The 72,089-nt window shown below is 46.2% G+C and overlaps 3 protein-coding genes across 4 annotated transcripts; 1 reads left to right on the top strand and 2 right to left on the bottom strand.

The window, feature by feature from the left end:
* The first annotated feature begins 42,747 nt into the window (after nucleotides 1-42,747).
* LOC147979962 (CASP-like protein 4U1) lies at nucleotides 42,748-44,670 on the top strand. Its single transcript, XM_087547298.1, has 3 exons — nucleotides 42,748-43,595; nucleotides 44,060-44,195; nucleotides 44,276-44,670. The coding sequence occupies exons 1-3, from the start codon at nucleotides 42,787-42,789 to the stop codon at nucleotides 44,462-44,464; spliced, it is 1,134 nt and encodes a 377-aa protein (XP_087403424.1). The 5' UTR covers nucleotides 42,748-42,786; the 3' UTR covers nucleotides 44,465-44,670.
* Nucleotides 44,671-44,829: 159 nt separating this feature from the next.
* Nucleotides 44,830-46,756, bottom strand: LOC125544223 (putative glycosyltransferase At5g03795). Of its 2 annotated transcripts, XM_087547292.1 has the most exons (4): nucleotides 46,357-46,756; nucleotides 46,142-46,278; nucleotides 45,672-46,020; nucleotides 44,830-45,599 (listed from the first exon to the last, which is right to left on the bottom strand). In XM_087547292.1, the coding sequence occupies exons 1-4, from the start codon at nucleotides 46,690-46,692 to the stop codon at nucleotides 44,913-44,915; spliced, it is 1,509 nt and encodes a 502-aa protein (XP_087403418.1). In that variant the 5' UTR covers nucleotides 46,693-46,756; the 3' UTR covers nucleotides 44,830-44,912. The 2 variants fall into 2 exon arrangements, with proteins under 2 accessions (XP_087403418.1, XP_087403417.1); XM_087547291.1 differs by having other exon boundaries at nucleotides 46,142-46,756.
* Nucleotides 46,757-47,567: 811 nt separating this feature from the next.
* Nucleotides 47,568-51,056, bottom strand: LOC125544222 (carbonic anhydrase, chloroplastic). Its single transcript, XM_048707834.2, has 8 exons — nucleotides 50,560-51,056; nucleotides 50,386-50,447; nucleotides 50,242-50,290; nucleotides 49,577-49,693; nucleotides 49,402-49,455; nucleotides 48,513-48,598; nucleotides 48,188-48,293; nucleotides 47,568-47,995 (listed from the first exon to the last, which is right to left on the bottom strand). Exons 1-8 carry the CDS (start codon nucleotides 50,701-50,703, stop codon nucleotides 47,861-47,863), a joined length of 753 nt encoding a protein of 250 aa, XP_048563791.1. The 5' UTR covers nucleotides 50,704-51,056; the 3' UTR covers nucleotides 47,568-47,860.
* Between the last annotated feature and the right edge of the window lie 21,033 nt (nucleotides 51,057-72,089).

Genomic DNA, 72,089 nt, shown 5'->3' with positions numbered 1-72,089 from the left:
CCTTTTGCATCAAAGTATGAGTGTGATTATCAGTATCTGCAAAGTTCCTTGCAAATTGTGTCACCGGGCAAGCAGATGACAGCTAACACCTGCGTCCCTGAGGTTACTATCACATTGGGTGACTACAAGTTCCTTTCTTCCCCAATTGTTCTTGGCAACTCGGATATTGATCTTATACTCGGAATGGATTGGCTTTCTAAGCACAAGGCTCAGCTTGATTGTGTAGCCAGGCAGATTCAATTGACTCATTCGTCTGAGGATGTAATTGTCTTTGCCGCTCGGGATGATACTATCCGTCTGTTTTCTCTCAATGAGAAGGGTGAATTGGATGCCATCTCTCAAATTCCAGTCGTTTGCGAATATCAAGACGTCTTTCCAGAAGAGCTTCCAGGAATGCCTCCGCACCGGCCAGTTGAATTCGTTATTGATCTTGAGCCTGGCACGGAACCTGTGTGCAAGCATCCTTACAAGCTCGGACCTGAAGAGTTGAAGGAGCTGACGAAGCAACTCGATATTCAAGAGAAAATGGGTCTCATCCGGCCTAGTTCTTCTCCGTGGGGCTGTGGTGTTCTTTTTGTGAAGAAGAAGGATGGAACGGACCGACTTTGTGTTGATTACCGTCCAGTGAACAAGAAGACCATCAAGAACAAATACCCACTTCCCAACATCAATGAGCTGTTCGAACAACTCAAAGGTGCCCAAGTATTCTCCAAGCTTGATCTCCGTATGGGTTATCACCAGATTCGCATTCGTGAAGAAGATATTCCCAAGACAGCATTCAGAACAAGCTTTGGTTCATATGAATACACTGTCATGTCTTTTGGCCTCGCCAACGCTCCTCCGACGTTCTCTTGCATGATGAACTTCATCTTCAATGCCTACACCAATGACTTCGTTTTGGTCTATCTTGACGACATTCTGGTTTTCTCCAAGAACAAGGAAGATCATGCCAAGCACTTGCGTTTGGTTCTTGATAAGCTCAGAGAACACAAGTTCTACGCCAAGTTCTCCAAGTGTGAATTTTGGCTCGATGAGGTTCTTTATCTTGGTCATATCATCTCTGCCAAGGGCATTGCCGTGAATCCTGAGAAGGTGTCTGCAATTGTGAATTGGGAACCTCCTCAGAACGTGAAGCAACTCCGCAGTTTTCTCGGTCTCGCAAGCTATTGCCGAAGATTCGTTGAAAACTTTTCTAAGATCGCAAAGCCTCTCTCTAATCTTCTTCAGAAGCACGTCAAGTACGTTTGGTCTCCGGAGTGCGATATTGCTTTCAACACTTTGAAACAGAAGTTGATCACTGCTCCAGTTCTGACTCCGCCTGATGAATCCAAGCCGTACGAAGTCTTTTGTGATTCCTCTCTCCAAGGTCTTGGCGCAGTATTGATGCAAGAGAAGAAAGTTGTTGCTTATACCTCTCGCCAGTTGAAGCCTAATGAGAAGAACTACCCCACTCATGATCTCGAGTTGGCGGCAGTTGTGCATGCTCTTTTGACTTGGAGACATCTTCTATTGGGAAGAAAAGTGGACATTTTCACTGATCACAAGAGTCTCAAGTACATCTTCACTCAACCTAATCTCAACCTCAGGCAAACTTGATGGGTCGAAATGATTCAAGAGTATAATCCAAGTATTGAGTATACTCTAGGCAAGGCCAATGTGATTGTTGACGCTTTGAGCAGGAAAGCTTACTGCAACAGTCTGATTCTCAAGCCTTATCAACCCGAGCTTTGTGAAGCTTTCCGCAAACTTAATCTGCAAGTTGTTCCTCAAGGTTTCCTCGCCAACCTTCAAGTCTCTCCTACCTTGGAAGACCAGATTCGCCAAGCTCAGCTTCTTGATGCTATGGTGAAAAAGGTGAAGATTGGGATTGCCAAGAGTCAGTCCAAGTACAAGTGCTACCGCCTTGATGACAAGGACACTCTCTTCTTCGAGGATCGTATTGTTGTACCCAAAGGTGACCTCCGTAAAGTGATCATGAACGAGGCTCACAACTCTCTCCTCTCCATCCACCCTGGGAGCACGAAGATGTATCAGGACCTCAAGCAAGCTTATTGGTGGACTCGAATGAAGCGCGAGATCGCTCAATTCGTGAATGAATGTGATGTCTGCAGAAGAGTGAAGGCAAAACACCAAAGGCCAGCTGGTCTCCTCCAACCTCTTGCCATTCCAGAATGGTAGTTTGACCACATTGAAATGGACTTCGTGACTAGGTTTCCAAAGTCCAAGTGTGGCAATGATGCTATATTTGTTGTCATCGACAAACTCACCAAAGTGGCTCATTTTCTGCCTATCAAAGAGTCGATCACTGCAGCTCAATTGGCGGAACTCTATACCTCTCGTATTGTCTCTCTGCACGGCATTCCTCAAGTGATCTCTTCAGACCGTGGCAGCATCTTTACCTCGAAGTTTTTGGATTCTTTTCAGAAGGCCATGGGCACTAACATCCGCTTCAGCACAGCTTTCCATCCTCAAACAAGCGGTCAAGTCGAGCGTGTCAACCAGATTCTTGAAGATGTGCTTAGGGCTTGTGTAATATCCTTCGGCATGAAGTGGGAGGATTGTCTTCCTTATGTTGAATTCTCCTACAACAACAGTTTTCAAGCAAGTTCGGGCAAGGCCCCTTTTGAAATTCTGTATGGCAGGAAGTGCCGTACCCCTCTCAACTGGTCTGAAACCGGTGAACGTCAGCTTTTGGGTAATGACTTAATCACAGAAGCAGAAGAAATGTGCAAAGTCATTCGAGATAACCTCAAAGCAACCCAATCCCGTCAGAAGAGCTACTATGATAGTAAGCACCGTGATTTGGCTTTCGAGATCGGAGATCATGTTTACCTCCGCGTCTCTCCTATGAAAGGTACTCGTCACTTCGGTATCAAAGGGAAGCTTGCCCCTAGATACGTGGGACCTTTCAAGATTGTCAGCAAGAGGCGACCTCGCCTATCAACTCGAGCTTCCTTCAAACTTTGCAAATGTTCATGACGTGTTCCATGTCTCTCAGCTTCGAAAGTGCTTCAAGACTCCTGACCGCACCGTCAACTTCGAGGACATTGAGCTCCAAGAAGATCTCTCTTATCGTCAGCACCCAGTTGCTATTCTTGAAGAGACTGAACGCAAGACTCGCAATAAGTCAATCAAATTTCTCAAAGTCAAGTGGTCACACCATTCCGACCGTGAAGCTACCTGGGAACGCGAGGATCACCTCCGTTCTGAGTACCTGGCATTCTTTCAGTCCTAGATCTCTGGACGAGATCCTTTCGTAGTGGTGGAGTGTTGTAACACCCCGGATGTAACTTTCCCTATTTGTACTCCAACTGTTGCCGTTTCCGGCGTTAAGTTATTTTATTTTCTCGGGTTCGGGTCTTTGTCTCCGTGTGTTGTTATCGTTGTCATGCATCTCATATCATGTCATCATGTGCATTGCATTTGCATACGTGTTCATCTTATGCATTCGAGCATTTCCCCCGTTGTCCGTTTTGCATTCTGGCGCTTCGTTCTCCTCCGGTGGTCATTTCTAGCTTTCTTTCGTGTGTGGGGATTAAACATTTCCGGATTGGACCGAGACTTGCCAAGCGGCCTTGGTTTACTAACGGTAGACCGCCTGTCAAGTTTGGATCATTTGGACTTCGTGTGATACTCCAACGGTTAACCGAGGGACCGAAAGGCCTCGTGTGTGTTGCAGCCCAACACCCCTCCAATTTGGCCCAAAACCCACCTAACTCTGCTCCATCATCTAGAGCGTTCGATCATGATCGCGTGGCCGAAAACCGCACCTCATTTGGACTCTCCTAGCTCCCCCTATGCCTATATATACACCCCCCCTTCCAAATTCGCGGATCCTCTCCCCCTTACCCTTAAAAAAAGATCTCCGCCGCCGCCGGACAACGTCCGCGCTGAGCCGAACGTGTCCGGATCCGCCACCGCCGCCACGTGGCGCTCTCGGGTTCACCGCCGCCACCGCGCCCTGCGCCTCACATCGCCGACCCCGCCGCCGGCCTGCAGGCCCGTGCGGGGCCCTCCCAGCCCGCATCGCCCCGCCTCCTCTCGCCCGAAGCCGCCGCCCTCCTCTTCGCGCCCGGCCGCCCGACGCGACCGGAGCCGCCGCGCGCCGCTCGCCGCCGGCTGGCCGCAGCCCGCCGCGCCGCCCTGGTCCGGTGCCGCCCGACTCCACCAACCGCCACTGGTGCCGCCGCGCCCGCCGCCTCGGCGTCCGTGCCCGCCGGCGCCGCCTCCTCGTCGCCCCGGCCTCGTCCGAGCTCCTCCGGCGAGCTCCAAGCCCCTCCGGCCATCCTCGAAGTCCGTGCATGAACAGTAACTCTGGCTGGATCTAGATCTGGATCTGAGACGGTTGACTTTTTGCCCGAAACCCTAACCCATGTGTTCCTGTTCATCGCATCGTAACTTTGCATCCGTAACTCCGTTTTTGGCATATAGCATATCAAAATGTTCATCTCAGAGAGTACATCATTTCATTCCACTGCATCATTTTCATTTGATCTCATCTTGATGCCCGAAATGCTTTTAGAAGAGGGCTACTTGAGTTAATTGTCAGATCTGCTACTTCATTTTAGACATTTGTCATTTTTGCCATGATTATTGTGTGCATGATATGCCTGTGAATTCTGCATATGTTTTGTTAAGGGTTTTGTCATCTCTCCAGAGGTGCAACCCATGTATTTTTAGGATGTGTGTGGTGACTTGTGCAAGCTTGCAAAGTGAGGCACCCGGTAAATCTGTTTTCAGGGACTTAGTGATTTCACTAAGTCCTGGAGCTGTTTATCTCATGATGCCATATGTTCTTGTTGTTTCCTAGTGATCCGTGCCTCTTTTTAGGATGATCAGTAAGGGAGTTTTGTTAATATTGTAGTTCTCTATCCATCCATGTCTTTGTTTGCAATTATGGAGCACCCTAGCTTGAGTCAATCGAGCTCTACTTTTGCTACTTTGTGAATCTGGGCAGATTGTCAACTTGTTTGCAATTTTGCCGGTGATCTTGTAGTTGATCCGTGCATGCTATGCTATTGTTCTTGCCATGTCTAGCTTGCATTTTGTGCCTTATAGATGGGTGTATGCTTGCCTTGCCATGACTTGCACCGTAGTGAGTGCATCGAGCTCATAAACATGCCTACTTGAGTTATATTTCAGCATGTGCCAGTTTTCACTAAGTCTGAAAACTGATTATGTTTTTGCTATGTTCGTGTGCTTGTTAGTATATTTTGTGATCCCTTTTGGCTCAAGGTCACTAAGGGACTTTTGTTAAGCTCTTTGAGTAGCTCCATGCGATGCTTTACTTTGCCATGATCAGGTCCTGTAGTATGTAGTTTTATTGCTCCGAAGAGGGCTACCTGATCTGAAATTCCAGACAAGTGTTGATTTCACTAAGTCTTAGATCTGTTCGTCATATGCATTTTTTCCATGCTTGTTTGAACCTATTAATGGATGAATTGGCCGTAGCTCAGTGCTAGACTTTTGTTAAGCATCTTGTGTGCATCCCTGCCATGTATTTTGTTGTCATGTTTGGGTGCTGTAGCATGTTCATTTCGTTGCATTTAGATGCCTACTTGTTGTAAATCGCAGACCGGTGTCATATTTGAATCACTTGCCATTTTCAAACCGTAACTCCGTTTCCGGTGATCTTTATATCATTTTCAAGCGATTTCATCTCATCTTTCCATTGGCACACTTGGTTTTCCAAGTTGAGGCCAGGTTCATGCATTCCCTTACATATCTTGCATTTTGCATCCCGCATCGCATCCCGCATAGCATATCATCATTGCATCATATTGCTTGATCCTTGCACGTGGTTGATTGTATCCTTGTTGCTTGTTTGTCTTGTTTGGGTAGAGCCGGGAGACGAGTTCGCTAACGAGGAGCCCGTTGAGTTTGCTTTCGAGGATCCAGTCAACTCTGACAACTGTGCAGGCAAGATGATCATACCCTCGAAATCACTACTATCTTTGTTATGCTAGTTTGCTCGCTCTTTTGCTATGCCATTGCTACGATGCCTACCACTTGCTTGCAAGCCTCCCAAATTGCCATGTCAAACCTCTAACCCACCATTGTCCTAGCAAACCGTTGATTGGCTATGTTACCGCTTTGCTCAGCCCCTCTTATAGCGTTGCTAGTTGCAGGTGAACATTGGAGGCCGTTCCTTGTTGGAACATTTATTTACTTGTTGCGATATCATTATATTATCTTGCTATCTTAATGCATCTATATACTTGGTAAAGGGTGGAAGGCTTGGCCTCTCGCCTAGTGTTTTGTTCCACTCTTGCCACCCTAGTTTCCGTCATATCGGTGTTATGTTCCCGGATTTTGCGTTCCTTACGCGGTTGGGTTATAATGGGAACCCCTTGATATTTTGCCTTGATTAAAGCTTTTCCAGCAATGCCCAACATTGGTCTTACCCTTTGCCACCTAGCCTCTTTTTCCCTCGGGTTTCCGGAGCCCGCGGGTCATCTTATTTTAAACCCCCCCGGGCCAGTGCTCCTCTGAGTGTTGGTCCGACCGAGTAGACTGCGGGGCCACCTCGGGGCAACTTGAGGGTTGGTTTTACTCGTAGGATGTCTCATCTGAGTGTGCCCTGAGAAAGAGATATGTGCAGCTCCTATCGGGATTTGTCGGCACATTCGGGCGGTGTTTCTGGTCTTGTTTTAACCTGTCGAAGTGTCTTGAGTTACCGAGATACCGAGTCTGATCGGAACGTCTTGGGAGGAGGTCTATTCCTTCGTTGACCGTGAGAGCTTGTCATGGGCTAAGTTGGGACTCCCCTGCAGGGATTGAACTTTCGAAAGCCGTGCCCGCGGTTATGGGCAGATGGGAATTTGTTAATGTCCGGTTGTAGATAACTTGAACCTTAATTAAATTAAAATGAATCAACTGAGTGTGTTACCGTGATGGCCTCTTCTCGGCGGAGTCCGGGAAGTGGACACGGTGTTGGAGTAATGTTTTCGCAGGTTGCTCTCTAGTTTCTCGCTCGCGCTTTGCCTCCTCTTCTCGCTCTCTTTTGCGAATAAGTTAGCCACCATATTTGCTAGTCGCTTGTTGCTGCTCCACTCATATTTTACCTTGCCATACCTATAGCTTAAATAGTCTTGATCGCGAGGGTGCGAGATTGCTGAGTCCCTGTGGCTCACAGATTACTATTACACCAGATGCAGGGCCTGATGATTCCGCTCCAGGAGACGCGTATGAGCTCAAGTGGGAGTTCGACGAAGACTCTCAACGTTACTATGTTTCCTTTCCCCATGATTAGTAGTGGTGCCCAGTTGGGGGTGATTGGGACCGGTGTCGCATGTTGGGTTCTCTTTTATTTTGGCGCCGTAGTCGGGCCATGAGTGTTTGGTTGATGTAATGTTATTTATGCACTTGATTGACGTGGCGAGTGTAAGCCAACTATGTTATCTCCCTTTTTATTATTATATTACATGGGATGTTTGTGAAGATTGCCTAACTTGCGACATATGCCTTCAATGCGATTATGTCTCTAAGTCGTGCCTCGACACGTGGGAGCTATAATCGCATCGAGGGTGTTATACTGGGCTCATCATCGCTTCCTCATAGTTCGTAGGCTCGTCATGGTCAAGTAACATGATCTCCAGAACAGGATTACCGTACCACTCTGGTGCGGATCTCACTCTGGTTTACCTACGAGGTTCGGTAGTAACTTGATCTGAAGTTACATGATCATCATCATTAGCTTCCTCACTAATCGGTGTAGTAGTCACAGGAACAGATTTCTGTGATGAACTACTTTCCAATAAGGGAGCAGGTAAAGTTACCTCATCAAGTTCTACTTTCCTCCCACTCACTTCTTTCAAGAGAAACTCCTTTTCTAGAAAGGATCCATTCAAAGCAACGAATATATTGCCTTTGGGTCTGTGATAGAAGGTGTACCCAACATTTTCTTTTGGGTATCCTATGTAGACGCACTTCTCCGATTTGGGTTAGAGCTTATCAGGTTGAAACTTTTTCACATAAGCATTGCAACCTCAAACTTTAAGAAACGACAGCTTAGGTTTCTTGCCAAACCATAGTTCATACGGTGTCATCTCAACGGATTTAGATAGTGCCCTATTTAACGTGAATGCAGTTGTCTCTAATGCATAACCCCAAAATGATAGTGGTAGATCGGTAAGAGACATCATAGATCGCACCATATCTAATAAAGTACGGTTATGACGTTCGGACACACCATTACACTGTGGTGTTCCAGGTGGCGTGAGTAGTGAAACTATTTCACATTGTTTTTAACTGAAGGCCAAACTCGTAACTCAAATATTTTACTTATGCGATCATATCGTAGAAACTTTTATTTTTGTTACGATGATTCTCCACTTCACTCTGAAATTCTTTGAACTTTTCAAATGTTTCAGACTTGTGTTTCATCAAGTAGATATACTCATATCTGCTCAAATCATCTGTGAAGATCAAAAAATAATGATACCTTCCACGAGCCTCAATATTCATTGGACCACATACATCAGTATGTATGATTTCCAACAAATCTGTTGCTCGCTCCATTGTTCTAGAGAACGGAGTCTTAGTCATCTTGCCGATGAGGCATGGTTCGCAAGCATCAACTGATTCATAATCAAGTGATTCCAAAAGCCCATCAGCATGGATTTTCTTCATGCGCTTTACACCAATATGACCTAAACGGCAGTGCCACAAATAAATTGCACCATCATTATTAACTTTGCATCTTTTGGTTTCAATATTATGAATATGTGTATCACTACGATCGAGATCCAACGAACCATTTTCATTGGGTGTGTAACCATATAAGGTTTTATTCATGTAAACAGAACAACAATTTATTCTCTTACTTAAATGAATAACCGTATTGCAATAAACATGATCAAATTATATTCATGCTCAACGCAAACACCAAATAACACTTATTTAGGTTCACCACTAATCCCAAAAGTATAGGGAGTGTGCGATGATGATCATATCAATCTTGGAACCACTTCCAACACACATCGTCACTTCACCCTTAACTAGTCTATGTTCATTGTGCAACTCCCGTTTCGAGTTACTACTCTTAGCAACTGAACCAGTATCAAATACCGAGGGGTTTCTACGAACACTGGTAAAATACACATCAATAATATGTATATCAAATATACCTTTGTTCACTTTGCCATCCTTCTTATCCGCCAAATACTTGGGGCAGTTCCGCTTCCAGTGACCAGTCCCTTTGCAGTAGAAGCACTTAGTCTCAGGCTTAGGACCAGACTTGGGCTTCTTCACTTGAGAAGCAACTTGCTTGCCGTTCTTCTTGAAGTTCCCCTTCTTCCCTTTGCCCTTTTCTTGAAACTAGTGGTCTTGTATACCATCAACACTTGATATTTTTCTTGATTTCTACCTTCGTCAATTTCAGCATTACGAAGAGCTTGGGAATCGTTTCCGTTATCCCTTCATATCATAGTTCATCACGAAGTTCTACTAACTTGGTGATGGTGACTAGAGAATACTATCAATCACTATTTTATCTAGAAGATTAACTTCCACTTGATTCAAGCGATTGTAGTACCCAGACAATCTGAGCACATGCTCACTGCTTGAGCTATTCTCCTCCATCTTTTAGCTATAGAACTTGTTGGAGACTTCATATCTCTCAACTCGGGTATTTGCTTGAAATATTAACTTCAACTCCTGGAACATCTCATATGGTCCATGACGTTCAAAATGTCTTTGAAGTCCCGATTCTAAGCCGTTTAAGCATGGTGCACTAAACTATCAAGTAGTCATCATATTGAGCTAGCCAAATGTTCATAACATCTGCATCTGCTCCTACAATAGGTTTGTCACCTAGCGGTGCATCAAAGACATAATTCTTCTGTGCAGCAATGAGGATAAACCTCAGATCACGGATCCAATCCGCATCATTGCTACTAACATCTTTCAACTTAGTTTTCTCTAGGAACATATCAAAAAATAAAACAGGGGAGCTAAACGCGAGCTATTGATCTACAACATAGATATGCTAATACTACCAGGACTAAGTTCATGATAAATTAAAGTTCAATTAATCATATTACTTAAGAACTCGCACTTAGAAAGACATCCCTCTAATCTTCTAAATGATCACATGATCCAAATCAACTAAACCATAACAGATCATCATGTGAAATGGAGTAGCTTTCAATGGTGAACATCAATATGTTGATCATATCTACTATATGATTCATGCTCGACCTTTCAGTCTCAGTGTTCCGAGGCCATATCTGCATATGCTAGGCTCGTCAAGTTTAACCTGAGTATTCTGCGTGTGCAAAACTGGCTTGCACCCGTTGTAGATGGACGTAGAGCTTATCACACCCGATCATCACGTGGTGTCTGGGCACGACGAACTTTGGCAACGGTGCATACTCAGGGAGAACACTTTTATCTTGAAATTTAGTGAGAGATCATCTTATAATGCTACCGTCAAACAAAGCAAGATAAGATACATAAAAGATAAACATCACATGCAATCAATATAAGTGATATGATATGGCCATCATCATCTTGTACTTGTGATCTCCATCTCCAAAGTACTGTCATGATCACCATCGTCACCGGCGCGACACCTTGATCTCCATCGTAGCATCGTTGTCGTCTCGCTAATCTTATGCTTCCACGACTATCGCTACCGCTTAGTGATAAAGTAAAGCATTACAGCGTGATTGCATTGCATACAATAAAGCGACAACCATATGGCTCCTGCCAGTTGCCGATAACTCGGTTACAAAACATGATCATCTCATACAATAAAATTTAGCATCATGTCTTGACCATATCACATCACAACATGCCCTGCAAAAACAAGTTAGACGTCCTCTACTTTGTTGTTGCAAGTTTTACGTGGCTGCTACGGGCTTAGCAAGAACCAATCTTACCTACGCATCAAAAACCACATCGATAGTTTGTCAAGTTGGTGCTGTTTTAACCTTCGCAAGGACCGGGCGTAGCCACACTCGGTTCAACTAAAGTTGGAGAAACTGACACCCGCCAGCCACCTGTGTGCAAAGCACGTCGGTAGAACCAGTCTCGCATAAGCGTACGCGTAATGTCGGTCCGGGCCGCTTCATCCAACAATACCGCCGAACCAAAGTATGACATGCTGGTAAGCAGTATGACTTATATCGCCCACAACTCACTTGTGTTCTACTCGTCCATATAACATCAACAAATAAAACCTAGGCTCGGATGCCACTGTTGGGGAATGTAGTAATTTCAAAAAAATTCCTACGCACACGCAAGATCATGGTGATGCACAGCAACGAGAGGGGAGAGTGTTGTCTACGTACCCTCATAGACCGGAAGAGGAAGCGTTATAACAACGTGGTTGATGTAGTCATACGTCTTCACGGCCTGACCGATCAAGCACCGAAACTACGGCACCTCCGAGTTTTTGCACACTTCAGCTCGATGACGATCCCCGGACTCCGATCCAGCAAAGTGTCGGGGATGAGTTCCGTCAGCACGACGGCGTGGTGAAGATCTTGATGTTCTACCGTCGCAGGGCTTCGCCTAAGCACCGCTACAATATTATCGAGGATTATGGTGGAGGCGGGCACCGCACACGGCTAAGAGATCAATGATCAATTGTTGTGTCTATGGGGTGCCCCCTGCCCCCGTATATAAAGGAGCAAGGGAGGGAGGTGGCCGGCCTAGGAGGAGGGCGCGCCAAGGGGGGAGTCCTACTCCCACCTGAGTAGGACTCCTCCTTCCCTTGTTGGAGTAGGAGAGAAGGAAAGAGGGGGAGATGAACAAGGAAAAGTGGGCTGCACCCCTTGTCCAATTCGGACCAGAGGGGGCCGCGCGCCTCCTTCCTTTTGGGCTCTCTCCTCTATTCCCGTATGGCCCAATAAGGCCCATATACTCCCCGGCGAATTCCCGTAACTCTCCGGTACTCCGAAAAATACCCGAATCACTCGGAACCTTTCCGATGTCCGAATATAATCGTCCAATATATCGATCTTTACGTCTCGACCATTTCGAGACTCCTCGTCATGTCACCAATCTCATCCGGGACTCCAAACTCCTTCGGTACATCAAAACTCATAAACTCATAATATAACTGTCATCGAAACCTTAAGCATGCGGAGCCTACGGGTTCGAGAACAATGTAGACATGACCGAGACACGTCTCCAGTCAATAACCAATAGCGTTACCTGGATGCTCATATTGGCTCCCACATATTCTACGAAGATCTTTATCGGTCAGACCGGATAACAACATACGTTGTTCCCTTTGTCATCGGTATGTTACTTGCCCGAGATTCGATCGTCGGTATCTCAATACCTAGTTCAATCTCGTTACCGGCAAGTCTCTTTACTCGTTCCGTAATACATCATCCCGTAACTAACTCATTAGTTGCAATGTTTGCAAGGCTTTAGGTGATGTGCATTACCGAGAGGGCCCAGGGATACCTCTCCGACAATTGGAGTGACAAATCCTAATCTCGAAATACGCCAACCCAACAAGTACCTTCGGAGACACCTATAGAGCACCTTTATAATCACCCAGTTACGTTGTGACGTTTGGTAGCACACAAAGTGTTCCTCTGGTAAACGGGAGTTGCATAATCTCATAGTCATAGGAACATGTATAAGTCATGAAGAAAGCAATAGCAACAAACTAAACGATCAAGTGATATGCTAACAGAATGGGTCAAGTCAATCACATCATTCTCCTAATGATGTGATCCCGTTAATCAAATGACAACTCATGTGTATGGCTAGGAAACATAACCATCTTTGATCAACGAGCTAGTCAAGTAGAGGCATACTAGTGACACTCTGTTTGTCTATGTATTCACACATGTATTATGTTTCCAGTTAATACAATTCTAGCATGAATAATAAACATTTATCATGATATAAGGAAATAAATAATAACTTTATTATTGCCTCTAGGGCATATTTCCTTCATATTTAAAAGGTGTTTTTTATTAGAAAACCTGGATTAAGCTACTTGAACATTGAGCATCAAGATCTATAAGGATAGATCAAAATCGCTTAATAGTACTTTCAAACGAACACATACCATGACAAAATTTTGAAGGAGTTCAAAAATAGATCGGCAAAGAAGGAGTTCTTGGCTGTGTTATAAGGTATGAGTATTGAGTAAAACTCAAGACCTGACCACGACAGAATAGAGAGAAAGGACGAAGGTCGTCCCCTATGCTTTAGACGTAGGCTCTAAAGTATGTAATGTTGTGTACCGCACCTGAGGCGTGCTAAGCCTTGAGTCAGTCAAGGGGTACAAGTGTGATCTAGGAATGGATCACAGGATAACGGTCAAGGTTATCCTTAGTAACTAGTGGACTAAGGAATTTTCTCGATTATGGAGGTGGTAAAAGAGTTCGTCGTAAAGGGTTACGCCGATGCAATCTTTGACACTAATCTGGATGATCCTGAGTAGTAAACCGGATTCGTATAGTAGAACAGTTATTTGGAATAGCTCCAAAAAGAGCATGGTAGCTGCATCTACAAGATGACATAGAGATTTGTAAAGCACACATGGATCTGAAAGGTTCAGATCCGTTGACTATAACATCTCTCACAAGCATAACATGATCAAACCCAAAACTCATTGAGTGTTAATCACATGGTAATGTGAACTAGATTATTGACTCTAGTAAACTCTTTGGGTGTTAGTCACATGGGGATGTGACCTTGAATGTTAATCACATAGCGATGTGAACTGGATTATTGACTCTAGTGCAAGTGGGAGACTGTTGGAAATATGCCCTAGAAGCAATAATAAATTAGTTATTATTATATTTCCTTGTTCATGATAATAATTTATTATCCATGCTAGAATCGTATTGATAGGAAACTCAGATACATGTGTGGATACATAGACAACACCATGTCCCTAGTAAGCCTCTAGTTGACTAGCTCGTTGATCAATAGATGGTTACGGTTTCCTGACCATGGACATTGGATGTCATTGATGATGGGATCACATCATTAGGAGAATGATGTGATGGACAAGACCCAATCCTAAGCCTAGCACAAGATCGTGTAGTTCGTATGCTAAAGCTTTTCTAATGTCAAGTATCATTTCCTTAGACCATGAGATTGTGCAACTCCCGGATACCGTAGGAATGCTTTGGGTGTACCAAACGTCACAACGTAACTGGGTGGCTATAAAGGTGCACTGCGGGTATCACCGAAAGTGTCTGTTGGGTTGGCACGAATCGAGACTGGGATTTGTCACTCCGTGTAACGGAGAGGTATCTCTAGGCCCACTCGCTAGGACATCATCATAATGTGCACAATGTGACCAAGGAGTTGATCACGGGATGATGTGTTACGGAATGAGTAAAGAGACTTTCCGGTAACGAGATTGAACGAGGTATCGGGATACCGACGATCAAATCTCGGGCAAGTATCGTACCGATAGACAAAGGGAATTGTATACGGGATTGATTAAATCCTCGACATCGTGGTTCATCCGATGAGATCATCATGGAACATGTGGGAGCCAACATGGGTATCCAGATCTAGCTGTTGGTTATTGACCGGAGAGTCGTCTCGGTCATGTCTGCGTGTCTCCCGAACCCGTAGGGTCTACACACTTAAGGTTCGGTGACACTAGGGTTGTAGAGATATTAGTATGCGGTAACCCGAACATTGTTCGAAGTACCGAATGAGATCCCGGACATCACGAGGAGTTCTGGAATGGTCCGGAGGTGAAGATTTATATATAGGAAGTCCAGTTTTGGCCATCGGGGAAGTTTCGGGGGTAATCGGTATTGTACCGGGACCACGGGAAGGGTCCCGGGGGTCCACCGGGTGGGGCCACCTATCCCGGAGGGCCCCATGGGCTGAAGTGGGACGGGAACCAGCCCCTGGTGGGCTGGTGCGCCCCCCCCATGGGCCTCCCCCTGCGCCTAGGGTTGGAAACCCTAGGGGTGGGGGGGGCCCCACCTGACTTGGGGGGCAAGTCCCCCCCCCTTGGCCGCCGCCCCCTTGGAGATTGGATCTCCTAGGGCCGGCGCCCCCTAGGGGTCCTATATATAGTGGGGGGAGGGAGGGCATCCACACCCAAGTCCCTGGCGCCTCCCTCTCCCTCCGTGACACCTCTCCCTCTCGTTGGTGCTTGGCGAAGCCCTGCCGAGATCCCGCTGCTTCCACCACCACGCCGTCGTGCTGCTGGATCTCCATCAACCTCTCCTCTCCCCTTGCTGGATCAATAAGGAGGAGACGTCTCTCTGTTCCGTACGTGTGTTGAACGCAGAGGTGTCGTCCATTCGGCGCTAGGATCATCGGTGATTTGGATCACGACGAGTACGACTCCATCAACCCCGTTCTCTTGAACGCTTCCGCTTAGCGATCTTCAAGGGTATGAAGATGCACTCCCTCTCTCCCGTTGCTAGTATCTCCTAGATTGATCTTGGTGACATGTAGGAAAAATTTGAATTATTGCTACGATCCCCAACACTATCCATTTACTTTTATGTTGAGTCATCACCCTCTTATTAAAAAGCACTAGCTGGAGAGCACAGCCGTCATTTGCATTCATCACTGTTAATTTATATTGGGTATGACTATGATTGGATCTCTTTTACCATGAATTGCAATGTCTAGTCAGTCCTTGATCTTTAAAGGTGCTCTACATTTATGTTTTGCGGTCTCAGAAAGGGCTAGCGAGATACCATCTTGTTATATCATATTATGATTGTTTTGAGAGAGTGTTGTCATCCGAGATTTATTATTATGACTTGCTAGTTGATTATGCTATTGATATGAGTAATGATGAGACCTGAGAATTATTGCAAGTGTGGTTAGTTATGATCTATGCTGAAAACTTGAATACTGGCTTGACATAGTTACAACAACAAGAGCAAACATAGTTTGTAAAAGTTTTTCTTTCTTTCAGTTTGTCAACTGAATTTCTTGAGGACAAGCAAGGGTTTAAGCTTGGGGGAGTTGATACGTCTCCATCGTATCTACTTTTCCAAACACTTTTGCCCTTGTTTTGGACTCTAACTTGTATGATTTGAATGGAACTAACCCGGACTGACGTTGTTTTCAGCAGAATTACCATGGTGCTGTTTTATGTGCAGAAAACAAATATTCTCGGAATGACCAGAAACTTCACGGAACATCTTAGAAAAAACAATAAAAAATTCTCGCCAAAGATGAAGACCAGGGGGCCCACACCCTTCTCACGAGGGTGGGGGGCGCCCCCCTAGGGCGCGCCCCCCTACCTCGTGGGCCCCCTGGAAGCCCTCCAACGCCAACTCCAACTCTATATTTGCTTTCGGAGAGAGAAAAATCAGATAGAAGAAATCATCACGTTTTACAATACAGAGCCGCCGCCAAGCCCTAAAACCTCTTGAGAGGGCTGATCTGGAGTCCGTTCGGGGCTCCGGAGAGGGGGATTCGTCGCCGTCGTCATCATCAACCATCCTCCATCACCAATTTCATGATGCTCACCGCCATGCGTGAGTAATTGCATCGTAGGCTTGCTGGACGGTGATGGGTTGGATGAGATTTATCATGTAATCGAGTTAGTTTTGTTAGGGTTTGATCCCTAGTATCCATTATGTTCTGAGATTGATGTTGCTATGACTTTGCTATGCTTAATGCTTGTCACTAGGGCCCGAGTGCCATGATTTCAGATCTGAACCTATTATGTTTTGATGAATATATGTGAGTTCTTGATCCTATCTTGCAAGTCTATAGTCACCTACTATGTGTTATGATCCGGCAACCCCGAAGTGACAATAATCGGGACCACTCCCGGTGATGACCATAGTTTGAGGAGTTCATGTATTCACTATGTGCTAATGCTTTGTTCCGGTTCTCTATTAAAAGGAGGCCTTAATATCCCTTAGTTTCCAATAGGACCCCGCTGCCACGGGGGGGTAGGACAAAAGATGTCATGCAAGTTCTTTTCCATAAGCACGTATGACTATATACGGAATACATGCCTACATTATATTGATGAATTGGAGCTAGTTCTGTGTCACCCTATGTTATGACTGTTACATGATGAACCGCATCCAACATAATTATCCATCACTGATCTGGTGCCTACGAGTTTTCCATATACTGGTTTACATTTATTTACTTTCCTGCTGCTACTGTTACAATCACTACAAAATAGCAAAAACATTACTTTTGCTGTCTTTACTTTTTTTGCCGCTACCACCACTATCATATTACTTTGCTACTAAACACTTTGTTGCAGATACTAAGTTTCCAGGTGTGGTTGAATTGACAACTCAGCTGCTAATACTTGAGAATATTCTTTGGCTCCCCTTGTGTCGAATCAATAAATTTGGGGTTGAATACTCTACCCTCGAAAGCTGTTGCGATCCCCTATACTTGTGGGTTATCAGTAGTGGAATAATATCAAGAGTTTCAATACTAAAAACCAGGTTATAAGGAATAGGAATGTCAGGAGATCTATCATCAGTAAAATGGTGGTGATACATGGCATCAAGGTCTAGGTAAACCTTGGTCAGAGAGTAATCATGAGGGCGTATCTCAACCTCGAAGTGAGCTGCCAAACGAGTAGCATAAATCCCACCATGAACTTTACCCTTGGATTTATTAAGGTGGAGGCGACGAGCCACAATAGCTCCCAAGCTATAAGTGTTGTCGCCCTCTAATGCACGATGCAAAACAGCAAGGTCTGGTGAGTTGAGAGCACCCACCTTCTCCCTAGCAAGCAAGCATTTTGTAATGAAAAGAGCAAAGTAATGCTCCGCAGGAAAATGCAAACCAACAACAGTGATAGCTGACACCCCTCTCTCATCTCCACTGTCAAAGTGCGATAAAAGGCCTCAAACTCAGCCAACCTAGGCTCGACTAAGCTCCCATCAGAAGGGATCATGCATATGTTACAAAATTTAGTAAGTGTTTTCTGATGGTTTTCAGCATATAAATCAAAACTCACTTCAGGAGGATTATTCCTAGGCAGGAAAGTAAAGCTTTGAACAAATATGTTTGTGAGGATTTGGTGCTGTTCACACCCATCTGCGCTGAAGTCGGTGAGGCCGACATTAGCAGCATATTGTGTGAACTCATGAAGGATTCCATCCTCTTCCAGGAACGGGGTGTGCGGCCATTCACACGGCCGTCCTTCCGCCAACCTCCGAGGATGAAGATCACTATCAGAGGACTCCCCAATAACACCCTTGGAGTTCTTCTTAGAGCCAAACTTCCTAAAGATATTCATGGTTTTCCTATGAACAAAATTCTGAAATTTATTAGCCCACAAAATTTTCTTAACAAAACTTCACAAAAATGATACCAACTACTCATAGGGATACATAGAGGCCATAGCAAGCATTCAAACTTCTTAGAACACTAAGAATTCAACATGCAAGCTCATCTACAGCAGCACCAAGAGTAGCTAATTATTCAAAATATAAACCACTAAAATAAAAATTAATTGGACAAATGGTGGAGTTACATACCAAGCAACAGTCCCCCGAAACAGTTTCAAAAACGGAGCTTCGAGCAAAGAGATCGAAATCCGCGGGTTTGAGAGCAAGAACACGGGAGAGAGAGAGAGAGCAATGGACATTTTTTCTGGAGGTAAGTGATGTTGTGGTGTAAAGAGATAAGTGAGGGGGCCCATGTGAGGCCCACAACCCACTAGGGTGCGCTTGGGGGTCCTGGCATGCCCAGGTGGGTTGTGCCCACCTGGTGCACCTCTCTCTGATGTTATTTGCACCAAAAAATCGGAAATATTCGGAAAAAATCGTATTAAATTTTTAGGACATTTTGAGAACTTTTGTTTTTGGGTCATTTTTTTATTGATGGGAGATTCATAAAACAGACAAAACATGGCATTTTATTTTATTTAACTAATAAAAACAGAGAATAAAAAGTAGGGACAGAAGGTAGTGCTTACTAAATTCATCAACTTCATACCGCTCAAAAATGATCCATTAATAAGGTTGATCAAGTCTTATTAACAACCACTTTCGATTAGCATGAAACCGAAGAACTTTCGTAAATCACTAAGTTACCTCAATGGGGATATGAATGTCCCCAAAAATAAGCATTTCATATTTCTTTTTGACAGTAGGTAGAGGTATTTGAATACTTCCAATAGTGATTGTCAGAGATTTTTCAATAACATTAATACCATTCACTTGGAATTGTTTCTTTGGAAAGTGCACCATATGCTCATTACCATTAATATGAAAAGTGACCTTGCTTTTATTGCAATCAATAATATCCCCTGCAGTATTCAAGAAGGGTCTGTCAAGGATAATCGACATGTTGTCGTCCTCGGGCATCTCAAGTATAACAAAGTCAGTCAAAATAGTAACATTAGCAACAACAACGGGCACATCCTCATAGATACCGATAGGTATGGAAGTTGATTTATCAACCATTTGCAAAGATATTTCAGTAGGTGTGAGTTTATTCAAATCAAGTCTTTTATGTAAAGATAAAGGCATAACACTAACACTACCACCTAAATCACACAAAGCAGTTTTCACATAATTCTTTTTGATAGAGCAAGGTATAGTTGGTATTCCCGGATCTCCAAGTTTTTTAGGTACTCCATCCTTAAAACTATAATTAGCAAGCATAGTGGAGATTTCAGCTTTTCGGTATTTTTCTCTTATTTGTGATGATGTCTTTCATATACTTTGCATAAGGAGGCATTTTCAAGATATCAATCAAGCCAGTACGCAAAAAGACTGACCTCGGCATTTCAACAAAGCGTTCAAATTCTTCATCATCATTCTTTTTAGTTGACTTAGGTGGAAAATGCATAGGTTTTTGAACCCACGATTCTCTTTCTTTACCGTGTTTTCTAGCAATGAAGTCTCTTTTATCATACCTTTTATTCTTAGGTTGTGGGTTATCAAGATCAACAGGTGGTTATATCTCAACATCATTGTCCAGTTCTTTATTATTTGGTTGAGTGTCTTCATGAACATCAACATTTTATTTTTCATTATCACTAGGTGAATGTTCATTACGAGACTGAGTTTCAGCATCTGAGATAGAAACTTCATTATCATTATTAGGAGGTTTCTCTATTTTAGGTTCACTAGGAGCATGCATAGTCATATCATTTTTCCTTTTCATTTTCTTTCTAGAAGAACTAGGTGCACTAGTGTTAGCTCTTTGTGAATCTTGTTCAATTATTTTTGGGTGTCCCTCAGGATAAAGTGGTTCCTGAGTCATTTTACCTCCTCTAGTTGCAACTCTAACATCAAAGTCATGCATATTATTATTCATTTCGTCTAGTAACTCTCTTTGAGATTTAGCAACTTGTTCTAACTGAGTTTGAACCATAAAAGCATGCTTTCCAACACCTCTAACATAATTTGATATTCTAAATAACAAGTCACTCAAGCGAGAAATCATATCAGAATTGTATTTCAATTGTTTCATAACATTTGCATTGAAGTGATCTTGTTTTCTAATGTAGTTTTCAAACTCATAAAGGCATTGGCTAGGATGCATATTGTGAGGATTGTCATTATCATTGAACTTCATTAGAGAATTTACCTCTACCACCTTAGGCAGTGGTGGTGGTGTATTAAGCCCATGTATTTCTTCAATAGGAGGTAAACTTTTATCATCCTCAGCTTTAATACATTTTTCCTTCATAGATTTCTTTGCCTCTTGCATATCTTTAGGACTGAGATATAATATACCCCTCTTCTTCGGATTGGGTTTAGCCGGTGGTTCAAGAAGAGTCCAATCATCATAATTTTTCAATATGTTATGCAATAGTTCCTCACCTTGTCCAACAGTTCGTTCCCTGAAAACTCAACCAGCACAACTATCTAGGAAGTCCCTAGAAGCAATCCATTATAGTGGATGATCAGGCAAAGCATTAAGTAATTGGCAAAGCCTCCCCCAAGCTTGTGGGAGACTCTCTTCTTTAATTTTAACAAAGTTAAATATTTCCTGCAAGGCAGCTTGGTTCTTATGAGCAGGGAAATATTTTCCAGAGAAGTAATAAATCATATCCTAGGGACTACGCACACAGCCAGGAGCAAGAGTATTGTACCAAGCTTTAGCATTACCATTTAATGAGAACGGAAATAATTTAAGAATAAAGTAATAGCGAGTTTTCTCATCATGAGTAAAAAGGGTGGCTATGTCATTCAACTTAGTAAGATGTGCCACAATAGTTTCAGTTTCATAACCATGAAAAGGATGAGATTCAACCAAAGTAATTAACTCTAGGTCGATAGAGAATTCATAATCCTTATCATCAATAAAGATAGGTGAAGTAGAAAACTTAGGATCACATTTCATTCTAGCATTCAAAGATTTTTCTTTATACTTGCATAATAATTTCTCTAGATCATCTCTATCTCTGCAAGCCAGAATATCTCTAGTTGTCTCCTCACTCATAACATAACCTTCTGGTACCTTTGGCAATTCATATCTAGGAGGGCTAGTTCTAGCAGGTGTTTCAGGAGTTTCAGTTTCAAGCTCATCATCAGATTCAACAACATCATGTTGTATAACTCTAGCAATTTGTTTATCAAGAAAGTCACCAAGTGGCACGTCATCATTAAGCAAGGTACTAGCATCATCATAAGCATTATCCATAGCAGAAGTGGCATCATCAATAACTTGCGACATATCAGAATTAATAGCATGTGGTGGTGTTGCAAGTTTACTTATAACAGAAGGTGAATCTAAAGCAGAATTAGATGGCAGTTCCTTACCTCCCCTCGTCTTTGAGGGAAATATCTTAGTCTTAGCATCCTTCAGATTCTTCATAGTGATAATATGATAATAATCCCAAGTGACTCAACAAATATAGCTATGCTCCCCGGCAACGGCGTCAGAAAAAAGGTCTTGATAACCCACAAGTATAGGGGATCGCAACCATTTTCGAGGGTAGAGTATTCAACCCAAACTTATAGATGCGACACAAGGGGAGCCAAAGAATATTTCAAGGTATTAGCAGCTGAGTTGTCAATTCAACCACACCTAGAGATTAATTATCTACAACAAAGTGATCAGTAGCAAAGTAGTATGATAGTTTTGATAATAGTGACAGCAGCAATAGTAACGGTAACAGTGATAGCAGTAATTTTGTAGCAAGTGTAACAGTGATGATAGCAGTAGTAACTTAGCAAGAACAATATAAGATAAATTCGTAGGCATTGGATCGATGACTTGTTAGATGATATTCATCGTGAGACAGTTATTGTTGGGGAACGTTGCAGAAAACAAAAATTTTCCTACGGTTTCACCAAGATCCATCTATGAGTTCATCTAGCAACGAGTGATCGGATTGCATCTACATACCTTTGTAGATCACGCGCGGAAGCGTTCAAAGAACGGGGATGAGGAAGTCGTACTCGACGTGATCCAAATCACCGGAGATCCTAGTGCCGAACGGACGGCACCTCCACGTTCAACACACGTACGGTCAGCATGACGTCTCCTCCTTCTTGATCCAGCAAGGGGGGAGGAGAGGTTGATGAAGCTCCAGCAGCACGATGGTGTGGTGGTGGATGCAGGAGTCACCGCAGCAGGGCTTCGCCGTTCTACTGCGAGAGGGAGAGGTGTAGCAGGGGAGAGGGAGGCGCCAAGAGTCAAAGGTGCGGCTGCCCCTCCCTCCCCCCCCCTTTATATAGGCTCCCCAAGGGGGGCGCTGGCCCTAGGAGATGGGATCTCCTAGGGGGTGCGGCGGCCAAGGGTGGAGTGGCCCCCAAGGCAAGTGGGGCGCCCCCCCCCCCCCCACCCTAGGGTTTCAACCCTAGGCGCAGGGGGTGGGCCAAGGGGGGCGCACCAGCCCACTATGGGCTGGTTCCCCTCCCCACTTCAGCTCATGGGGCCCTCCGAGATGGGTGGCCCCACCCGGTGGACCCCGGGACCCATCCGGTGGTCCCGGTACAATACCGGTGACCCCCGAAACTCTCCCGATGGCTGAAACTGAACTTCCTATATATAATTCTTCACCTCCGGACCATTCTGGAACTCCTCGTGACGTCTAGGATCTCATCCGGGACTCCGAACAACTTTCGGGTTACTGCATATTCATATCTCTATAACCCTAGCGTCACCGAACCTTAAGTGTGTAGACCCTATGGGTTCGGGAGATATGTAGACATGACCGAGATGGCTCTCCGGTCAATAACCAACAGCAGGATCTGGATACCCATGTTGGCTCCCACATGCTCCTCGATGATCTCATCGGATGAACCACGATGTCGAGGATTCAAGCAACCCCGTATACAATTCCCTTTGTCAATCGGTATGTTACTTGCCTGAGATTCGATCGTCGGTATCCCAATACCTCGTTCAATCTCGTTACCGGCAAGTCACTTTACTCGTACTGTAATGCATGATCCCGTGACCAGACACTTCGTCACTTTGAGCTCATTATGATGATGCATTATCGAGTGGGCCCAAAGATACCTCTCCGTCATACGGAGTGACAAATCCCAGTCTTGATCCGTGTCAACCCAACAGACACTTTCGGAGATACCCGTAGTATACCTTTATAGTCACCCAGTTACGTTGTGACGTTTGGTACACCCAAAGCACTCCTACGGTATCCGGGAGTTACACGATCTCATGGTCTAAGGAAAAGATACTTGACATTGGAAAAACTCTAGCAAACGAACTATACGATCTTGTGCTATGTTTAGGATTGGGTCTTGTCCATCACATCATTCTCCTAATGATGTGATCTCGTTATCAATGACATCCAATGTCCATAGTCAGGAAACCATGACTATCTGTTGATCAACGAGCCAGTCAACTAGAGGCTTACTAGGGACATGTTGGTGTCTATGTATTCACACATGTATTACGATTTCCGGATAACACAATTATAGCATGAATAAAAGACAATTATCATGAACAAGGAAATATAATAATAATCCTTTTATTATTGCCTCTAGGGCATATTTCCAACAGTCTCCCACTTGCACTAGAGTCAATAATCTAGTTACATTGTGATGAGTCGAACACCCATGGAATTCTGGTGTTGATCATGTTTTGCTCTAGGGAGAGGTTTAGTCAACGGATCTGCTACATTCAGGTCCGTATGTACTTTACAAATATCTATGTCTCCATCTTGAACATTTTCACGAATGGAGTTGAAGCGACGCTTGATGTGCCTGGTCTTCTTGTGAAACCTGGGCTCCTTGGCAAGTGCAATAGCTCCAGTGTTGTCACAGAAGAGTTTGATCGGCCCCGACGCATTGGGTATGACTCTTAGGTCGGTGATGAACTCCTTCACCCAAATTGCTTCATGCGCTGCCTCCGAGGCTGCCATGTACTGCGCTTCACATGTAGATCCCGCCACGACGCTCTGCTTGCAACTGCACCAGCTTACTGCCCCACCATTCAAAATATACACATATCCGGTTTGTGACTTAGAGTCATCCAGATCTGTGTCGAAGCTAGCGTCGACGTAACCCTTTACGACGAGCTCTTTGTCACCTCCATAAACGAGAAACATTTCCTTAGTCCTTTTCAGGTACTTCAGGATATTCTTGACCACTGTCCAGTGTTCCTTGCCGGGATTACTTTGGTACCTACCTACCAAACTTACGGCAAGGTTTACATCAGGTCTGGTACACAGCATGGCATACATAATAGAACCTATGGCTGAGGCATAGGGGATGACACTCATCTCTTCTATATCTTCTGTCGTGGTCGGACATTGAGCTGAGCTCAATTTCATACCTTGCAACACAGGCAAGAACCCCTTCTTAGACTGATCCATATTGAACTTCTTCAATATCTTATCAAGGTATGTGTTTAGTGAAAGACCTATGAGGCGTCTTGATCTATCTCTATAGATCTTGATGCCTAATATATAAGCAACTTCTCCAAGGTCCTTCATTGAAAAACTCTTATTCAAGTAGGCCTTAATGCTGTCCAAAAGCTCTATATCATTTCCCATCAAAAGTATGTCATCTACATATAATATGAGAAATGCTACAGAGCTCCCACTCACTTTCTTGTAAACGCAGGCTTATCCATAAGTCTGCATAAACCCAAACGCTTTGATCATCTCATCAAAGCGAATATTCCAACTCCGAGATGCTTGCACCAGCCCATAAATGGATCGCTGGAGCTTGCATACCTTGTTAGCATTTTTAGGGTCGACAAAACCTTCCGGCTACATCATATACAATTCTTCCTTAAGGAAACCATTAAGGAATGCTGTTTTGACGTCCATTTGCCATATCTCATAATCATAGTATGCGGCAATTGCTAACATAATTCGGACGGGCTTCAGCTTCGCTACGGGAGAGAAAGTCTCATCGTAGTCAACCCCTTGAACTTGCCGATAACCCTTAGCGACAAGTCGAGCTTTATAGATGGTAACATTACCATCCGCGTCCGTCTTCTTCTTAAAGATCCATTTGTTTTCTATCGCTCGCCGATCATCGGGCAAGTCTGTCAAAGTCCATACTTTGTTTTCATACATGGATCCTATCTCGGATTGCATGGCTTCAAGCCATTTGTTGGAATCTGGGCCCGCCATCGCTTCTTCATAGTTCAAAGGTTCACCGTTGTCTAACAACATGATTTCCAAGACAGGGTTGCCGTACCACTCTGGTGCGGAACGTGTCCTTGTGGACCTACGAAGTTCAGTAGCAACTTGATCTGAAGTTTCATGATCATCATCATTAACTTCCTCTCTAGTCGGTGCAGGCACCTCAGGAACATTTTCTTGAGTTGCACCACTTTCCGGTTCAAGAGGTAATACTTCATCAAGTTCTACTTTCCTCCCACTTACTTCTTTCGAGAGAAACTCCTTCTCTAGAAAGGATCCATTCTTGGCAACGAAGATCTTGCCTTCAGATCTGAGGTAGAAGGTATAGCCAATAGTTTCTTTAGGGTATCCTATGAAGACGCATTTTTCCGACTTGGGTTCGAGCTTTTCAGGTTGAAGTTTCTTGACATAAGCATCGCATCCCCAAACTTTTAGAAACGACAGCTTAGGTTCCTTCCTAAACCATAACTCATACGGTGTCGTCTCAACAGATTTCGACGGAGCCCTATTTAAAGTGAATGCGGCAGTCTCTAAAGCATAGCCCCAAAATGATAGCGGTAAATCGGTAAGAGACATCATAGATCGCACTATATCTAATAGAGTGCGATTACGACGTTCGGACACACCATTACGCTGAGGTGTTCCAGGCGGCGTGAGTTGTGAAACTATTCCACATTTTCTTAAGTGTGTGCCAAATTCGTGACTCAAGTATTCTCCTCCACGATCTGATCGCAAGAACTTGATTTTCCTGTCACGTTGATTCTCAACCTCACTCTGAAATTCCTTGAACTTTTCAAAGGTCTCAGACTTGTGTTTCATTAAATAGACATACCCATATCTACTCAAGTCATCAGTGAGGGTGAGAACATAATGATAGCCACCGCGAGCCTCAACACTCATTGGACCGCACACATCAGTATGTATGATTTCCAATAAGTTGGTTGCTCGCTCCATTGTTCCTGAGAATGGAGTCTTGGTCATTTTACCCATGAGGCATGGTTCGCACGTGTCAAATGATTCGTAATCAAGAGACTCTAAAAGTCCATCTGCATGGAGCTTCTTCATGCGTTTGACACCTATGTGACCAAGGCAGCAGTGCCACAAGTATGTGGGACTATCATTATCAACCTTACATCTTTTGGTATTCACACTATGAATATGTGTAGCATTACGCTCGAGATTCATTAAGAATAAACCATTCACCATCAAAGCATGACCATAAAACATATCTCTCATATAAATAGAACAACCATTATTCTCGGATTTAAATGAGTAGCCATCTCGTATTAAACGAGATCCTGATACAATGTTCATGCTCAAACTTGGCACTAAATAACAATTATTGAGGTTCAAAACTAATCCCATAGGTAAATGTAGAGGTAGCGTGCCGACGGCGATCACATCGACCTTGGAACCATTCCCGACGCGCATCGTCACCTCGTCCTTCGCCAGTCTCCGCTTATTCCGTAGCTCCTGCTTTGAGTTACAAATGTGAGCAACTGCACCGGTATCAAATACCCAGGAGCTACTACGAGTACTGGTAAGGTACACATCAATTACATGTATATCACATATACCTTTCGTTTTGTTGGCCTTCTTGTCCGCTAAGTATTTGGGGCAGTTCCGCTTCCAGTGACCACTTTCCTTGCAATAAAAGCACTCAGTCTCGGGCTTGGGTCCATTCTTTGGCTTCTTCCCGGCAGCTTGCTTGCCGGGCGCGGCAACTCCCTTGCCGTCCTTCTTGAAGTTCTTCTTACCCTTGCCTTTCTTGAACTTAGTGGTTTTATTCACCATCAACACTTGATGTTCCTTTTTGACTTCTACCTCTGCTGATTTCAGCATTGCAAATACTTCAGGAATGGTCTTTTCCATCCCCTGCATATTGAAGTTCATCACAAAGCTCTTGTAGCTCGGTGGAAACGACTGAAGGATTCTGTCAATGACCGCGTCATCCGGGAGATTAACTCCCAGCTGAGCCAAGCGGTTATGTAACCCTGACATAGTGAGTATGTGCTCACTGACAGAACTATTTTCCTCCATCTTACAGCTGAAGAACTTGTCGAAGACTTCATATCTCTCGACCCGGGCATGAGCTTGAAAAACCATTTTCAGCTCTTCGAACATCTCATATGCTCCGTGTCTCTCAAAACGCTTTTGGAGCCCCGGTTCTAAGCTGTAAAGCATGCGGCACTGAACGAGGGAGTAATCATCAGCACGTGGCTGCCAAGCGTTCATAACGTCTTGTTCCGCAGGGAGAACAGGTGCGTCACCTAGCGGTGCTTCTAGGACATAATCTTTCTTTGCAGCTATGAGGATGATCCTCAGGTTCCGGACCCAGTCCGTATAATTGCTGCCATCGTCTTTCAGCTTGGTTTTCTCTAGGAACGCGTTGAAGTTGAGGACAACGTTGGCCATTTGATCTACAAGACATATTGTAAATATTTTAGACTAAGTTCATAATAATTAAGTTCATCTATTTAATGAACTCCCACTCAGATAGACATCCCTCCATTCATCTAAGTATAACATGATCTGAGTTAACTAGGCCGTGTCCGATCATCACGAGAGACGGACTAGTCAACATCGGTGAACATCTTCATGTTGATCATATCTTCTATACGACTCATGCTCGACCTTTCGGTCTTCTGTGTTCCGAGGCCATGTCTGTACATGCTAGGCTCGTCAAGTCAACCTAAGTGTTTGCATGTGTAAATCTGTCTTACACCCGTTGTATGTGAACGTTGGAATCTATCACACCCGATCATCACGTGGTGCTTCGAAACAACGAACTGTCGCAACGGTGCACAGTTAGGGGGAACATTTTCTTGAAATTATTATGAGGGATCATCTTATTTACTACCGTTGTTCTAAGTAAACAAGATGCAAAAACATGATAAACATCACATGCAATCAAATAATAATAGTGACATGATATGGCCAATATCACATAGCTCCTTTGATCTCCATCTTGGGGCTCCATGATCATCTTGTCACCGGCATGACACCATGATCTCCATCATCATGATCTCCATCATCGTGTCTCCATGAAGTTGCTCGCCAACTATTACTTCTACTACTATGGCTAACACGTTTAGCAATAAAGTAAAGTAATTTACATGGCGTTTCTCAATGACACGCAGGTCATACAAAAAATAAAGACAACTCCTATGGCTCCTGCCGGTTGTCATACTCATCGACATGCAAGTCATGATTCCTATTACAATAGCATGAACATCTCATACATCACATATATATCATTCATCATTCATCACAACTTTGGCCATATCACATCACAAAACACTTGCTGCAAAAACAAGTTAGACGTCCTCTAATTGTTGTTGCAAGTTTTACGTGGCTGCAATAGGGTTCTAGCAAGAACGTTTTCTTACCTACGTGAAAGCCACAACGTGATTTGTCAACTTCTATTTACCCTTCATAAGGACCCTTTTCATCGAATCCGCTCCAACTAAAGTGGGAGAGACAGACACCCGCCAGCCACCTTATGCATCTAGTGCATGTCAGTCGGTGGAACCGGTCTCACGTAAGCGTACGTGTAAGGTTGGTCCGGGCCGCTTCATCCCACAATATTGCTGAAACAAAATAAGACTAGTAGCGGCAAGAAATTTGACAACATCTACGCCCACAACAAATCGTGTTCTACTCGTGCAAAGAGAACTACGCATAAACCTGGCTCATGATGCCACTGTTGGGGAACGTTGCAGAAAACAAAAATTTTCCTACGGTTTCACCAAGATCCATCTATGAATTCATCTAGCAACAAGTGATCGGATTGCATCTACATACCTTTGTAGATCACGCGCGGAAGCGTTCAAAGAACGGGGATGAGGAAGTCGTACTCGACGTGATCCAAATCACCGGAGATCCTAGCGCCGAACGGACGGCACCTCCACGTTCAACACACGTACGGTCAGCGTGACGTCTCCTCCTTCTTGATCCAGCAAGGGGGAAGGAGAGGTTGATGAAGATCCAGCAGCACGACGGTGTGGTGGTGGATGCAGGAGTCACCGCAGCAGGGCTTCGCCGTTCTACTGCGAGAGGGAGAGGTGTAGCAGGGGAGAGGGAGGCGCCAAGAGTCAAAGGTGCGGCTGCCCCTCCCTCCCCCCCTTTATATAGGCTCCCCAAGGGGAGGCGCCAGCCCTAGGAGATGGGATCTCCTAGGGGGCGCGGCGGCCAAGGGCGGAGTGGCCCCCAAGGCAAGTGGGGCGCCCCCCCCACCCTAGGGTTTCAACCCTGGGCGCGGGGGGTGGGCCAAGGGGGGCGCACCAGCCCACTATGGGATGGTTCCCCTCCCCACTTCAGCCCATGGGGCCCTCCGGGATGGGTGGCCCCACCCGGTGGACCCCGGGACCCACCCGGTGGTCCCGGTACAATACCGGTGACCCCCGAAACTCTCCTGATGGCCGAAAGTGAACTTGCTATATATAATTCTTCACCTCCGGACCATTCCGGAACTCCTCTGACGTCCGGGATCTCATCCGGGACTCCGAACAACTTTCGGGTTACTGCATATTCATATCTCTATAACCCTAGCATCACCGAACCTTAAGTGTGTAGACCCTACGGGTTCGGGAGACATGTAGACATGACCGAGATGGCTCTCTGGTCAATAACCAACAGCGGGATCTGGATACCCATGTTGGCTCCCACATGCTCCTCGATGATCTCATCGGATGAACCACGATGTCGAGGATTCAAGCAACCCCGTATACAATTCCCTTTGTCAATCGGTACGTTACTTGCCTGAGATTCGATCGTCGGTATCCCAATACCTCGTTCAATCTTGTTATCGGCAAGTCACTTTACTCGTACCGTAATGCATGATCCCGTGACCAGACACTTGGTCACTTTGAGCTCATTATGATGATGCATTACCGAGTGGGCCCAGAGATACCTCTCCGTCATACGGAGTGACAAATCCCAGTCTTGATCCGTGTCAACCCAATATACACTTTCGGAGATACCCGTAGTATACCTTTATAGTCACCCAGTTACGTTGTGACGTTTGGTACACCCAAAGCACTCCTACGGTATCCGGGAGTTACACGATCTCATGGTCTAAGGAAAAGATACTTGACATTGGAAAAACTCTAGCAAACGAACTATACGATCTTGTGCTATGTTTAGGATTGGGTCTTGTCCATCACATCATTCTCCTAATGATGTGATCTCGTTATCAATGACATCCAATGTCCATAGTCAGGAAACCATGACTATCTGTTGATCAACGAGCCAGTCAACTAGAGGCTTACTAGGGACATGTTGGTGTCTATGTATTCACACATGTATTACGATTTCCGGATAACACAATTATAGCCTGAATAAAAGACAATTATCATGAACAAGGAAATATAATAATAATCCTTTTATTATTGCCTCTAGGGCATATTTCCAACAGTTATAACCTAGGGCGATACGACTAGCTCCAGTTCATCAATATAATGTAGGCATGTATTCCGTAAATAGTCATACGTCCTTATGGAAAGAACTTGCATGAAATCTTTTGTCCTACTCTCCCGTGGCAGCGGGGTCCATATTGGAAACTAAGGGATATTAAGGCCTCCTTTTAATAGAGAACCGGAACAAAGCATTAACACATATTGAATACATGAACTCCTCAAACATCACCGGGAGTGGTCCCGGCTATTGTCACTCCGAGGTTGCCGGATCATAACACATAGTAGGTGACTATAACTTGCAAGATCGGATCTAGAACATGGATATAATGGTGATAACATAAATGGTTCAGATATGAAATCGTGGCACCCAGGCCCAAAGTGACAAGCATTAAGCATGGCAAAGTCATAACAACATCAATCTAAGAACATAGTGGATACTAGGGATCGAGCCCTAACAAAACTAACTCGATTACATGATGAATCTCATCCAACTCCTCACCGACCAGCGAGCCTACGAAGGAATTACTCACTCCCGGTGGGGAGCATCATGGAATTGGCGATGAAGAAGGGTTGGTGATGACGAAGAATGAAAATCCCCCTCTCCGGAGCTCCAAACAGACTCCAGATCTGGTCTCTCGGTGAAGAACGGGAGGTGACGGCGGCTCCGTCTCGTGGATCGCGATAATTCTTTCTCCATGATTTTTTTTCTGGAAAAATAGGTGTTTATGGAGTTGGAATCAGGGTCTGCGGGGCCACCAGGTGGGGACTGAAGGAAATATGCCCTAGAGGCTATAATAAAGTTATTATTTATTTCCTTATATCATGATAAATGTTTATTATTCATGCTAGAATTGTATTAACCGGAAACATAATACATGTGTGAATACATAGACAAACAGAGTGTCACTAGTATGCCTCTACTTGACTAGCTCGTTAATCGAAGATGGTTATGTTTCCTGACCATAAACAAAAGAGTTGTTATTTGATTAATGGGATCACATCATTAGGAGAATGATGTGATTGACATGACCCATTCCATTAGCTTAGCACCCGATCGTTTAGTATGTTGCTATTGCTTTCTTCATGACTTATACATGTTCCTATGACTATGAGATTATGCAACTCCCATTTGCCGGAGGAACACTTTGTGTGCTACCAAACGTCACAACGTAACTGGGTGATTATAAAGGAGCTCTACAGGTGTCTCCAAAGGTACATGTTGGGTTGGCGTATTTCGAGATTAGGATTTGTCACTCCGATTGTCGGAGAGGTATCTCTGGGCCCTCTCGGTAATGCACATCACATAAGCCTTGCAAGCATTGCAACTAATGAGTTAGTTGTGAGATGATGTATTACGGAATGAGTAAAGAGACTTGCCGGTAACGAGATTGAACTAGGTATTAAGATACTGACAATCGAATCTCGGGCAAGTAACATACCGATGACAAAGGGAACAACGTATGTTGTTATGCGGTCTAACCGATAAAGATCTTCATAGAATATGTGGGAGCCAATATGAGCATCTAGGTTCCGCTATTGGTTATTGACTGGAGACGTGTCTCGGTCATGTCTACATTGTTCTCGAACCCGTAGGGTCCGCACGCTTAAGGTTTCAATGACAGTTATATTATGAGTTTATGAGTTTTGATGTACCAAAGGAGTTCGGAGTCCCGGATGAGATCGGGGACATGACGAGGAGTCTCGAAATGGTCGAGATGTAAAGATCGATATATTGGACGACTATATTCGGACATCGGAAAGGTTCCGAGTGATTCGGATATTTTTGGAGTACCGGAGAGTTACGAGAATACGTATTGGGCCTTATTGGGCCATACGGGAAAGAAGAAAAAGGGCCTCAAGGGTGGCCGCACCCCTCCCCTTGGTCTGGTCCGAATTGGACTAGGGAAGGGGGGCGCCCCCTTCCTTCCTTCTCCTTTTCCCTTCCTCTTTTCCTATTCCATATGGGAGGTGGAATCCTACTAGGACTAGGGAGTCCTAGTAGGACTCCACACTTGGCGCGCCCCATCCTAGGGCCGGCCTCCTCCTCCCTTGCTCCTTTATATACGGGGGCAGGGGGGCACCTCTAGACACAAGTTGATCGACGTGATCATATTCTTAGCCGTGTGCGGTGCCCCCTTCCACCATAATCCTCGATAATATTGTAGCGGTGCTTAGGCGAAGCCCTGCGACGGTACTACATCAAGATCGTCACCATGCCGTCGTGCTGACGGAACTCTTCCCCGACACTTTGCTGGATCGGAGTCCGGGGATCGTCATCGAGCTGAATGTGTGCTAGAACTCGGAGGTGCCGTAGTTTCGGTGCTTGATCGGTCGGGCCATGAAGACGTACGACTACATCAACCGCGTTGTGCTAACGCTTCCGCTGTTGGTCTACAAGGGTACGTAGATCACACTCTCCCCTCTTGTTGCTATGCATCACCATGATCTTGCGTGTGCGTAGGAAATTTTTTGAAATTACTACGTTCCCCAACAGTGGCATCCGAGCCTAGGTTTTATGTGTTGATGTTATATGCACGAGTAGAACACAAGTGAGTTGTGGGCGATATAAGTCATACTACTTACCAGCATTTCATACTTTGGTTCAGCGCTATTGTTGGACGAAGCGTCCCGGACCGACATTACGTGTACGCTTACGCGTGACCGGTTCTCCCGACGTGCTTTGCACAAAGGTGGCTAGCGGGTGACAGTTTCTCCAACTTTAGTTGAACCGAGTGTGGCTACGCCCGGTCCTTGCGAAGGTTAAAACAGCACCAACTTGACAAACTATCGTTGTGGTTTTGATGCGTAGGTAAGATTGGTTCTTGCTTAAGCTCGTAGCAGCCACGTAAAACTTGCAACAACAAAGTAGAGGACGTCTAACTTGTTTTTGCAGGGCATGTTGTGATGTGATATGGTCAAGACATGATGCTAATTTTATTGTATGAGATGATCATGTTTTGTAACCGAGTTATCGGCAACTGGCAGGAGCCATATGGTTGTCACTTTATTGTATGCAATGCAATCGCACTGTAATGCTTTACTTTATCACTAAGCGGTAGCGATAGTCATGGAAGCATAAGATTGGCGAGACGACAACGATGCTACGATGGAGATCAAGGTGTCGCGCCGGTGACGATGGTGATCATGACGGTGCTTCGAAGATGGAGATCACAAGCACAAGATGATGGTGGCCATATCATATCACTTATATTGATTGCATGTGATGTTTATCTTTTATGCATCTTATCTTGCTTTGATTGACGGTAGCATTATAAGATGATCTCTCACTAATTATCAAGAAGTGTTCTCCCTGAGTATGCACCGTTGCGAAAGTTCTTCGTGTTGAGACACCACGTGATGATCGGGTGTGATGGGCTCTACGTTCAAATACAACGGGTGCAAAACAGTTGCACACGCAGAATACTCAGGTTATACTTGACGAGCCAAGCATATACAGATATGGCCTCGGAACACGGAGACCGAAAGGTCGAGCGTGAATCATATAGCAGATATGATCAACATAGCGATGTTCACCAATGAAACTACTCCATCTCACGTGATGATCGGACATGGTTTAGTTGATTTGGATCACGTAATCACTTAGAGGATTAGAGGGATGTCTATCTAAGTGGGAGTTCTTAAGTAATATGATTAATTGAACTTAAATTTATCATGAACTTAGTCCTAGTCGTATTTTGCAAATTATGTTGTAGATCAATAGCTCGCGTTGTTGCTTCCCTGTGTTTATTTTGATATGTTCCTAGAGAAAATTGTGTTGAAAGATGTTAGTAGCAATGATGCGGATTGGATCCGTGATCTGAGGTTTATCCTCATTGCTGCACAGAAGAATTATGTCCTTGATGCACCGCTAGGTGACGGACCTATTGCAGGAGCAGATGCAGACATTATGAACGTTTGGCTAGCTCAATATGATGACTACTTGATAGTTTAGTGCACCATGCTTAATGGCTTAGAATCGGGACTTCAAAGACGTTTTGAACATCATGGAGCATATGAGATGTTCCAGGGGTTGAAGTTAAAATTTCAAACAAATACCCGAGTTGAGAGATATGAAGCCTCCAACAAGTTCTATAGCTAAAAGATGGAGGAGAATCGCTCAACTAGTGAGCATGTGCTCAGATTGTCTGAGTACTACAATCGCTTGAATCAAGTGGGAGCTAATCTTCCAGATAAGATAGTGATTGACAGAATTCTCTAGTCACCATCACCAAGTTAGTAGAACTTCGTGATGAACTATGATATGCAAGGGATAACGGAAACAATTCCCAAGCTCTTCGTAATGCGGAAATTGACGAAGGTAGAAATCGAGAAAAACATCAAGTGTTGAACAAGACCACTAGTTTCAAGAAAAGGGCAGAGGGAAGAAGGGGAACTTCAAGAAGAACAGCAAGCAAGTTGCTGCTCAAGTGAAGAAGCCCAAGTCTGGTCCTAAGCCTGAGACTAAGTGTTTCTACTGCAAAGGGACTGGTCACTGGAAGCGGAACTTACCCCAAGTGATTGGCAGATAAGAAGGATTGCAAAGTGAACATAAGTATATTTGATATACATGTTATTGATGTGTACTTTACTAGTGTTTATAGAAACCCCTCAGTATTTGATACTAGTTCAGTTGCTAAGATTAGTAACTCGAAACGGGAGTTGCAGAATAAACAGAGACTAGTTAAGGGTGAAGTGACGATGTGTGTTGGAAGTGGTTCCAAGATTGATATGATCATCATCGCACACTCCCTATACTTTCGGGATTAGTGTTGAACCTGAATAAGTGTTATTTGGTGTTTGCGTTGAGCATGAATATGATTTGATCATGTTTATTGTAATACGGTTATTCATTTAAGTAAGAGAATAAATTGTTGTTCTGTTTACGTGAATAAAACCTTATATGGTTACACACCCAATGAAAATAGTTCATTGGATCTCGATCGTAGTGATACACATAATCATAATATTGAAACCAAAAGATGAAAAGTTAATAATGATAGTGCAACTTATTTGTGGCACTGCCGTTTAGGTCATATTGGTGTAAAGCGCATGAAGAAACTCCATGCTAATGGGTTTTTAGAATCACTTGATTATGAATCAGTTGATGCTTGCGAACCATGCCTCATGGGCAAGATGACTAAAACGCCGTTCTCCGGAACTATGGAGCGAGCAACTGACTTATTGGAAATAATACATACTGATGTATGAGATCCGATGAGTGTTAAGGCTAGTGGCGGGTATCATTATTTTCTGACCTTCACAGATGATTTGAGCAGATATGGGTATATCTACTTAATGAAACACAAGTCTAAAATATTTGAAAAGTTCAAAGAATTTCAGAGTGAAGTGGAGAATCATCGTAACAAGAAAATAAAAGTTTCTACGATATGATCGCAGAGGTAAAATATTTGAGTTACGAGTCTGGCCTTCAGTTAAAACAATGTGAAATAGTTTCACTACTCACGCCACCTGGAACACCACAGCATAATGGTGTGTCCGAACATCATAACCGTACTTTATTAGATATGGCGCGATCTATGATGTCTCTTACCGATCTACCACTATCGTTTTGGGGTTATGCATTAAAGACAGCTGCATTCACGTTTAAAAGGGCACCATCTAAGTCCGTTGAGTCGACACAATCTGAACTGTGGTTTGGCAAGAAACCAAAGTTGTCGTTTCTTAAAGTTTGGGATTCTGATGCTTATATGAAAAAGTTTCATCTTGATAAGCTCAAACCCAAATCGGAGAAATATGTCTTCATAGGATACCCAAAGGAGACTATTGGGTACACCTTCTATCACAGATCCGAAGGCAAGACATTCGTTGCTAAGAATGGATCCTTTCTAGAGAAGGAGTTTCTCTTGAAAGAAGTGAATGGGAGGAAAGTAGAACTTGATAAGGTAATTGTACCTTCTCCCTTATTAAAAAGTAGTTCATCACAAGAAATCTGTTCCTGTGACTACTACGCCAATTAGTGAGGAAGACTAATGATGATGATCATGTAACTTCAGATCAAGTTAATACCGAATCTCGTAGGTAAACCAGAGTGAGATCCGCACCAAATTGGTACGGTAATCCTGTTCTGGAAGTCATGTTACTAGACCATGACGAACTTGTGAACTATGAGGAAGCAATGATGAGCCTAGATTCCGCGAAATGGCTTGAGGCCATGAAATCTGAGATGAGATCCATGTATGAGAACAAAGTATGGACTTTGATTGACTTGCCCAATGATCGGCAAGCCATTGAGATTAAATGGATCTTCATGAGGAATACGGACGCTGATAGTAGTGTTACTATCTACAAAGCTAGAATTGTCGCAAAAAGGTTTTCGACAAGTTCAAGGTGTTGACTATGATGAGAGTTTCTCACTCGTATCTATGCTTAAGTCTGTCCAAATCATGTTAGCAATTGCCGCATTTTATGAAATCCAGCAAATGGATGTCAAAACTGCATTCCTGAATGGATTTCTGGAAGAAGAGTTGTATATGATGCAGCCGGAAGGTTTTGTCGATCCAGAAGGAGCTAACAAAGTGTGCAAGCTCCAGCGATCCATTTATGGACTGGTGCAAGCCTCTCGGAGTTGGAATAAACGCTTTGATAGTATGATCAAAGCATATAGTTTTATACAGACTTGCGGTGAAGCCTGTATTTACAAGAAAGTGAGTGGGAGCACTACAGCATTTCTGATAAGTATATGTGAATGACATATTGTTGATCGGAAATAATGTAGAATTATTCTGCAAAGCATAAAGGAGTGTTTTTAAAGAAGTTTTTCAAAGAAAGACCTCGGTGAAGCTGCTTACATATTAAGCATCAAAATCTATAGAGATAGATCAAGACGTGTGATAAGTTTTTTCAATGGGTACATACCTTGACAATATTTTGAAGTAGTTCAAAAAAGGAACAGTCAAAGAAAGAGTTCTTGGCTGTGTTACAAGGTATGAAATTGAGTAAGACTCAAAGCCCGACCACGGCAGAAGATAGAAAGAGAATGAAAGTCATTCCCTATGCCTCAGCCATAGGTTCTATAAAGTATGCCATGATGTGTACCAGATCAATTGTATACCCTACACTGTGTTAAGCAAGGGAGTACAATAGTGATCTAAGAGTAGATCACTGGACGTTGGTCAAAATTATCCTTAGTGGAATAAGGAAATATTTCTCGATTATGGAGGTGACAAAAGGTTCGTCGTAAAAAGTTACGTCGATGCAAGTTTTGACACAGATCTGGATGACTCTAAGTCTCGATCTAGATACATATTGAAAGTGGGAGCAATTAGCTAGAGTAGCTCTGTGCAGAGCATTGTAGACATAGAATTCGCAAAATACTTACGGATCTGTATGTGACAGACCCGTTGACTAAAATTATCTCATAAGCAAAACATGATCACACCTTAGTACTCTTTGGGTGTTAATCACATAAATGATGTGAACTAGATTATTGACTCTAGTAAACCCTTTGGGTATAGGTCACATGATGATGTGAACTATGGGTGTTAATCACATGGTGATGTGAACTCTTAGTGTTGAATCACATGGCGATGTGAACTAGATTATTGACTCTAGTGCAAGTGGGAGACTGAAGGAAATATGCCCTGGAGGCAATAATAAAGTTATTATTTATTTCCTTATATCATGATAAATGTTTATTATTCATGCTAGAATTGTATTAACCGGAAACATAATACATGTGTGAATACATAGACAAATAGAGTGTCACTAGTATGCCTCTACTTGACTAGCTCGTTAATCGAAGATGGTTATGTTTCCTAACCATAAACAAAAGAGTTGTTATTTGATTAATGGGATCACATCATTAGGAGAATGATGTGATTGACATGACCCATTCCATTAGCTTAGCACCCGATCGTTTAGTATGTTGCTATTGCTTTCTTCATGACTTATACATGTTCCTATGACTATGAGATTATGCAACTCCCATTTGCCGGAGGAACACTTTGTGTGCTACCAAACGTCATAACGTAACTGGGTGATTATAAAGGAGCTCTACAGGTGTCTCCAAAGGTACATGTTGGGTTGGCGTATTTCGAGATTAGGATTTGTCACTTCGATTGTCGGAGAGGTATCTCTGGGCCCTCTCGGTAATGCACATCACATAAGCCTTGCAAGTATTGCAACTAATGAGTTAGTTGTGAGATGATGTATTAAGGAACGAGTAAAGAGACTTGCCGGTAACGAGATTGAACTAGGTATTAAGATACCGACGATCGAATCTCGGGCAAGTAACATACCGATGACAAAGGGAACAACGTATGTTGTTATGCGGTCTGACCGATAAAGATCTTCGTAGAATATGTGGGAGCCAATATGAGCATCCAGGTTCCGCTATTGGTTATTGACTGGAGACGTGTCTCGGTCATGTCTACATTGTTCTCGAACCCGTAGGGTCCGCACGCTTAAGGTTTCAATGACAGTTATATTATGAGTTTATGAGTTTTGATGTACCGAAGGAGTTCGGAGTCCCGGATGAGATCGGGGACATGACAAGGAGTCTCGAAATGGTCGAGACGTAAAGATCAATATATTGGACGACTATATTCGGACATCGGAAAGGTTCCGAGTGATTCGGATATTTTTGGAGTACCGGAAAGTTACGGGAATACGTATTGGGCCTTATTGGGCCATACGGGAAAGAAGAAAAAGGGCCTCAAGGGTGGTCGCACCCCTCCCCTTGGTCTGGTCCGAATTGGACTAGGGAAGGGGGGCGCCCCCTTCCTTCCTTCTCCTTTTCCCTTCCTCTTTTCCTATTCCATATGGGAGGTGGAATCCTACTAGGACTAGGGAGTCCTAGTAGGACTCCACATTTGGCGCGCCCCCTCCTAGGGCCGGCCTCCTCCTCCCTTGCTCCTTTATATACGGGGGCAGGGGGCACCTCTAGACACAAGTTGATCGACGTGATCATATTCTTAGCCGTGTGCGGTGCCCCCTTCCACCATAATCCTCGATAATATTGTAGCGGTGCTTAGGCGAAGCCCTGCGACGGTAGTACATCAAGATCGTCACCACGCCGTCGTGCTGACAGAACTCTTCCCTGACACTTTGCTGGATCAGAGTCCGGGGATCGTCATCGAGCTGAACGTGTTCTAGAACTCGGAGGTGCCGTAGTTTCGGTGCTTGATCGGTCGGGCCGTGAAGACGTACGACTACATCAACCGCGTTGTGCTAACGCTTCCGCTGTCGGTCTACAAGGGTACGTAGATCACACTCTCCCCTCTCGTTGCTATGCATTACCATGATCTTGCGTGTGCATATGAATTTTTTTGAAATTACTACGTTCCCCAACAGGGACAACCCACCTAGGCGAACCTGGTGAGGGGGGCGCGCCCTGGTGGGTTGTGCCCACCCAGGTGCCCCCCTTCGGCAGGTCTTGGCTCCAGAAATTCTCTTTTATTATATAAAAATTCCTCGCAAAGTTTCGTTCCATTCCGAGAATTTTTATTTCTGCACAAAACAACACCATGGTAGTTCTATTGAAAACAATGTCAGTCCAGGGTTAGTTTCATTCAAATCATGCAAATTAGAGTCCAAAACAGGAGGAAAAGCATTAGAAAAAGTAGATACGTTGGAGACATATCACCTGTCAATATATCGCGGTATCCAGATCGATTGCCACATCGGGCACCAGGCCTCAACGTCCCGATGCCAAATGGCGGATAGCCTTGCCTCTCGTTGGGAAGGATTTGCTATGAAGGTAGAGCGGGTGTCACCCCCTCCAAAGACGTGCACCCGCCTCAAGTATTATCTCAACGACACTGGGTGCGTAACACATTATCCTCCTCGTCAGGGGCTCGCAACACCTCACTGAGGTGGAGCAGCCCCGGGCATGGTGCTCAGCGGTGTTCTCCAAGGCTTAGGTGCCGCCACCGCACATCCTCACAGACCTTTGCTCACAGAGGCGTGACCCCCAACCGGTCCATGACCACCAAGAAGACCGACACTCACCCGGTCCAAGACAACCGAGGAGACCGGCGTAGTTGGGATGTAAGGTCAAAGGTTGTCAGAATCGTGATTCTATTGTACGATTCTGTGACTTTATGATTCAAACTAAACACTCTGATTCTATTATATTGGTTAGTAGAATCTACATTTTTACGATTCTGATAGTTAAGATTCTACGATTTGTGATCCTACCATCGGAGCTATAATCCGATTCAGAATCAAGATTCTGACAACCGTGAGGGCACGGCCACCCACATGACCACCCACCAACACCCGCATGACGGCCCCCGTCGCAAGGGCACCACCATGCCCATCAACCGAAGCCGCTGCCGCAAGCCTGAAAGGCCAAACCTTGCCCGCCTCCCACCAAGAGACGGGTTACCGATGCGCAGCCGGGCAGCCCTGCTGCCGGACCAGCGCTCCACCACATCCCGCACTCCAACCTCCCGCCAGCGACCAACCAAATCAAATCACACTTGAGCACCGCAAAACCAGATCCGTGCGCAATGGCGAAGGTCCGCACACGAGGCGGCCTGGCGACGGTCGGCCCAGTCCATGGATTGACACCTTGTTAGATCCATTGGAACAACGACATCCTCTAGAGCCCATGGCTAGGCAGGTACCAACGCCCGACGCCCGCCACTACGGGAGGAGAGGCGCCACCAAGACCCGACCAGAACGGCCGTCGGCCATGACGAAGGAGCTTCGAGATGCAGCTGCTGATGATGAGATCACGATTGGGGAGGAACCATCGGGAGGGGCGAGAGTAGGAAAGGGAGAGAAGGAGCGGGGGAGGCCCCGCCTCCGCCGCGAGCCAGTCGGTGGCTGCCATGGCCCCCTCCCAACAAGTCGGTAGGGGGGTGGGAGAGTCAGTGATCCTGCTCTACACTCGCATTCCCCTTCCCAAACGCGTTGCAATTGTTGGTAGAGTATAAGAGCATCTCCAACAAAATAAATATCAAGTGCTAAAATAATTTTACAGTGCTACTGTAGCATTTATAGCGCGTCGCCGCCAACATTGATTTTCCACATGCCCAAAAACACACGCCCAAAAATACACGTAGTGCAAATTATGAAGGACACGCGGTCCGGCGTCCAACATTTGCAACGTGTGATAGCGCTTTTAAGCGCGCGCCTTAAATTCTTTTGCGTGCAAACTATTTTGCAGCATCTGCCGGAGTGTCTCCGGCGCACAAAAAGATCGGTTCTAGCGCGCGGAGCAGGTTTTAGATGCCTGTTGGAGATGTTCTTAACCATGAAACCACTGCTACTCGCTACAAAACAATTAAATACCACCATGTTCACGCCTTATTATGATAGTAGTTTAGCCGTGGTTTTTTCTCTTTGGGCTGAGCATCCCATGTTCCTCTGCTTTGGTCACCATGTTCACGCCTCGTGTCATGCGTTCTACCCCCTTATACTCACTCTTTACTTCTTCTATCAATGGAATGATACGTAAGCTTTACGTATTCATGAAAAAATTAAATTCTTTTGCAGCATCTGCTGGAGCGTCTCCGGCGCACGAAAAAAATGATTTTTTAGCGCGCGGAGCAGGTATGGGGCGCCTGTTGGAGATGCTCTAGACCATGAAACCACTGCTACTCACTACAAAACAATTAAATTCCATCTGAGTTTTTTTTTTTTGAAAGCCCACCTGAGGCTAATTAGATACTGAATGGAACGAAATTTCAGGAGAAAGAGGGGGAACCGGTCCAGCAAAATAGCAAAAGGCAACGGACTGGTCGGAAAAAGAAAACAGAAAACAAAAGGAAGGAAAGAGGTGGGAGAAGGAGGAGGGAAGGAAGCAAATCAAATATACTAAACCGATCGAGAGGGCAACACGTAACCTCCGATCCGATACTTAACACGGGAGACCATCCTTCCATCGACCCGCCTCCTTTTGCCACGGCCCGCGCGCACCGGTCACACATGGCTGAGACCCCCCGTGCCCCGCCGCCACTGAGGCCTCCGCCGCCCGTTCCGCTGCCGGACACGCCGCCTCGCCCGGATTCGTCGCCTTCCACGCCCGGCGAGGATTACCACACGCCGACGCCCTCGCTGGACGAGGCGCGCGAAGAAACGCCACCGTGGTCGCAAGAAACCAACGGCAACGAGAGAGCGGCCAGCAAAAGCCCGGCCCTCTCGCCCGTGCGCCTCCCCTCGCCGCACCGCCTGCTGCCGCCCAACTCCCCCACCGGCAACGGCGATGACGGTGCCGCCGCCGGGCATGCGCCGGTGCCGGGCCGCCGCCCGCAGCTCCGCCTCGCGCCCGGCCTCGTCCGGACGCCGTCGGAAGGGTCCGTCGCCAAGTCTCCCTCGCCGTCGCCCTCTTCGTCGCTGACGTCGCCATCGCCTCTAACCCTGGCTCCCACAATCACAACCAACAGCAAGAGCGCCCAGAGCACGCCGAAGCGCACGGAGGCATGGAAGCCGCCGGCCACGGGGATCGCGGTGCAGTTCGACCCTGTCGAGGAAGCCGTCACGTCGCCGCTGCAACTGGGCAAGGCCCGAATCGACCGCCATCGCGCCACTACGATGGCGGCAGCAGAGAACGGAGGCGCGCCCAACACGGTGCCTCGCGACGTGGCGGCGGTGGCCGCTGTCGGGGAGAGGAGGCCACTGTCGGTGGCGCTGCGGCTGGCCACGGCAGTGCTCAGCCTGGCGTCCTTCGCGGTGATGGCCAGCGCCCGGACGTCCGGCTGGGACGGCGATCACTTCGATCGCTACGATCAGTACAGGTCAGTCATTTCACCTGCTTACAGTACATGATTCTTTCCCCCCTCCCTGCACTTAGTTCGGATATGTCCGGCCGGGTTTTGACGGTTAGAATGAGTTTTTTTATCTTCCTTTTAATTAACGAAGCAGTTACCTTGGAGTAACTATCTGGCCCCTTTAATTTCTGGTTAATTAGTTCGATACATCAACACGATAAAACAGTCTGCATTCCTTGATTCGAATTCAGAATTCACCTTGGATTTTATTTGTTGATGAAAAAAAACAGAACGTGCCAATTACTCTTGGCATCCCTGGTATAGGTCCAAATAAGCGAAGCTGGGCAATTGCTCAGCAACCGCTCCAGCACCACCGCAGTCCCTGAACCTGAATTCATTATCCTGGCTTTTGCAAGCAGAGTTCTTGGCTTCTTTCATCTTCTTGGGGGGGGGAAATAACCTCTGTTCTTCCCAATGGCATGTCATGTCAGGTACGCCCTGGCGATGAACGTGATCGTCTGCGCCTACTCAATCGCGCAATCGCTTGGTGAGATCCGCCGTCTGGTCGCGGCGAGGTTTATTTACAGGAGCATGTCAAGCTACTACGTCAGCCTGTTCCTTGATCAGGCAAGCGAAACGTTCACGCCCAACAATCGAGCTGCTCTTCCATTTCTTGCCTCATCATCGTCTTCCTGGCTCTGCTGCAGGTCCTGGCGTATCTCCTCATGTCGGCGTCCTCGGCTGCCGCGTCGCGCAACAATCTGTGGGTGTCGAGGTTCAGCCAGGACGCCTTCAACAGGAAGATCACCAGCTCCGTGTGGCTGTCCTTCCTTGCCTTCATAGCGCTCGCCGCAAGCTCGCTCATCTCCACGGCTAATCTCTTCAGCATGGTCTAATTATGATAGATACGGCTCATCCCTTTCCCTCTGGGGATGAGTAACTGCCGACGTTCTTCATGTAAATTTTGCATTTTATATTGCCAGAAATCATACGATCGACTTATACCGTACGTTGTTCTCGGTCCTGACCTCTGACTCGTCAGAAATCCCTTGTAAAGAGGTTCATATAGTGCTCTAATTAAGCTTTTCACTGTCAAGTAGAATAGTCATTGTGCTACTCCACTTGTACTACCCGAGTACTCCCTCTGTAAACTAATATAAGAGCTTTTAGTGATCTAAACGATCTTATATTAGTTTACAGAGGGAGTACTTGTCAGTAGTCACCGTGCACTCAATGGTGACAGAGGCTTACAACTTGAATGTACACATTTTTCTTTTTCATTCAAAACCGCCATCTTACATGTAAAATCTCAGTGCCATACAAATACATGGACATGATCTTTTTTCAGTTGTCAAGTTGAACATGGTTCACTCTGCTGAGCCAAATGGAGTGCAGGATCATGTGGAAGAGATCATACCTGAGGGGCCTGGCGTGCCACAAGAAGTGCCTTTGGAGCCGCTTGACGCAGTCGTGCATGGCCACGTACTTCCGGAGCGAGATCCCCTGCAGTATCCTCTTGAGGTCCGGTATGTCCTTCTCCGCCACCACCACTGAGAAGGCGCTCCAGTCGAACACGTCGCTGAAGGGGAGGACGAAGTTGTCGGCGATGATCACCGGCACGCACTCGTAGTACAGGGCCTCCACGATCCTGGGGCTGTTCACCTCGTACCCCATGGGGCAAAGGCAGAACCTGCTATTCTTCATGTGCTCGATGTAGTTCATCGTCCTGGACACCCTGCCGGGGAGGAGAGCGTACACCCTCATGTCCTCGTCCTGCCCCTTGCCCCAGTGCTGGAGGAGGACCGGCCTGACCCTGCCGTGCACGTTGCCGGCAAAGAAGGCGAGGATGTGCCGCCGGGAGATGGGGTGCCCACCGAGGTACCGGAGCGGCCGCTTGGGCGTCCTGATGGTCGTCTCCGGGAGAGACACGTCCTTCCCGGGCGTGAAGATCCCCTCCGAGCTGTCAGCGTTGCACAGCGCCTTGATGCTGTTCCTGGACAGGTCGCGGTGCGCCGTGGTCGTGTATGGTCCCTGCCAAGCAAATTCAGAATTACTCCAGTAAAATCGTACTGCGATACGAAAATGTTAGAATCATTTGATTACCCAATCGTGGCAGGCGACGAGGAAATGGTCGGCGCCTCTGGTGCGGTTCCAGAAGGGGTACTTGGCGGCGAGGCCCTTGACGAAATCTCTGAGGTAGACGGCCAGGGGGCGCAGGTTATGCGAGTCCGGCACGTAGAGCGAGAGCCTGAGATTCTGCGAGCTGTAGGGCAGGTAGAAGAGGTGCGCCTTGGCGGCGTCGGCGACGACGAACGGCCTGCTCTCCTCGAGGAGCTTCATGAACCAGCCCTCGGACGCGTAGATGCCGCTGAGGGGAGGGGTGTGGAAGATGGGCCGCCGACCGTCCTGGTAAATGTAAACTTTGAGTATCCGTTCCATCAGTTGGTAGCTCCTGGATGATGATCACATTTCGCTACAATTAAATTGATGATGCGTTTAGTCACTCACTGAATTATACATACTAAGGAAACGTAGAGATTATTAATGCTGAGCATGTATCTGCTAGTACGTACCTCTTGAACTGGGAGACGTTCTTGAAGAGAGGCGCGTACAGGTCGTCGGGGTCGTCGGCGACGACCGGCTCGGCGGCCATTATCTCCTTCTTGGCGTACCTCAGCGCCTCCTCTGGCGCCATCCTCCAATACGACGGCTGATCACCACGACACAGAACGAAAATAGACAACACCGTTACTTTGAATCCCCAACCTGCATGCGGGCACGTACATACCTCTCGTTTTCGGGGCCTCGCCGCGGACGTAGCTGGTTCTGCAGGCGGCGGGGACGGCGGTGGAGGTGACGCCGTAGCTAATGTTGGATGTGGTGGCGGCGGCGTGGAGCTCGCGGCGGACAATAATTCTGCCGTGTGCTTGGTGGTGGACACGCTGGGGGACAATGGCAGCGAGAAGGTGAGGAACGCGGTGGCCGCGGCGGCGGCGAGGAGGGAGGCGAGGGCCGCGGCGCGACAGCAGGAGGCGGATATCATCGCGCCGCCATGGCGGGGACGCCGACCTCGCGATGAGGCCGGGGATTGTGCCGCGGTGGCGGCGAGGTGCGATGGCGGCATTAGGGGAATGTAACGGAGGGTATGGAGGGAAGTCAGGGATGGGCCCCTGCAGGAAATGGGAGGCAGAGAAACAAATTTATAGGGGCGAGACACCTCGAATTTAGCCGCAAAATCTGCATGCCAATTACAAACGCGCGCGCGCATGGAGTTAATTACCGTAAACCTTTTATTTTTATAGATCCTATCCTTGAAGGGAGTACTCTAGCAAAATTTACATGTGCTCCCCGAGGGGGGAGAGGGGCGGCAAAAGAACCAAATCCAGCTGGACTCCCAGAAACGCCGTTTCCGATGTGCACGGTGGTAGCAGCGGCAAATAGTAGGTCTCTATCTGTCCTTCTGATCGCATGGAAGTTCATAACCAAACCATGGCCTGCTGGCGCTGACGAGGACAGCCATTGCCAGCGTAACCTTGCACTTCCCACCTGTCAACTGTGGCCCTCCTGTGCCCAAAGGAATCGCCTGCAAACTTTGTCCACGTTACGTCCCTGTAGAACCCCGCCGGCGCCTGAATTGCTGCGAGAGCGAAATTGGGCATCGTGCAGAGGACAGAACGCACCACTGCTCTACGCCCTGCGTGGTTCATCAGTCTGCCCTTCCAGCTAGCAAGCTTCGCTCTGATGCGATCAAACACGAACTGGAGGTGGACTTTCTTCAGGCGACCCAAGTAGGTAAGGGGGAAGCCTACTAATTTGCCCGCAGACTCCTTAAAAAAACCTCCTTAAGAACCGCTTGTAAATTGATGTTCTGACAGCGGATGGGTGCAACAGATGATTTGTCTGAGCTCATTTGCAGACCAGACGCCCCACCAAACAATTATGGCGTCATCAGCGTATAAACTGACACTGGGTGTTAAAGCAGTTTATCGAGAGAGGAAAAAGAGAATGGTAGCCTGATTATATAAACCATCAAAACACACACACACGCCATATCTCACATTAAGATTGTAGGGACAGGCACTAGAAAACACATGGGTCATTATCTCCTTAGGCGCCATCCTCCAAATCCAATACTAGCCTTACCTTCCTTCTGTACTGTACTAAAATCTATCTAGGCGGTACCCAAAGGACTCACACGGAATGCAACCACAGCAACAGCCATGCATGCAGCTAAGCCTTTTTCGACCAAATATTTGCGACTGGCTAGCTAACCATTTCTGCACTACTTGACTTCAGGCATTCCACGTTTCGAAGCTTCCGCGGACGAAGTCATAGCGGGCACCAATCACATTCAGTGTGCCCTTGCTCAATCTATCCTTGACGAACGGATACGTCTTCAAATTTCCAAGCGACACATTGACGGCCTCCTGCATACACACCATTCAGAAATGCAAGATGAGCGCTTATCTAACTAGTACTATGGAACGTTAGTTAACTACTAGTACTACTAAAGATGAAAGGTGCCCCAAGGATAGCTCGTAAGTAGAGGGAAATCAGTGGTGCACAATTGGCCCACTATTCTGCTCAAGAGGAAATGAAGATGTTTTAAGCAATCGTACCTTTTCCAGCACGGTGCATTGGTCGTCGAAAGGCAACAACCTGTTTTCTCTCTGCACCTTCTTCTTGGCCTCCATACCGATCTTCACCCAGTCCTCAATGAAGTGGCTAAGTAACGATACAAACAGTGAGCTCAAATAAAACTTACTGAGAGGACAAACTAATACTGAAGCCATGTTTTAGTTCACTCCTCTTAAGACTCGTTTGGGTAGGATAGGATAGGATAGGATAGGGTCCATCCTTGCCCATCCAGTAATTCCTTATTTGGACCCCTTGTGTATATATGACTTTTTTCAGTACATAATAAGTATGCAAACATTTACTTACTACGTGTTAGGCCCTTCATCCTTCAGTGAGAGTAGTTCCCTAATTCCACCACAGCGGCTGTGACCAATCACAACAATGCACTCAACCTGCCAAATGGATGTCCATCAAGTTCTTTTGATGGAGAATATACCAATTTCCATAATTGGTAGTAAGCGCAAGTTTATGTCAGTTTATTGATTGCCCAAACTATCCAGGGTATCCCTTTCGACACTTTAAGTGAGTGCAATATAACTAACGGAGTTCTACAGACCATACCAACTCCAAACGATATACTATGATCTGAAGCAATACTTTTCCATATTAGAATCATTTGACACATGATTAAATTTATAAACTGTCCTGATGATACTTATGGCTGGGTAGAATGGCTATAGCCACACATTGATTCGAGAGTTGCTATGAGAGAACGTACATTTTTTATACCTTAACGAGAGAGATAACATTTTTTTTCCTCTAAGGAGAGTTCTCATCTCTGAGCACATCACTTTCACGGTTTCACCTTCCTAGACTGGACCCAACAGAACACAAATGTTAAACAACATTTGCAATTGACAAGATATATGCCCGTGAAAAGAGAGCCTATTTCGCTTAAAGAGGAGCATACATATACCCATGGAGAGAGGCAAAATTCTTTATTTTATTGGATCACATCTAGGGAAAATTAGAGATGCTACATGAAACAGAAACTATCTCCTTTTTAAAATGGAAGGCACAAGGCATGACGAAGTCATTACCAGATTGACTAATTATCTAATTATCAATTTACCAACCAACCTTGCCACACTGGCATAAATAAACTAACCGCAAAATTGTATGAGACAGTTGTATTCCTGAATAAAAGTACACTTTCATGTATCAAGGATATTAAAAACCAGAAGGAAGAAGCAACCTTGAGGATAACCACGGCAAACTCGATGGCTGACCCGACGCTGCAGTGCCTTGTCTGCAATCAATATGCAAGTGCAGCTCAGTATACATCTCAAATAGACAAGCTAGAGTTACTAAATAGTCCACAATAATATAGAATGAAACATTGTACATAATGAATAACCTTTTTTTTTTACCTTTTGATAGACAGGAACCATTCCGGCAATATTTCGAACAGTGAAGGCCTCTCCTGGATTCAGCCCGAGGGTTATTGTTGGAGACACACGCGAGTCAGCACATGCAAACACCATGTACTGCAAGTAAGAATGAATTAAGAGTGTTGTCAGCAACAAGCACAAATGTATATCAGAAGCACATCAGCTGCCGCAAGTGTAATAATTGCTTGATTGCCCAGAGACGGTAAGTTGTTGCCATCAGGCACCCCTTCATGTAATTTAACCTTCAACCAAAACATAGGTACCGGCAAGTGAATCATGAAGGTCAGCCATACCCTGGGCCCAAACAGCAATCTTGAAAATGAGAAATCGCTACAGTGTTTTCTAGCAACTAAAATAATTGTCCTTCGTAGCCTATGTTTCTTATCATCCTGGTTTATGTAATATGTTTAGCTCCATGTACACTACCGCATTCTGGAAGGCTAGCCTAGGCAGGTAATTACTGGGATATTAACATATCTCACGAATACATCCTTGGTTAAGGTTCCAAATTTACTGACAAACTTCACAAGTTGCAGAGCTAACGGAATGCTCGGTGGAGACAACACTCAGTGGCCACTTTGAACAATAAAGTTTGTTTTTCTATCATTCATGCATGTATCAAGTATCAACCAGATGGCACATACCTTGGGGAACTGATCCTTCTTAAGCGATTCAAAAAGCTTCGGATTCTTGCTGCCAGGTGGCAATTGCCACCACAGAATAACAAAGTCAATTCAGCACAAATCCATATTGAACAAAGACACAATTCTTTGGGCTTCAAGACATACTTGTACACATTCGTTCTGAAACGCTCGAAGCCGGTCTTCAGGCGCACGACAGCGTTCATACCCTGCAAGAATATGACCAGCCAACGCACGACGATCAGAAGTCACCGGCAACCACGGTCGTACGCTTGATGCATCAAGCAGATCCAAGGAGCAAAAGAAGAGAGAGAGTTCGACCTTGTGAGCATGGGTGATCACCGGGGGCCTTTGATGGTAGGGAGGGGTGTGATTGGGCTTCCGCTGGATGAGCGGCTCTGCGGTTGGGTGCATTGGGTTCTCCCTTGGGGGTTTGGAGGGGAAACAGCAGCAGCACCCACCCATCTTGGATCGTCTCCGCGTGGTTTACTAGAGGAGAAAGAGAGGAGGGGACTGAAGAACACCAAGGAATTGATGGAGATCCGCCGCCAGCTCGCCGCCCACCGGGAACGGAAGAGTTCGACAGATTTGCGAACGATGGAATTAAAACCCTTGCTCGTGGGATGACATGGATTCTATCTCTTCGTTTTTAGTACCAGATGCCTATCCGATTCTTGCTTTAATCTGATGGAGATTAACATCCATCAGATTTGAACGGGTTCGGATAAATTTCAAGACCAAACTTTTTTTTTAAGATCCAGTGTCCACTGACTTTTCATTTATTTAGCAGAACAGAGATCATGTACTACAAAAGAAAGCATCGAGAATGTTTTTGATGATCCAATTGGGAAACTCTAAAGGATCACGCATCGCCCTGGTTTTCTAGATGCTGGGCGCCGGCGCGCCTGATCAACAGTTCGACCGGTCGCGCCCCAGCCGTCCGATCCAACGAGCCCCAGTCGTCCGATCTATTTATTGACTTTCCCATCATCATCTTCTTCTTCTTCGTACGCAGCGCGGGTGCTGCCCCTGTCACTTGGATGTTATCCTGGCTGTCGGCCGCCACCCCCTCACCTGGAACTCCTTCCTTCGCCGCCCCGTGCTGCTGCAAGCCGCACTCACCACCGGTTGCTGCCCACGTCCGGCGTCGCCTCCTGCGCTTCTCGCCTCCGTGGATGCAACAACTTGTGCCCGTGGTTGCAGCTCCGGTGGGAACACTCGCGGCTCCGATGCACGACAGTCACGCTCCAGTGGCGATGATTCGCCGGACACAGTGCCCCCGCATCGAGCTCACTAAAAAATACATCTCTCCTCGAGGTGCCAGTAGTAGTAAAAATGCCACATGGTCGTAGCAAAAGAAAATGCCGGTTCCAGTAAAAAAACAATGTAGCATATCCGACTCGCCCGCCCCTAGCACCGCTCGTGGCTTTCCCCCTGGTCGGTCCTGTTGGAAATATGCCCTAGAGGCAACATGATATTTTCCGTTCATGATAAATATTTATTATTCATGCTAGAATTGTATTGACTGAAAACTTAAATACATGTGTGAATACATAAACTACGCTGTCCCTAGCAAGCCTCTACTAGACTAGCTCGTTGACCAAAGATGGTTAAGGTTTTCTAACCATAGACATGAGTTGTCATTTGATAACGGGATCACATCATTAGGAGAATGATGTGATGGACAGACCCAGTTGCAAGCTTAGCATCAGATCGTTTAGTTATTTTCTACAGCTTTCTTCAAGTCAAGTATCAGTTCCTTAGACCATGAGATCATGCTACTCCCGGATATCGAAGGAATGCCTTATGTGCTATCAAATAACGATCACTGTTCAACCAGCCCTCTACGGGGTCTTATTCTTCCACCCTCAACCGGCTCGGATGTGGCGGCCTCCTCGGGGTCCCGTTCATCCAGCGGCAACGTCCTACTACCACTGGGTCTTGTTCATCCAACCCCCATCAGGAACTGCTCATCCAACCCAAACCAACCGGCTAGACTCACCACGTCTTGACTCATTCAACGAACCCCCAACAACGGTCACTGTTGATAACCCACAAGTATAGGGGATCGCAACAGTTTTCGAGGCTAGATTATTCAACCCAAATTTATTGATTCGACATAAGGGTAGCCAAAGAATATTTGCAAGTATTAGCAGTTGAGTTATCAATTCAACCACACCTGGAGATTAATTATCTGCGGAAAAGTGATCAGTAGCAAAATAGTATGATAGCTTTGATAGTACTAGCAAGTGCAATGGTAACGGTAGCAGTGATAGCAATGATTTTGTAGCAAGTGCAACAGTAACAATAGCAATAGTAACTTAGCAAGAACAATATAAGAGAAATTCGTAGGCATTGGATCGGTGAATTCATTGGATGATATTCATCATATAACAGTCATAACCTAGGGCGATATGGCACACACGCACACGTACCTACACGAGAGAAACACGCAACCCTTCATGCATCGCTCGGCCCCGACCACCCACCGTAACCGGGAACTCCCCGAAATTTTCCTCGCCCTCGCTTATACCATGATTTTTCCCATCATGGACGGCCAAAAAATATCATGCGTGTGCGTCCCCGGCTTGCCCAGGACGAAAAGCCCATTTTCTTTCATGATTTTTTATCATAGAAGTAGGAGCCCACCACATCTATGATGATACTATTGGGGAACGCAGTAATTTTAAAAAATTTCCTACGCACACGCAAGATCATGGTGATGCATAGCAACGAGAGGGCAGAGTATCGTCTACGTACCCTCGTAGACCGTAAGCGGAAGCGTTATAACAACGCGGTTGATGTAGTCGTACGTCTTCACGATCGGCCGATCTAGTACCGAAGATACGGCACCTCCGCGATCTGCACACGTTCGGCTCGGTGACGTCCCGCGAACTCACGATCCAGTAGATCTTCGAGGGAGAGCTTCGTCGGCACGATGGCATGATGACGGTGATGATGTTGCTACCGGAACAGGGCTTCGCCTAAGCACCGCTACGATATTACTGAGGTAGATTATGATGGAGGGGGGCACCGCAGACGGCTAAAGATCAATGATCAACTTGTTGTGTCTCCAAGGGGTGCCCCCTCCCCGTATATTAAGGAGTGGAGGAGGGGAAGGGGCCGGCCTCCTATGGAGAGAAGGAAGGGAGAGAAGGAGAGAAGGAAAGGGGGGCGCCGCCCCCCTCCTTGTCCAATTCGGACTAGAGGGGGAGGGGGCGCACAGCTGCCTTAGCCGCCCCTCCTCTTCTCCCACTAGGGCCCATTAGGCCCAATATACTCCCCACGGGGTTCCAGTAACCCCCCGGTACTCCGGTATATGTCTGAAACCTCCCGAAACACTTCCGGTGTCCGAACATAGTCGTCCAATATTGATCTTTACATCTCGACCACTTCGAGACTCCTCGTCATGTCCGTGATCATATACAGGACTCTGAAATACCTTCGGTACATCAAAACACAAAAACTCATAATACTGATCGTCATAGAACTTTAAGCATGCGGACCCTACGGGTCCGAGGACTATGTAGACATGACCGAGACACGTCTTCGGTCAATAACCAATAGCGGAACCTGGATGCTCATATTGGCTCCTACATATTCTACGAAGATCTTTATCGGTCAAACCGCATAACAACATACGTTGTTCCCTTTGTCATCGGTATGTTACTTGCCCGAGATTCGATCGTCGGTATCTCAATACCTAGCTCAATCTCGTTACCGGCAAGTCTCTTTACTTGTTCTATAATGCATCATCCCGCAACTAACTCATTAGTTGCTTTGTTTGCAAGGCTTATAGTGATGTGCATTACCGAGAGGGCCCAGAGATACCTCTCCGACAATCAGAGTGACAAATCCTAATCTCGATCTATGCCAACTCAACAAGTACCATCGGAGACACCTGTAGAGCACCTTTATAATCACCCAGTTACGTTGTGACGTTTGGTAGCACACAAAGTGTTCCTCCGGTATTCGGGAGTTGCATAATCTCATAGTCATAGGAACATGTATAAGTCATGAAGAAAGCAATAGCAGTAAACTAAACGATCAAGCGCTAAGCTAACGGAATGAGTCAAGTCAATCACATAATTCTCCTAATGATGTGATCCCGTTTATCAAATGACAACTCATGTCTATGGTTAGGAAACATAACCATCTTTGATCAACGAGCTAGTCAAGTAGAGGCATACTAGTGACACTATGTTTGTCTATGTATTCACACATGTATTATGTTTCCGGTTAATACAATTATAGCATGAATAATAAACATTTATAATGATATGAGGAAATAAATAATAACTTTATTATTGCCTCTAGGGCATATTTCCTTCAGTCTCCCACTTGCACTAGAGTCAATAATCTAGATTACACAGTAATGATTCTAACACCCATGGAGTCTTGGTGTTGATCATGTTTTGCTCGTGGAAGAGGCTTAGTCAACGGCTCTGCAACATTCATATCCGTATGTACCTTGCAAATCTCTATGTCTCCTGCCTGGACTTGATCCCGGATGGAATTGAAGCGTCTCTTGATGTGTTTGGTTCTCTTGTGAAATCTGGATTCCTTTGCCAAGGCAATTGCACTAGTATTGTCACAAAAGAATTTCATTGGACCCGATGCACTAGGTATGACACCTAGATCGGATATGAACTCCTTCATCCAGAATCCTTCATTTGCTGCTTCCGAAGCAGCTATGTACTCCGCTTCACACGTAGATCCCGCCATGACGCTTTGTTTAGAACTGCTCGAACTGACAGCTCCACCATTCAATATAAACACGTATCCGGTTTGCGATTTAGAATCGTCCGGATCAGTGTCAAAGCTTGCATCGACATAACCATTTACGATGAGCTCTTTGTCACCTCCATAAACGAGAAACATATCCTTAGTCCTTTTCAGGTATTTCAGGATGTTCTTGATCGCTGTCCAGTGACCCACTCTTGGATTACTTTGGTACCTCCCTGCTAAACTAATAGCAAGGCACACATCAGGTCTGGTACACAGCATTGCATACATGATAGAGCCTATGGCTGAAGCATAGGGAACACTTTTCATCTTCTCTCTATCTTCTGCAGTGGTCAGGCATTGAGTCTTACTCAACTTCACACCTTGTAACACAGGCAAGAACCCTTTCTTTGCTTGATCCATTTTGAACTTCTTCAAAACTTTATCAAGGTATGTGCTTTGTGAAAGTCCAATTAAACGTCTTGATCTATCTCTATAGATCTTGATGCCCAATATATAAGCAGCTTATCCGAGGTCTTTCATTGAAAAACTCTTATTCAAGTATCCTTTTATGCTGTCCAGAAATTCTATATGATTTCTAATCAACAATATGTCATCCACATATAATATTAGAAATGCTACAGAGCTCCCACTCACTTTCTTGTAAATACATGCTTCTCCAAAAGTCTGTATAAAACCATATGCTTTGATCACACTATCAAAACGTTTATTCCAACTCCGAGAGGCTTGCACCAGTCCATAAATGGATCACTGGAGCTTGCACTCTTTGTTAGCACCCTTTGGATCGACAAAACCTTCTGGTTGCATCATATACAACTCTTGTTCCAGAAATCCATTCAGGAATGCAGTTTTGACATCCATTTGCCAAATTTCATAATCATAAAATGCAGCAATTGCTAACATGATTCGAACAGGCTTAAGCATCACTACGGGTGAGAAAGTCTCATCGTAGTCAACCCCTTGAACTTGTCGAAAACCTTTCACAACAAGTCAAGCTTTGTAGATAGTAACATTACTGTCAGCGTCAGTCTTCTTCTTGAAGATCCATTTATTCTCGATGGCTTGCCGATCATCAGGCAAGTCAACCAAAGTCCACACTATGTTCTCATACATGGATCCCATCTCAGATTTCATGGCCTCAAGCCATTTTGCGGAATCTGGGCTCACCATCGCTTCTTCATAGTTCGTAGGTTCATCATTTCCAGAACCGGGTTATCGTACCACTCTGGTGCGGATCTTACTCTGGTTGACCTACGAGGTTCGGTAGTAACTTGATCTGAAGTTTCATGATCATCATCATTAACTTCCTCACTAATTGGTGTATATGTCACAGGAACCAGTTTCTGTGATGAACTACTTTCCAATAAAGGAGCAGGTATAGTTATCTCATCAATTTCTACTTTCCTCCCACTCACTTCTTTCGAGAGAAACTCCTTCTCTAGAAAGGATCCATTCTTAGAAACAAATGGCTTGCCTTCGGTTCTGTGATAGAAGGTGTACCCAATAGTTTCCTTTGGGTATCCTATGAAGACACATTTCTCCGACTTGGTTTCGAGCTTATCAGGTTGAAGCTTTTTCACATAAGCATCGCAGCCCCAAACTTTAAGAAACGACAACTTTGGTTTCTTGCCAAACCACAGTTCATAAGGCATCGTCTCAATGGATTTCGATGGTGCCCTATTTAACGTGAATGCAGCCGTCTCTAAAGCATAACCCCAAAACGATAGCGGTAAATCAGTAAGAGACATCATAGATCGCACCATATCTAGTAAAGTACAATTACGATGTTCGGACATACCATTACGCTGTGGTGTTCTGGGTGGCGTGAGTTGCGAAACTATTTCGCATTGTTTCAAATGTAGACCAAACTCATAACTCAAATATTCTCCTCCACGATCAGATCGTAGAAACTTTATTTTCTTGTTACGATGATTTTCCACTTCACTCTGAAATTCTTTGAACTTTTCAAATGTTTCGGACTTATGTTTTATTAAGTAGATATACCCATATCTGCTCAAATCATCTGTGAAGGTGAGAAAATAATGATACCCGCAGCGAGCCTCAATATTCATTGGACCACATACATCAGTATGTATGATTTCCAACAAATCTGTTGATCGCTCCATTGTTCCGGAGAACGGCGTTTCAATCATCTTGCCCATGAGGCATGGTTCGCAAGTACCAAGTGATTCCAGAAGTCCATCAATATGGAGTTTCTTCATGCGCTTTACACCAATATGACCTAAACGGTAGTGCCACAAATAAGTTGCACTATCATTATCAACTCTGCATCTTTTGGCTTCAACATTATGAATATGTGTATTACTACTATCGAGATTCAACACAAATAGACCACTCTTCAAGGATGCATGACCATAAAAGATATTACTCATATAAATAGAACAACCTATTCTCAGATTTAAATGAATAACCGCCTCGCATCAAACAAGATCTAGATATAATGTTCATGCTTAACGCTGGCACCAAATAACAATTATTCAGGTCTAAAATTAATCCCGAAGGTACATGTAGAGGTAGCGTGCCAACGGCGAGTACATCGACTTTGGAACCATTTCCCACACGCATCGTCACCTCGTCCTTAGCTAATCTTCGCTGAATCTGTAGTCCCTGTTTCGAGTTGCAAATATTAGCAAAAAAACCAGTATCAAATACCCAGGTGCTACTGCGAGTGAGGGAGTCCTGGACTAAGGGGTCCTCGGGTGTCCGGCCTGTTAGCCATGGGCCGGATTGATGGGTTGTGAAGATACGCAGACCGAAGACTACACCCGAGTCCGGATGGGACTCTCCTTAGTGTGGAAGGGAAGCTTGACGAACGGATATGTAGATTCCCTTCTTTGTAACCGACCTTGTGTAACCCTAGATCCTCCCGATGTCTATATAAACCGAGGACTTAGTCCGGATAGGACACTCATTATCATAGCCATACAAGCTAGACCTCTAGGGTTTAGCCACTATGATCTCGAGGTAGGTCAACTCTGGTAATACTCATATTCATCAATATCAATCAAGCAGGACGTAGGGTATTACCTCCATAGAGAGGGCCCGAACCTGGGTAATCATCGTGTCCCCCCGTCTCCTATTACCATCGACCTTAGACACACAGTTCGGAACCCCTACCCGAGATCCGCCGGTTTTGACACCGACATTGGTGCTTTCATTGAGAGTTCCTCTGTGCTGCCGCTAAAAGGTTTGATGCCCCCTCGATCGTCAATAATGACGCTGTCCAAGGAGAAACCTTCCTCCCTGGACAAATCTTCGTGTTCGGCGGCTTCGCACTGCGGGCCAACTCGTTTGGCCATCTGGAGCAGATCGAAAGCTACGCCCCTGGCCATCAGGTCAGATTCGGGAGCTTGAACTATGTTGCGGACATCCGTGGAGACTTGATCTTCGCCGGATTCGAGACCGCGGCAGCCGCTCCCGGTTACCCAGATGATCATGACCTAAATCTGTCATCTGGCCGCATCCAGGAGATTGCTCCTATAACCGCTTTGGCCTTAGAGCCGGAGCAGACTGCGCCATCCGAGGACAGGAGGATCAACCCCACCACGGAGGCCACAGATCTCACGGCGTTGGAGCCGCACATAGACTTAACCCCTCACGACGTCTTTGTCACCGAAACTCCGGACTCGTCTCCGAACATAAGTTCTGAACCGCGTGAGCCCGCGGACGCCGAACTTGATCGTTTATCGATCTTCGAATTCAGCGCCGCAGACATCTTCCAGCACCCGCCTTTGGGCGATGTGCTAAACTCGTTAAAGAACCTATCCTTGACAGAGGAATCATAGCCGAACTATATCTGGCTCGAACCAGGGGCTGGCGGCGGAGAATTTTGCTTCCCACCCACCACCCACTTCATAGCCACGGTCGAGGATTCGACCGATACACTTGATCACGACTCCGAGAACATTGACGGTATGGACAACGATGCTGAAGACAGCAAAGACCCCATTGATACAGCTAATGACCAAGATGAACGGGAAGATGGGCAGGTTAGCCCTGGTAAGCATGCCAAGTATGAAGATTCGAAGGATGGCAATTACCTTCCGCTCTCTGAGGATGAGGTGAGCCTCGGCACCGAGGACTTTATCGTGCCTGAGGAACCTCTTGAGCAGGAGCGCTTCAAGCGCCAACTAATAGCCACTGCAAGGAGCCTGAAAAAGAAGCAGCAGCAACTTCAAGCCGACCAAGATCTGATCAATGATAGATGGACCAAAGTCCTAGCTGCCGAAGAATACGGCCTTAGTGGCCCAGCCAAAAGCTACCCGAAGAGTAGATTGCTACCCCAGGGCGACGACAGGGCGCTCGAGCCCGCGCCATTATCGCACAAGATGTCAGGTCAACCACAACTTGGTCTGGGTAAAACGGCAACTCAAGCTGAACACCAGACTGCCCCACCTCGCCATAAAGGCAAGAAGAAAATAGCTCGGGGTTGTGCACACGACCGTCACCAGGATCCGGGTAACAGAGCAGGACACCCAAGAGTGACCTACGGATCGCGAAGACATACCTCGACACGCGACGACGGCCACCTATTCTGATGTGACAAACCTAGCAACGCCCGGGCTGAAAACTGCAAACGGACTCCATTGGAGGTACGTCGCAGTGTGGTGCAACATAGAGGCGCCGCGCACCCTCTTTGCTTCACAGACGAAGTAATGGAGCATCAGTTCCCAGACGGGTTCAAACCTATGAATATTGAATCACACTATGGAACAACGGATCCCACAGTATGGATCGAAGACTTCCTCCTCCATATCCACATGGCCCGTGGGGACGACCTTCATGCCATCAAATACCTACCACTAAAACTCAAAGGACCAGCTCGGTGCTGGTTAAACAGTCTGCCTGAAAATTCTATTGGCAGCTGGGAAGATTTGGAGGACGCCTTTCGCGAAACCTTCCAAGGAACATGTGTCCGGCCACCGGACGACTCTGACTTAAGTCACATTGTCCAGCAGCCCGGAGAGTCAGCCAGGCAGCTCTGGACTAGGTTCTTAGTTAAAAAGAACCAAATCATCGACTGTCCAGACGCAGAAGCCCTTGCGGCCTTTAAACACAGCGTCCGGGATGAATGGCTTGCACGCCACCTCGGTCAAGAAAGACATAGATCCATGACAGCCCTTACTGCTCTAATGACCCGCTTTTACGCGGGAGAAGACAGCTGGCTCGCTCGTAGAAGCAATAGCGCCAGTGACTCGGGCACTTCCGAAATCCGAGACGGCAACGACAATCCACGACAAAGTAAACACAACAGTCGCAATGATAATGAAAGATCACGCGACACAACGGTCAATGCTGGATTCAGTAATCCTAAGCCTGGTCAACGGAAAAGCCATTCAAGGCGAACAGAGACGGACCATCCAACCTAGACAGGATACTGGACCGACCTTGCCAGATTCATGACCACCCCAATAAACCAGCTAATCATACCAATAGAAACTGTTGGGTCCTCAAGCAGGCCGGCAAGCTCAACGCCGAACGCAAGGGAAGGGGGCCGCCAGGCAATAGGGATGACAGAGCGGTTCACTAGCCAAGTGCCAAGGGCCAGAAGCAATTTCCCCCCGAAGATTGATCAAATCTGGAGCATAAATAGCAGTTCGTCTTCCGTTGCCCATCTGATATACCCGTTAAAACTATACTTATTATACATAACTACGCACTTAAGATACCATGGGTGTTGGCGGAAGCATAATACGAACAAGTTTGCAAGCACTTCGGTAACATTTTTTATCTATTTTCCTTTTTTCTTTCTTCATTACCTCTTAAAAACAGGTGGCGCAAAGGAGAAACATCTAAAACCGACTCTATCGTAGTTTGGATCCGTACACTCACCTACGGGGCTACTTCCTTCAAGGATCCCCCTCGCTGAGGACAGGCGGCGCAGACATGCAACAGGAGGTCCAAAATAACTTTTTGTAGACCACACTCTTTTTCGAGCCTGTAACATGCCTTTTTCCTCTGCCTTCGACCCAGGGCATATCAAGTAGCCGGGGTCATGGCCTTTATATATATCAAGTAATCTTTGGCATATTGCTCAGGTCCCAGTTCTACCAATATTATTTATCTGCGTCTTTCTGCAATTGAATACACCTCCTATGGTTGTTTCACAGATATACCCCGGCTTAAACTTGCCAGGGGCTCGGTACGGGAACAATTGAGTTGCCAACAAAGTCCGAACAGCTTTTGCAGCATACTTCGGCATCGCGAGTTTGACCTTATATGCATCAGCTCTAAATCATGTCTTGGGTCAATAGTTGGGTTGCCCGGCTCCTGTGCTTGTTATCCTACGTTCCGCTCTATCGGCTAGGGTAGTAAAGGGAGAACTACTGCGATTGTGCTTCCGGTTCACCTGGCTCAGCACCCCAGTAGAGAAAGCCGAAAACTGACTGTCATGATGCGGCGAGAGCTGGTCAACCACTCGATGACTTATCGGAATCTCTAGAGATTCCTCCGTGTCACACGAAGGACCTCTTTTCGGTCAAATATGTACATGCATCATATGAATAAGCTGCATACATACCAGGGGCTATGTCGTAGACCCACCATAAAACTCCTATGGCTAAGTGAAAGTGTTAACGCCCTATACTTTGGTTGCCTGGTTCGCCGCATTGACACCTCCTTCACGGACCGAGACGTTGGGTCAAGAGTGATCAAATGCTTTTCTGAACACCCCCGTACTTCCCACGAGGGGGCTAAAGCCAACGACTGGAAAACTTTCAGATTATATTAAAACGGCCGCACAGGAGGAACACAAACTTTCGAGCAATATATAAAAATAGATTAACTATAAAATTGTCTCGTACAATTCTCATACACCTCACTAGAACAATATGTCTTTCGAGCACTGACCCTCTATCAAGCGGGCAGCCACTAGGACGTCTTCAAAATAATGCTCCGGTTCTTGGTGGTCCTTGCCCTTGGGTGGACTCTTCACTGCAACATTGATGGCCTTCATCTTCCCCCAGAAGGTCTTGACTCGGGCAAAGGCCATCCGTGCACCCTCGATGCACACCAACCGCTTCACAGCGTCGATACGTGGCACCGCGTCAACAAGCCATTGCACCAAGCCAAAGTAAATATTCAGAACATGCTCAGTTGGCCATAACCGAGTTATGACATTCTTGATGGCAGCGCCGAATATCCTATGAAGCTCGGCCCACTGGGACATCTGCTCATTTAGCAACAGGGGGCGCTTCGACGCACTGAATTGTGACCAGAAAAGCTTCTCCGTTGCATACCCCTCTCGTGCCTGGTAAAACTGCGCCACATCGAAAGAACTCTTTGGCAAGTCTAAAAACTCGTCTGGAGAACTCCACAATTGGTTAAGCTGAGCATAGTTTGGATCCCTGAATTTACTCTGTAGCAAAAATGGCTCACCAGCCGCAATCTCCCTAGCTTGCCGGATCTCCTCACGGGCAGCTTTGGGTTCAGACCGCGCTTCTCTCGCCTCTCGTAAGGCCTTGTCAACTTCAGCCGTTTTGGCTTCATTCTCCTTCTCCAGGAGTAAATAGCGGCTAGCAGCATTTCTTAGTTCGAGCGCCATCGTGGATATCTTCTCCTCGTCTTGACGCCGAGCAGCTCGTTCGGCTTTTAACTCAGCCGATGCCTTTTCGGCAGCCGCATTACTACACCGAGCCTGCTCCTTGGCCCGGGCCAGCTCCGCCCGAAGAGTTTCAACAATGGCAGCACCATCTGCAGTCATGCATATTACAGTATATAAATTTCAGCATTATGCTTATATCACAAAAATGTATGTGAAGGGACTGCCCCGAATACATACCTTGCGATTCGTCAAGACGCACATTGATTAACGCAATGTCATCCCCGGCCATATCAAGCTTCCTTTGCAGCTCGGCAATATCCGTAGTCTGGGAAGTAGCCAGGGGGGAAGCAGCCTGTGTTCAAGTTAATCAGATTAGTCCTTGAATGTTTCTTCTTGATCCGTCGTTCACCTCCCATGGGAAGCCAACCCGAGTCTCAGGGGATACTATCTATACATAGGTGTATTTTGCGAATAAAACACAATTGCACATATTACAATACAAACCTCGAAGCCTCTTAGTAGGCTCGCAAAGGCCTCATCCAATCCGCTCTTCGCGGACTGGGCCTTTTCAGCCACCGTGCCCATTAAGGTACGATGTTCCTCTGAGACCGACGCCTGCCGTAGCATGTTCGCCAAGATATCCGGCGCCTCTGGGTCTCCGGAGGCTGCCATAAGAGTATGACCACCCTTTGAAGGGATCCGTTCGTTTGTATCCGGCTGTATATCGGATTGTCCGGGGCCCTCATTGTTGTCCCCTAGACCCTAGGCCACCGAAGTATCACCTTCGGGCAATGTCTTCATCATCCCTTGCACCACTTGTTGGTCGGGGGAGACCCTCCGCGACGACACCTCCAAGTCGTCCGCCCTATTGGACGGGGAATCCGGTGGGGGCGTTTCGCTTTCCATCATCTCTGGGAGAAGGTACCCCAAGGAAAAGGATTGTTGAGGAAGACTGTGTGCTGAACTGCAAAAACAAAGAATATATATTCCGGGCATTATAAGAAAGGAACGGGAAATGTTTAAAACAACCTTGATTCACTTACTATTTGGCCTGAGGCTTGTCCTCATCATGAGACTGCGCTTTGACGTCCTCCAAGCCCGAGCCAGCCACCTGAGGCATCTTGCCTCGCCTAGAAGCCTGCTTCTCCCCATCTTCGGAGGCGGCCCTTCTCTTCCTAGGAGGAAGGGAGACAGTGGCCCCCCTTCACTTTTGTCTTCGGATGAGGGGAGTTTGATTCCTCCAGACACAATGTCCGATGCACCCTTGGAATAGAGGCCATCTTTGGTCCTCTCACTCTCCGCCTCGCCCTCCTTCACAGGCATCTGGTATGGTGCCAGGGCCAGCATCCTTATTAGAACAAGATTCAATGGGCCCTCGGGCAGGGGCCGAACACATAATTAGTTCCGCCTTCTTTGTCCAGCCTTGGAAGAAGATAGCTTGCTCAGTACCATATTACGGTAGGCATAATTACAAAGTGTTTGGGAGCCAAGTGCTTACCGGAGTATCCGGACGGTTGTGGTTAAGGCCAGCATCTTCGGTGGTGTCCGGCCAATGTTTCCGCTTCCCGAAAAATAACTTCCACATCCCTTTGTGTGTGGTGCCGAAGAAGTGTTGGAGGGTTTGTGGTCCTTCTGGATTAAACTCCCACATGCGGCGAGACCTGCACTGGCACGACAGGATTCGGTGAACTAACATCACTTGGATCACATTGACAAGATCGATGTCTCTTTTGAGGAGGTTTAGATGCTTCTCTGTAAAGTCTGCACTTCATCAACTGATCCCCAGTCCAGCCCCTTGTTGACCCATGATGCAAGCTGTAATGGTGGGCTAGGACGGAATGTGGGTGCAGCTACCCACTTGGTGTTGTGGGGCTCTGTAATGTAAAACCACTCCCATTGCCAGTGACTGGAAGTTTCGATAAAAGAACCTCTTGGCCAAGGAGAGCTGGTGAGTTGGCTGATCGTAGCACCACCGCACTCTACCTGTTCCCCGCCGACTACCTTCGGCTTCACACTGAAGGTCTTGAGCCATAAGCCGAAGTGTGGGGGAATTCGGAGGAAGGCCTCGCATGTAATGATAAACACCGAGACGTGGAGGATAGAGTCCGGGGCTAGGTCATGAAAATCTAGTCCGTAATAGAACATTAGCCGCCGGACGAAGGGGTGAAGAGAAAACCCTAGCCCCTGGAGGAAGTGGGAGATGAATACGACCCTCTCGCCAGATCTGGGGGTCGGAGTAACCTGTCCTTGAGCAGGAAGCCTGTGGTGGACCTCCGCGGACAAATATCTAGCCGCCCGAAGCTTTGTGATATCCTCCTCTGTAACGGAGGAAGCCACCCATCGGCCTTGGGAGCTGGGTCCGGACATGATGGGGAGTCTCGAAATGATGAAGTCGAACCTTGGGGGCTAGAACTCGAGGTTGGGAAGGTTGATGAGAGGTTTGGCATAAAAAATGGCCCTTGGTTCCCTTACAAAGGCAACGGGTATTGAACGCCTCCTCCTAAGCCTAAGAACCTGCCTATTCCTAAGGAAGCTTTCCCGCAGGACGGTTGGGTTACCTACGCTCGTATTGATGAAAATCCCGCAATTAGGGGACATGATCTCTGCTTCGACAAGACGTGTCAATGAAAACCACGCCCTGAAAAGTGGGACGGCGGGACGGGAAACGGTTCGAAATAACGGCCAAGAAGCATGAACGTCACATTACTAAAAGTTGTCAGCTGATTGGATTCGTAGAATACTATACACTCTACGGCTGTATGTTATAGGTCCGGACACAATCAATTTGTCCGAAAACTATTTTGGAGTTCGGAAGGAGGAACCTGCCCTGCAATGCCGAAGACAGCACTATGCGCCGGATACCTTGTCATTGAAGCCAGGTTCAGGGGCTACTGAGGGAGTCCTGGACTAAGGGGTCCTCGGGGGTCCGACCTGTTAGCCATGGGCCGGACTGATGGGCTGTGAAGATACGAAGACTGAAGACTGCACCCGAGTCCGGATGGGACTCTCCTTGGTGTGGAAGGCAAGCTTGACGACCGGACATGTAGATTCCCTTCTTTGTAACCGACCTTGTGTAACCCTAGATCCTCCCGGTGTCTATATAAACCGGAGAACTTAGTCTGGATAGGATACTCATTATCATAGCCATACAAGCTAGACCTCTAGGGTTTAGCCACTACGATCTCGAGGTAGATCAACTCTTGTAATACTCATATTCATCAATATCAATCAAGCAGGACGTAGGGTATTACCTCCATAGAGAGGGCCCGAACCTGGGTAAACATCGTGTCCCCCGTTGATACGTCTCCAACGTATCTATAATTTATGAAGTATTCATGCTATTATATTATCCATCTAGGATGTTTTATATGCATTTATATGCTATTTATATGATTTTTTGGACTAAAACATTAACCTAGAGCCCAGTGCCAGTTTCTGTTTTTCCGTTGTTTTTGAGTATCGCAGAAAAGGAAAACCAAACGGAGTCCAATTGACCTGAAACTTGACGGAGCTTATTTTTGGACCAGAAGAAGGCTAGGAAGTAAAAGAACTAGGCCAAAAGAGTCTCGGGCTGCCCACGAGGGTGGGGGGCGCGCCCCCTGCCTAGTGGACAGCCTGGAGACCCCCCTGCCTTGTTCCCGACTCCAACACCTCTTATATAACCCAAAACTTTCAAAAAGAAACCTAGATCGGGATTTCCGCCGCCAGAAGCCTCTGTAGCCATCGAAAACCAATCTAGGCCCTCTCCGGCACCCTGCCGGAGGGGGCCATCATCACCGGAGGGCATGGAGGAGGATCCCAGAGGGGCCATTATCGTCATGAAGGCCAAGGATGTAACGCCCCGAGACCGATGTGCTAGGTGTCCTCCAGTTATTCGCTGTTGTTGCCTTGTCATTGCTTGCGTGTCATGCATTGCATATCATGTCATCATGTGCATTTCATTTGCATACGTGTTCGTCTCATGCATCCGAGCATTTTCCCCGTTGTCCGTTTTGCATTCCGGCGCTCCGTTCTCCTCCGATGGTCCTTTCTACCTTTCTTTCATGTGTGGGGGTTAAACATTTCCGGATTGGACCAAGACTTGGCAAGCGGCCTTGGTTTACTACCGGTAGACCGCCTGTCAAGTTTCGTACCATTTGGACTTCGTTTGATACTCCAACGGTTAATCGAGGGACCGAAAAGGCCTCGTGTGTGTTGCAGCCCAACACCTTTCCAATTTGGCCCAAAACCCACCTAAACCCTCTCCATCATCTAGAGCGTTCGATCACGATTGCGTGGCCGAAAACCGCACCTCATTTGGACTCTCCTAGCTCCTCCTATGTCTATATAAAGACCCCTCCTCCAAATTCGTGGATCCCCTCTCCGAAACCCTAAAAATCGGATCTCCGCCGCCGCCGGACACGTCTAGACGGAGCCGGACGCGTCCGGATCCGCCACCGCCGCCACGTGGCGCCCCGCCACTCGCCCGCCGAGCCGCGCCCACTTCGTCGGGGCCCGGCGGAGCCCAGATCCGGCCCTCCCCGGGCCCGAGTCGGGCTGCCGCTTCCTGCGCGTGCCGCCGCCCGCGTCCGTCGTCTTCGCCATTTCTGGTCGCCGGACTCGCCCCGCTGGAGCGCGCCGCCTCACCGGCGCGGCTCCCCACGCCCGCCGCCGGCCGCCGCCATGTCTTCGCGCCGCCGCCCGCATACGGCGCCGCCTCTCCGCCCGTCGCCTCGCGCCGCCTCCCGGAGCGCGCCGCCGCCGTCGACCCTCGCTGGAGGCCCGCCGCCCGCGCCCTCGTTCGTCGCCTCGCCTCGCCGGCGGGAACTGGCTTCGCCGCCCCTGCCTCCCCGATCCGATCGGGATCGAGGGAGCCGACGACGCCCCCGTTGACTCTTCGTGGGCCCCGTCTTCGGCCCAGCACGCCGGCCTCGTTAGGCCCAGCGCCAAGCCGGCCCAGCTCCACTCCCTCCGGCCCGTTATATTTTTTTTCATGAGGGTATATTTTTTTTCTCGTCTAAGTCCCCGAGTTTTCCAGTTTCATATACCCATGTTCATCGTGCCGTAACTCCTCATCCGTAGCTCCGATTCATGCATATAGCATATCAAAATGTTCGTCTCAGAGAGCACATCATTTCATCCCATTGCATCATTCTCATTTGAGTTCATCTTGATGCCCGAAATGCTGTTAGAAGAGTGCTACTTGAGATATTTGTCAGATCTGCTACTCCATTTAGATATTTGTCATTTTTGCCATGATTATTGTGTGCATGATATGCCCATGAGCTCTACATATGTTTTGTTATATGCCATGCCATATTTCCATAGGTGCAACCCATGTATTTTTGTGATGTGTGTGGTGACTAGCACAAGCTTGCAAAGTGAGGCACATGGTAATGCTGATTTCAGGGACTTAGCATTTCCACTAAGTCCTTGACCTGTTTATCTCATTTGGCCATATGTTCATGTTGTTTCCTAGTGGTCCGTGCCTCTTTTGAGGATGATCAGTAAGGATGTTTTGTTAATATTGTAGTGCTCTATCCATCCATGTCTTTGGTTGCAATTATGGAGCACCCTAGCTTGAGTCAATCGAGCTCTACTTTTGCTACTTCGTGAATCTGGGTAGATTATCTACTTGTTAGCGATTTTGCCGAGGATGTTGTAGTTGATCCGTGCATGCTATGCTATTGTTCTTGCCATGTATAGCTTGTATTTTGTGTATTGTATGCTTAGATTATCATGACATGCTCTGTAGTGAGTGCATCGAGCTCGTAAACATGCCTACTTGATATCTGTTTCAACATGTTCCAGTTTTCACCAAGTCTGTGATCTGATTATGTTTTTGCCATGTTCACATGCTTGCAATTGTATTTTCTGATCCCTTTTGGCTCAAGGTCACTAAGGGACTTTTGTTAAGCTCTTTGAGTAGCTCCATGCCATGCTTTACTTTGCCATGTTCAGGCCCTGTAGCATATAGTTTTCATGCTCCAAAGTGTGCTACCTGATCTGAAATTCCAGGCTAGTGTTAATTTCACTAAGTCTGAAATCTGTTTACCATATGCATTTTTTGCCATGCTTGTTTGAACCTGTTAATGTATGAATTGGCCGTAGCTCAGTGTTCATCTTTTGTTAAGCATCTTGAGTGGATCCCTGCCATGTATTTTGTTGCCACGTTTGAGTGCTGTAGCATGTTCATCTTGTTGCATTTAGAAGGCTACTTGCTGTATATCGCAGACCGGTGCCATATTTGATTTGCTTGGCATTTCCAAACCGTAACTCCGATTCCGGTGATCTTTATATCGATTTCAACCGAAATCACCTCACCTTTCCAGTGGCACTCTTGGATTTCCATGTTTAGGCCAGGTTCATGCATTCCTTGTCCAATCATGCATATGCATCGCATACTGCATCTCGCATATCATACCATGTTCATGTGTGGTTTGTTTACTATGTTGTGTGTTTCTTTCCGGTGTTTGCTTCTTCGGGTTGGTTTCGGCAACGTCGCGTTTGTGAGGACCCGTTCGTCTACGCCCGTTTGTCTTCTTCATGGACTCGTTCTTCTTCCTTGCGGGATTTCAGGCAAGATGATCATACCCTCGAAATCACTTCTATCTTTGCTTGCTTAGTTGCTCGCTCTTTTGCTATGCCTATGCTGCGATACCTACCACTTGCTTATCATGCCTCCTATATTGTTGAACCAAGCCTCTAACCCACCTTGTCCTAGCAAACCGTTGTTTGGCTATGTTACCGCTTTGCTCAGCCCCTCTTATAGCGTTGTTAGTTGCAGGTGAAGATTGAAGTTTGTTCCTTGTTGGAACATGGAGATGTTGTTCCTTGTTGGAACATGTTTTACTTGTTGGGATATCACAATATATCTTATTTAATTAATGCATCTATATACTTGGTAAAGGATGGAAGGCTCGGCCTTATGCCTGGTGTTTTGTTCCACTCTTGCCGCCCTAGTTTCCGTCATATCGGTGTTATGTTCCCGGATTTTGCGTTCCTTACGCGGTTGGGTTATAATGGGAACCCCTTGATAGTTAGCTTTGAATAAAACTCCTCCAGCAAGGCCCAACCTTGGTTTTACCATTTGCCACCTAGCCTCTTTTTCCCTTGGGTTAGGCCAGCCCAAGGGTCATATTTATTTTAACCCCCCCGGGCCAGTGCTTGTCTAAGTGTTGGTCTGAAATGGGCAGCCTACGGGGCCACCTCGAGGAAACTTGAGGGCTGGTTTTACTCGTAGCTTGACCTATCCGGTGTTGCCCTGAGAACGAGATATGTGCAGCTCCCATCAGGATGTCCGCACATCAGGTGGCTTTGCTGGACTTGTTTTACCATTGTTGAGGATGTCTTGTAGAACCGGGATACCGAGTCTGATCGGAATGTCTTGGGAGGAGGTCTATTCCTTCGTTGACCGTGAGAGCTTGTCATGGGCTAAGTTGGGACTCCCCTGCAGGGATTTGAACTTTCGAAAGCCGTTCCCGCGGTTATGGGCAGATGGGAATTTGTTAATGTCCGGTTGTAGAAAACCTGAAGATGACCTTAATTTAAATGCATCAACCGCGTGTGTAACCGTGATGGTCTCTTTCCGGTGGAGTCCGGGAAGTGAACACGATGTTGGAGTTATGCTTGACGTAGGTTGCTCTAGGATCACTTCTTGATCATAGTTTCCTCGATCGTGCTTTGCCTTCTCTTCTCGCTCTCTTTTGCGTATGTTAGCCACCATATATGCTAGTCGCTTGCTACAGCTCCACCTCATACCCTTTATCCTACCTATAAGCTTAAATAGTCTTGATCGCGAGGGTGTGAGATTGCTGAGTCCCCGTGGCTCACAGATACTTTCAAAACCAGCTTGCAAGTGTCGTTGGACCATGCAGATGACGCAACCAAGCTCACGGAGGAGCTCGATGAAGATCTTGTCCTTTGTGTTGTTTCGTTCTAGTTGATCAGTAGTGGAGCCCAGTTGGGGTCGATCGGGGACCTTTGTCGCATTTGGGGTTCTCCTTTTATTTTGGTTCCATTGTCGGACCTCGATTGTATCTGGATGATGTAATGCTTTATTCATGTAATTGTGTGAAGTGGCGATTGTAAGCCAACTATGTATCTTTTCCCCTATTGTATTACATGGGTTGTTTGCGAAGATTACCTCACTTGCGACATTGCTTTCAATGCGGTTATGCCTCTAAGTCATGCTTCGACACGTGGGAGATATAGCCGCATTGAGGGCGTTACAAGTTGGTATCAGAGCCTTCCCCGACCATAGGAGCCCCCATTGCTTGATCGTTTTTAGCGGCCGAGTTGTGTCTAGAAAAATGTTTTGAGTCATTTAGGAATTATATATCGGAGAGTTTAGGAATTCTTTTACTCCTCAGTCCCTTCGTCGCTCTGGTGAGGCATCCTGATGTAGAGTTTTGACTCTTCTCTTCTCAAATTTCACTAAATTTTTTTTAGTATCACGCGGGTATCTTGGAATCGTTCCGATGGTTTTGTGACAAGAACATTGTCTTGGTGCCTCCTGTCAGGGGTTTTGTGGAAGTGTCCCGGGGAGTTGAGCTCCGAGGTGTTGTCGTCATAATTTTATCGTTGCAGTTCTGGAATACCTGACTTTAGTACGCCGACATCGAAAATCTCTTTTATGCAGTTCGTTGGTGAGATAACCTTGACGCCACCCAGTACTGGGGAGGGAGTTCGGGAGTATTGCCATAACTTGTATAACGGATGCTTTTCGAAGGTTGAGGTAGATGATTTCTGAAGGTTTCTTGGTTATGTGTTGAAGGATGGATACAGCTGGATGTAGGATTTGCTAGTTTTGGGTGATATATTATGCTTCCCCTGTATCCCCAACACCTGATTGCATAACCGAATTTTTTTTGGGAGTTTCATAAGTGGGAATTCAAGTAGCGCTTAGGATATCTTTCCGACAGATGTATGATATGAAATTGGGGTTCGACGTCTAGTGGTCCGCCTATCCACGGTTGGTTTTACAGTGGTCTCGTTGTGTCTTAAAGAGTCTTTGGCTATGCCGACTCGGGGACGCTTCGTATGTCATGTGCACTGCCTTGTACATGATGGTGCTGTACGATCAAGCCCGTGTAGGCCCCACCACGAAAACTTCGGGCGAAATCTCTATCATATGTTTGTTCTGGCTTATTCTGCAAGCTAATCCTTTGTTTTTGTTTTGAGTTGTGGTATTCGAGTTGCTTCGAAGACAAATGTAGATTCCATACCTTTTTCCTAAGCGGTGTTCTCATACTCCGATGTGAATACCAATCCTCATGATACTCGAGATTGTCATGTCAATCCTTGTCAACCGGTGTGCTTCTCTTCAAGTGGATCCGATCATCTCAACATCCGCAAAATCCAATCTCAGTTTTTCATCAACGGTGCTTGTTTCATCCGTCCCCAAGTTGCCTTTGTTTTCCCGCCCACCCACCCTTGTTTGTTTTGAAGGATTCAGATTTCTTATTCAAGTATCCATCTTATTGATGTGAAGTCTCTCCATTCTTTTCTATCAATATTCTTATCCGGTGATTCTCATGAAGATTCTAACGGAGCTTCAAGT

Source organism: Triticum urartu, chromosome 3A (assembly GCF_056163025.1).
Source record: "Triticum urartu cultivar PI428250 chromosome 3A, HENAU_Tu73, whole genome shotgun sequence".
In the NCBI taxonomy this organism is placed as follows: domain Eukaryota; kingdom Viridiplantae; phylum Streptophyta; class Magnoliopsida; order Poales; family Poaceae; genus Triticum; species Triticum urartu.
This window is presented reverse-complemented; position numbering and strand designations above follow the sequence as displayed.

Bases quoted from the DNA above. Each gene is read 5' to 3' on its own strand.
- LOC147979962 (XM_087547298.1), top strand. From the start codon at position 42,787: ATGGCTGAGACCCCCCGTGCCCCGCCGCCACTGAGGCCTCCGCCGCCC. The intron at 43,596-44,059 runs GTCAGTCATTTC...ATGTCATGTCAG, and splicing joins GATCGCTACGATCAGTACAG to GTACGCCCTGGCGATGAACG. The intron at 44,196-44,275 runs GCAAGCGAAACG...GCTCTGCTGCAG, and splicing joins TCAGCCTGTTCCTTGATCAG to GTCCTGGCGTATCTCCTCAT.
- LOC125544222 (XM_048707834.2), bottom strand. From the start codon at position 50,703: ATGGGTGGGTGCTGCTGCTGTTTCCCCTCCAAACCCCCAAGGGAGAAC. The intron at 49,694-50,241 runs GTATGTGCCATC...TCTTACTTGCAG, and splicing joins AGAAGGATCAGTTCCCCAAG to TACATGGTGTTTGCATGTGC. The intron at 48,599-49,401 runs GTTGCTTCTTCC...TCCATTTGGCAG, and splicing joins TTGCCGTGGTTATCCTCAAG to GTTGAGTGCATTGTTGTGAT.
- LOC125544223 (XM_087547291.1), bottom strand. From the start codon at position 46,692: ATGCCGCCATCGCACCTCGCCGCCACCGCGGCACAATCCCCGGCCTCA. The intron at 46,021-46,141 runs GTACGTACTAGC...ATCATCATCCAG, and splicing joins AACGTCTCCCAGTTCAAGAG to GAGCTACCAACTGATGGAAC. The intron at 45,600-45,671 runs GTAATCAAATGA...TTTGCTTGGCAG, and splicing joins TCGTCGCCTGCCACGATTGG to GGACCATACACGACCACGGC.